General features: G+C 43.7%; 2 protein-coding genes across 4 annotated transcripts; both read left to right on the forward strand.

Moving 5' to 3' along the window:
* Positions 1 to 395: 395 nt before the first annotated feature.
* On the forward strand, positions 396 to 1,379 carry LOC120028605 (E3 ubiquitin-protein ligase RNF182-like). Its single transcript, XM_038973817.1, has one exon. The coding sequence runs from the start codon at positions 542 to 544 to the stop codon at positions 1,301 to 1,303; it is 762 nt and encodes a 253-aa protein (XP_038829745.1). The 5' UTR covers positions 396 to 541; the 3' UTR covers positions 1,304 to 1,379.
* A 9,525-nt stretch (positions 1,380 to 10,904) lies between these two features.
* LOC120028735 (paired box protein Pax-3-like) lies at positions 10,905 to 57,286 on the forward strand. 3 transcript variants are annotated; one of them, XM_038973964.1, is made up of 9 exons: positions 10,905 to 10,989; positions 11,765 to 12,000; positions 12,285 to 12,420; positions 12,862 to 13,014; positions 39,873 to 40,072; positions 46,638 to 46,815; positions 47,009 to 47,220; positions 50,025 to 50,307; positions 57,276 to 57,286. In XM_038973964.1, exons 1-9 carry the CDS (start codon positions 10,905 to 10,907, stop codon positions 57,284 to 57,286), a joined length of 1,494 nt encoding a protein of 497 aa, XP_038829892.1. The 3 variants fall into 3 exon arrangements, with proteins under 3 accessions (XP_038829892.1, XP_038829893.1, XP_038829894.1); XM_038973965.1 differs by lacking the exon at positions 57,276 to 57,286 and adding an exon at positions 51,815 to 51,849 and having other exon boundaries at positions 12,285 to 12,414; positions 12,871 to 13,014; positions 46,638 to 46,803; XM_038973966.1 differs by lacking the exon at positions 57,276 to 57,286 and adding an exon at positions 51,815 to 51,832 and having other exon boundaries at positions 12,285 to 12,414; positions 12,871 to 13,014; positions 46,638 to 46,803; positions 50,025 to 50,312.
* The last annotated feature ends 14,803 nt before the right edge of the window (positions 57,287 to 72,089 follow it).

A 72,089-nucleotide genomic window follows, 5' to 3' on the forward strand; every position in this document is an offset into this window, starting at 1 on the left:
GTTTTGATTTAATTATGGCGCATCCCTTCTGTATGGCATGATGGCGGCGGACCTTGTTATCTCTACATCGCCCCTCGTTCTGATTCCCAGAAAGGGCTGAAAACGGTGTCTCTTGTCCTCCCCTATCAACCCGGGCGGTTTCGACCAACCGAGGAAAGATAACAACCATGAACTGTGTGTCTGTCGTTCGTCGCCTTACTGTCGCCTCTCTCTGCGGGCTGAGCATAGATCACTCCGGTGGATTAACCCCAACCCTCGCATCGAAGAGTCATCACGAGCATTACATCACCGATTCCCACACCCCGAAGCGTAAAATGAGACCCATTTCATATTTAACCAGCGGATCTGAACACTGGTGATAACGGGTGACGCCTGGATTAATTTTTTTGACGTCGTGGGGATTATACAAATATATCAACAATGTCAACGTAGGCTATACAATTCATCAGCGAGATGATGGCGCTTTTATGAACGGGGGATAGACGAACACTGTTATCTACATATCTGCCTGTAGGCTCCTTTGTCTTCGTAGAGAATGTGAATGGCGAAAGATGACATGGCAGAGGTAGATTCAGCATCCAGTGGAGCGGAACCCACGCGCGGGCTGGAGATAGCATTCCCATACGAGGAGTATGAATGCAAAATATGTTACAATTATTTCGACCTTGACCGTCGCGCACCCAAGATTTTAGAATGCTTGCACACATTTTGCGAGGAGTGCCTGAACACTATCCATCTCCGCGAGGAGCGTCCATGGCGAATCAGCTGCCCTATATGTCGCCACAGGACGCCCGTGCCGGACTATCGGATACAAAACCTGCCCAATAATACCAAGGTAACGGAGGATTTCCCATTGTACATTGACTCTGACCCTCTGCCTCAGGATGCCTTGCCCCTCTACCCTCCTCCGTTGCACCCCGCACTCGTCGCCCTCAGGCGCGAGGAGGCATCGGGGGCGTCCACGAGCCAAGCTACCCCCTCCACTACCTTGTCCACCGCCACTACCCTCTCCCAGGACTCCGTGCGCTATGACAGCTGTCAGAGCTGCAAGCGGGTTGCCCTGACTACGGGCTGTGTGTGTGTGATATTCTCCTTTCTGTCCATGCTGGTTCTGCTCTTCATGGGCCTGATCTTCGTGCACAGTCACAGCAACCCGCCCTCGCCCGCGGGACCCATCTGCCTGTCGGTGGCCAGCATCCTAGCCATGTTCTCGGTGGTCGTCACGTGGCTGATCTGCTGGTTAAAATATAGACCCGATCACGAGTCAGGCCGCTCATCTGGAACGAATAGGAGGAACGCCTGATAATGAAGATGCTAATCATGATGATAATGTGATGTGTGTGTGATTATGTAAATACTGCTGTATACTAGCATAATGTCCCTCCCTCCCTTTACTTTTTGTTGTTGTTGAAATAAACATTGTCCAGAATGGCCTTTTAACAGTAGGATATAGCAAACACCATGTAAACACCTTCATCTGCTCATTGAGTACTAAGCCTACAGTAGCCTACCATTGATACATTCATACATGCACTTGTATGTCTACCTATGGCAGGTTTATATGATGATGGGTAACCTTGCCTGAGACCTAGATGAACTGCCTGTCGCTCCCAGAATAGACTGGTTGATTGCTGGTTGATTGAGTTGAGGACTGGGGTTTGATAACAGTTTCCTGAAAAGTATACATCACTATGCCTCTCACTGTATGAAAACCTGTCCTCCCTCCCATGCATCTCAAAGACGCACCTGCCCATGTTATTGTAGTGTGGGCTATACAATTCCACATGAATAGGTTTGAGATTTTGTATCATGCCTATAACAGGCCCACTCATTTGAGGAGTCACTAATATATGTAATTGACAAGTGTAACAGTATAACTTTAAACCGTCCCCTCGCCCCGACACGGGCGCGAACCAGGGACCTTCTGCACACATCAACAACAGTCACCCACGAAGCATCGTTACCCATCGCTCCACAAAGGCCACGGCCCTTGCAGAGCAAGGGGCAACACTATATCTAGGTTTCAGAGCAAGTGACGTAACTGATTGAAACGCTACTAGCGCGTACCCGCTAACTAGCTAGCCATTTCACATCCGTTACACAAGTCACTCATGTAAGATGCGTAAATGGTACAGTATCTGTGAAGATAGGAGAGGTGTCCTTAGCGATATTTAAATTGACATGGTGTTTAGGTTACCAAGAATAGGTCTAGAGAACAGGTGCCTGCTACATTCCTATTTCGAAAGTGCTCCGGTTGTAGGCCTACTGTACACCTGTGTACATCTCTCTGGCCTTTCTTCTGCCTGTGTAGTCAGGTCATCATCATCTGCCAGGCCTCTGAAAGCATCCTCTTCCCTTCTTCCTGCCTGTCGACTGATTATCACCACCGGTCTGACAGACAGTGAAGGTGAAAGCAAGGTTCCTTCCCACCATATTGCTTTGAGTCTTGTTGTCATTCACTTCAGATCATTGATGAGAACCTTGAAGAAGGGAGGAGGCATTTCCTCCGTTTTCGAATGAGGCGCTAATTTACCCCTCTCTTTAGGTGGTTGAAGATGCACTCCAGGATCTAAAGCACAACACATTCCTAACATATTGCACAAATTTGATTTGTAACAGTCACACGAATTGCAAAATTTGTATGATATCATACATATTGCAAAATTCCTAACATATCACATGAAAATGGATGACGTACTACACAATTGGATGACGTAGTAGGCTACACAAAAAACAGAGATCCGTTTCGGCTGGTGAGCACCACTTTCAAAACTACTGGCTGAAATGATAGAAAAGCTCTGGAGTGCATCTTTAATTGCCATGTGCTTCTCTCTCTTAGATTCCTCTAGCCTGTTGCCTGTGTAACCGATGTGAAATGGCTAGCTAGTTAGTGGGGTGCGAGCTAATAGCGTTTCAATCGGTGACGTCACTCGCTCTGAGACCTTGAAGTAGTTGTTCCCCTTGCTCTGCAAGGGCTGCGGCTTTTGTGGAGCGATGGGTAACGATGGCAGGCAGTTGTTGATGTGTGCAGAGGGTCCCTTGTTCGAGCCCAGGTAGGGGCGAGGAGAGGGACGGAAGCTAAACGGTTACAACTGTATGGTCGGGGATCATCAGTGGCATATTGAGAGAGTTGCTATGAGGATGGAGTAGGGTCCTCAAAGTCTGAGGCACAGTTTTTGCAATGCCTATGGAACTGAGAGACTAAAATGAGAGTGATTGGATTTGTCAATATTAGTCATTAGGCCAGGGGCATTGAAATCAGGGCCTACTGTGCTGCACTGGTTTCCCTATAATCAGAGACTGATGGTTGGACTCTCAGTACAATCAATGATATTAATCAATCACTTAACTACTATAGAAGGATAAATAATCCCAACAGTACTACTGTAGACCATAAGGCTTATATTTATACAGCCCTGAAGCTATTTCGTTTTGTATTTACTTTCTACTGTACGTGCTCTGTGTAGAACAGACACTGTTGGGCCCTCTTCCTAAAGACGTGTCTTTTAGGATTCACGTAAATAATATGTAAATAGGAGACGGCTGGGATATACGCAAGTTATATCTAAGCACTTACTGCCCTAACAAATTCACTTTAACATTGCCTCACAATCAAACATGCTTCAATCAACCTGTTAGACTGTCAGTATAACCGTTAGAAGATGCACTTTTGCCCTCTTATTTGACAAAAGTAAAGGGTTTATATACTGTATATTGTCTATTATTGTATTCATTCATTATGAATTTTAAAAAGAAAACTTGGATGTTTTTGAGTTTGTTGAAAATGTCATTGTTGTTAAGGTACTAAAATGTATTTGCACAGATAAATGTTAGGTATGTGCTGTTTAAAACAGTTCAGTATTAAAGAAAACAGTACAAAGTTTATGTGCAATGATCCTTTCTCTTAAAACTTTGAAATTAGACATGTTGATGATAGGTATGTCAGTAAAGAATACATAAAGGGAAAGTTTAGAATTTTGGCAATGATGCCCTTTACCTACTTCCCCAGAGTCAGACTTTTTTTCATGTCTGTGTCCAATATAAAGGAAGTTAGAGGTAGTTTTGTGAGCCAATGCTAACTAGCATTAGCACAATGACTGGAGATCAATGGGTATCTGCTAGCACTAGTAGATTTTTTATATAACCTTTATTTAACTAGGCAAGTCAGTTAAGAGCAAATTATTATTTACAATGATGGCTTACCAGGGAACAGTGGGTTAACTGCCTTGTTCAGGGGCAGAACAACAGATTTTTACTTTGTCAGCTTGGGATTTGATCTAGCAACCTTGCGGTTACTGGCCCAACGCTCTAACCACTAGGCTACCTGCCACCCCTAAATAAAAAGCCTCATTGCCAAAATTTCCAAACTATCCTTTTAAGAACTGACTGTTAATTGTTGACGTTTGAGTTATCATGGATTCAATAAGGAATAGAAAAGTCCTTGGCTGAAGGGAGCAGTAACCTACTGTCCCACAGATACCTAGTCTCGGAAATCCCAGACTTAGGGCAACAACACGCTGTAACATTGGTTACATTGTCGGAGGCTAACAGACACCCTCTTGTGGTAGATGCAACGTAGACTAGAAAAAGGGTTTCAAAAGTTTTTTGGGGCTGGACTCAGGAGAACCCTTTTTGGTTCCAGGTAGAACCATATTGGGTTCCATGTAGAAACCTATGTGGAAATGGTTCTACATAGAACGCAAACGGGTTCTACCTGGAACCAAAAAGGGTTCTCCTATGGGGACAGCCAAATAAAGTTATAAGTTATAAGAATGCACTTAGAGCATTCGCTGTATCAACATGCATACTGTCATTTTGACACTGCTGTTTTTGTTTAAAAAAATGGACACTAAAAAACATCCTGCAGGGCACATCTACCGCCACCTCCTGGTTAACATGAGAGAGAGAGAGCGAGAGAGAGAGCGAGAGAGAGAGATATGGGAGTTAGATGAGGGAGTTAGACGAGCTTCCCTATATCCATTCATTCTCCCCTTCCCTTGTTTTCCTTCCATCTTTCTTATTTTTACCATAATTTTCTCAGGTCAATTGAATTGTCTCGACCTTTATGCATGGATGAAAAGCTGTAAGTATATGCGGCCCTGATCCAGAAGTTTGACACCCTTGTTTTACAGGATGTGGTGATAACATCTCAAAAGTTTTGGAACACCTGTTTAGGCGAGGTGCTGGCTAGCGGAGTAGAACACCTGTTTAGGCGAGGTGCTGGCTAGCGGAGTAGAACACCTGTTTGGGCGAGGTGCTGGCTAGCGGAGTAGAACACCTGTTTAGGCGTGGTGCTGGCTAGCGGAGTAGAACACCTGTTTGGGCGAGGTACTGGCTAGCGGAGTAGAACACCTGTTTGGGCGAGGTGCTGGCTAGCAGAGTAGAACACCTGTTTAGGCGAGGTGCTGGCTAGCAGAGTAGAACACCTGTTTAGGCGAGGTGCTGGCTAGCAGAGTAGAACACCTGTTTGGGCTAGGTGCTGGCTAGCGGAGTAGAACACCTGTTTAGGCGAGGTGCTGGCTAGCGGAGTAGAACACCTGTTTGGGCGAGGTGCTGGCTAGCGGAGTAGAACACCTGTTTAGGTGAGGTACTGGCTAGCGGAGTAGAACACCTGTTTAGGCAAGGTGCTGGCTAGCGGAGTAGAACACCTGTTTGGGCGAGGTGCTGGCTAGTGGAGTAGAACACCTGTTTAGGCGAGGTGCTGGCTAGCGGAGTAGAACACCTGTTTGGGCGAGGTGCTGGCTAGCGGAGTAGAACACCTGTTTAGGCGAGGTGCTGGCTAGCAGAGTAGAACACCTGTTTAGGCGAGGTGCTGGCTAGTGGAGTAGAACACCTGTTTAGGCGAGGTACTGGCTAGCGGAGTAGAACACCTGTTTGGGCGAGGTGCTGGCTAGCGGAGTAGAACACCTGTTTAGGCGAGGTGCTGGCTAGCGGAGTAGAACACCTGTTTGGACGAGGTGCTGGCTAGCGGAGTAGAACACCTGTTTAGGCGAGGTGCTGGCTAGCGGAGTAGAACACCTGTTTAGGCGAGGTGCTGGCTAGCGGAGTAGAACACCTGTTTAGGCGAGGTGCTGGCTAGTGGAGTAGAACACCTGTTTGGGCGAGGTGCTGGCTAGCGGAGTAGAACACCTGTTTAGGCGAGGTGCTGGCTAGCGGAGTAGAACACCTGTTTAGGCGAGGTGCTGGCTAGCGGAGTAGAACACCTGTTTGGGCGAGGTGCTGGCTAGCGGAGTAGAACACCTGTTTGGGCGAGGTGCTGGCTAGCGGAGTAGAACACCTGTTTGGGCGAGCTGCTGGCTAGCGGAGTAGAACACCTGTTTGGGCGAGCTGCTGGCTAGCGGAGTAGAACACCTGTTTAGGCGAGGTGCTGGCTAACGGAGTAGAACACCTGTTTGGGCGAGGTGCTGGCTAGCGGAGTAGAACACCTGTTTGGGCGAGGTGCTGGCTAGCGGAGTAGAACACCTGTTTGGGCGAGGTGCTGGCTAGCGGAGTAGAACACCTGTTTAGGCGAGGTGCTGGCTAGTGGAGTAGAACACCTGTTTAGGCGAGGTGCTGGCTAGCGGAGTAGAACAACTGTTTAGGCGAGGTGCTGGCTAGCGGAGTAGAACAACTGTTTAGGCGAGGTGCTGGCTAGCGGAGTAGAACACCTGTTTAGGCGAGGTGCTGGCTAGCGGAGTAGAACAACTGTTTAGGCGAGGTGCTGGCTAGCGGAGTAGAACACTTGTTTAGGCGAGGTGCTGGCTAGCGGAGTAGAACACTTGTTTAGGCGAGGTGCTGGCTAGCGGAGTAGAACACTTGTTTAGGCGAGGTGCTGGCTAGCGGAGTAGAACACCTGTTTAGGCGAGGTGCTGGCTAGCGGAGTAGAACACCTGTTTAGGCGAGGTGCTGGCTAGTGGAGTAGAACACCTGTTTAGGCGAGGTGCTGGCTAGCGGAGTAGAACAACTGTTTAGGCGAGGTGCTGGCTATCGGAGTAGAACAACTGTTTAGGCGAGGTGCTGGCTAGCGGAGTAGAACACCTGTTTGGGCGAGGTGCTGGCTATCGGAGTAGAACAACTGTTTAGGCGAGGTGCTGGCTATCGGAGTAGAACACCTGTTTAGGCGAGGTGCTGGCTAGCGGAGTAGAACACCTGTTTGGGCGAGGTGCTGGCTATCGGAGTAGAACAACTGTTTAGGCGAGGTGCTGGCTAGCGGAGTAGAACAACTGTTTAGGCGAGGTGCTGGCTATCGGAGTAGAACACTTGAAAAAGAAAAGGAGAGCCGCACACTAGGAGCTCGAATTGAATAACCCTGATGAAGACAGCTTGTCTTTGGAAACATTGGTTTTTCGGCTCTCCTTTTCTTTTTCAAGTCAACATAATTACAACATCCCCAAATTCCAGCATTTAGCATCAATGCAAACTAATTTTATAACTAACTAACTAACTTTATATTTCATATAAACATTTATTTCATGATAAACACTGTAAAACATCTAGAGACATAGTTAGGCATGCTTTTATTTAACTTTGCTTTATAACCATCTCGGAGGTCAGTCTTCTAGTTAGCCTATATGCATATCTTAATTCGATATCTTCATTCGATATGCATATGTTATTTTTGTGTGTGAATTGTTGATCTATAGCCGTAATAAATAAATAAATAATGGACAAATACGTGTTTATAGATTTGCCTCCGGCTCTGTATACCTTTACTTCTCATCAAGCGACATTTCTGACTTTGAATTTCATCCCCGGTAATGGATTAGACACGGAGATTCTGTGTTGCTTTCAAGAAGGCCGAGGTATGCATCATCGCTCTCTGTTTTCCTTCGTTCCTGTCACTTTTTTTAGGGTACAATATCCAGTTTCAATAAATTCAATGACCCCCGAAATCGCAACGTTAGTAAATGTAAGACAAATGTTTTGCCAGAATGTCTAAGAGGGATGACACTATTATGTGTAAAGTAAAAAATCCCATCGTTTCACTAAAATGTGACTTTTTATGTTCTTAAACTAAAATATTTATATTTAGGGAAATTGTCACAAATGATCTTTGTGCAGCCAATCAAAGCCTTTCATGCATCCAATCATCATCAATGTGATCGTTGTATTCTTTATAATATGTTCTCACCAGCAACTTCATATTGGCATGTGCCAATATACATTTTCATCCCATAGAATTGATCTGTAAAAATGGTAGATTAAATACATAGGTTGTTGAAGGAAGTATAAAGCAATACATCAATGGTTATTATAATGTTTTTAGTCATCAATATTTGACAATTTCCCTTGTTCAAATAGGCTATTTAAATGTGAAGTCAATTGACAAAACTAATATTAATTTTATTGAATTGGTTTCCTCCTCTTAAGGGTTCGGTGAAGGACAATAATCTGCTCTTTAGCACGTGAAAGGACCCTCGTTTCCCCTGCCTATTTTCTCCCCCGCGCGAATCTATTGTCCACGCGCGTTCTAACAGAAAGACAACATTTTAAGTGTATTTTCAAAGGTACGAAAGAGGCTAATGTTAATTGAGGCCATCTAAAGCCAGTGGGATACATATTTTCTGCGTAAATAAGAGAAGTATGATAGTGCTTACGTTCGATCTCCCCGCTGTGCCCTCTTTTCTCCCATGTGACTTTACGGGTTGGAGAGGTGGAGGTAAAGACATAAAGACTTGGAACATCAGGTGCCTTCCAACCAGTGGCTGTTGTCTACAGGTATACGTCACGTGGAGCGTGAATTCCTTCAAATACCTTTACAAGGGTACACGTTTCAGAATAACCTTTTCGTCATTAGAAAAAACTAAACAATCCTCAAAACAGTAGTCTAAATGCACATTTCCAAAATCCGGAGAGGGAGTAGCACGTCTTCAACATCAATTTGGTCAAACCTCTTCTGTAGCTGTTATTAGCAAGGATACTGGCAGTAGCAGCAAGCATAGGCCTGTGTGTTATTGGTATTATCTAGGCTACATTATGCATATTATAAATATCACGGAGGCCCTAATAACAGTGTCAATATTTAAATGTCCATTTAGCCTGTAAATGTACAATATGCCCTCAGGTCCCGCGTCAAAGGTTCACCTCTTGCCACGGCGGGCGAGCTAATCCGGTTACAGCGCACCTTTGCACTTGAATGGGTAACGACCTCTGTGCTTCTGCACCCCACGCGCATGCACCACTTTATGGAGAACATATGAAACGGGTGAAATTTGGGATGATACACAAAGAAAAGAAAACGCTTACAAAACAATCAATTATACGCCTACATTATTCACCAAATAGATGAAGAGGGTGTTTATGTTACTTATTGAACTTGAAAATATCAGACAAAAATAAAACAAGGCCATGGGATGAATGTATGACAAAAAAAATAACACGCTTACTCCAACATCATCCAAATACCATTACCATCCAAAAGTTATCGGACCATAAAAACACAAACATTTTAATACGTGTGTGTTACTCTATATACTCTTGGGACTGAAGAAATTAAACTTAAAAGCAAACATGCCGCTAAGCAAGTAGAGTTGAGCTCCTTTAGATGGACAGTGGAGCGAAGAGGGGTTTTGTCTGAAGGTGGGGAATGAACCGTTGCTCTTTTAGATGGACAGTGGGGGGAAGAGGGGTTTTGTCTGAATTCAAAGGTGGGGAATGAACCTCTGTCCTTTGATTGATAGGGGAGCTCTAAAGAGCATGGTTGCTTTGACTTCTACAATTCCCTGCACTGCAGCCAAACTTTGAGGGAGAGAGAGACAGATTTGAATTGAGAGAGAGAGAGAGAGAGAGAGAGAGAGAGAGAGAGAGAGAGAGAGAGAGAGAGAGAGAGAGAGAGAGAGAGAGAGAGAGAGAGAGAGAGAGAGAGAGAGAGAGAGAGAGAGAGAGAAAGAAAGACTGCAATGCCCCTTCCTTGTGCGATTGCCTATAGGGACACTAAGGGTCTTTTCAACTAGCAAGGCAGCTATAAATAAATGCCCGACAACACAATAGTAACGTCTCTGTCAGCAGAGCAGACGTTCTTTACGGCTCTCCTGGCGTCGTACCCTGCTGGGGCGCGAGTCCCCGTCAGACGGCTCTCCTGTTGGTAGTGCGCAATCTAAAAGCGACAATAAATTCCTCGAGGTGCACTAACTTTTGCTGCATCTGTCTTATCTTCAGGCCATGGAGTGAGAACAAATGGGTGCATACGCTCTAGGAAAATAATACCTTAAATTAAACACTGTTGTATGTTGAGTGACTAATCAATACTGCAACATCTAAAACTACACGTATCTGTATAGTTCATCAATATCTGTGTGTGAACTTATGATCTGAGGTGATGTCACATCTGTCAATGGGATAATGAAAGACCGTTCCTCAGTTCTTTCCCAAGCAACGTCTCTGACAACAACTGAAGAAAGTTTCCTGCACTGTCAGCCAATCATTACGCACGTCCAAGAGCTGGGGCTGCCTCCTCTAAACCAATCATAGAGCCTGGATCACTGATGTGAAAGAAGTACAGCACAACTAATAACTGTTCCTCTGGGTTTTGACCATCTTCCCTCACTCTGAACGTCTGTCAACAACAACAGCGAGAACAACATCACTTGCATGATTCTTGATGACATCGCAGATTCCACACGTATCCAAGTGCCTCTCGACTGGTAAAACATCAAGGCATAGGCGCACTCTTCAGAAGTCTACCTCCAGTTTTTCCTGGTTTGGTAACTTGGGCTCTTTTTTTCGGGAGTCGGGAGTGTTTTTTTTCTGCCAGGACGCTGGTTCTTGTCTAGTCCAGTGGCTACCCTATCAAGGCTAACCTTCCACGAACTGGAATACAGTGCATTTTTACTCATAATTTCACCCACTGGTCAAGCTCCATCGTCGGCAGCTCCCGATTCTCCTCTCTGGCGGGAGGTTAGCAGAAGGCATAGGGTTGTGGAGGTATGACTGCGTTGGCTGGGGCAATACCAAGGATGATGCGCCCCATGCTGGCGCAGAACTACCCCCACAGTGGCTTCCCACTGGAAGGTAAAATCAAAAGTTGAAACAACTTTTTGAGCACTGCTTGTGGGAAGATTTGGGCTTCGATGCGTAATAATTAAAGAGCGATTATTAATATAGGAAACTCTGTGAATTAAATATTGTAGCCTACACCATAGCCCCCCTCCTAAACAGAAACTTGGTCGTATCCAATTGTAAAAAAATATTTAAACTTTCGGATTGACACGCAACATTGAGATGTATCACAATTAAATTGTCATTTTCTTTTCATGTTTCATTTTTCATTTTTCAATGTTCTTTTAATTTCGGTTATCGAATGCAAACCTCGACGTTTTGATCTGGTTTATTTTGTAGTCGTTATTGACATAACTTTTTGTATTTATCTATTTGTTTGTCAACTTTTGAGGATGAAACTCTTAATTTAATAATTTCCTAATCTCTGAAAACAACGTTTTTGTTTATTTACAGAATATGTACAGGGTTATATAAGTAGGCTATACACCCCTCTATATTAAATCCGAACATATCATTACTTAAGGAAACTTTTAAGGCCTTTTATTGTTACCAAACCTTTCAGTTTAAACAACTTTTATTTTTCTATTCGGCTATTATAATAACAAGTAGATATAAGCTCTTTATTATGCCTTAATTAATTAACGATGATATGATTTAACAGTATTTGTAGTAGCCTTGTGGTGTTATTAGTAGCCTATGATGGAATCAATGTTAGTTGTTGTGTTGTAGGCCTATAGTTTATAATCATCAAGCAATCTGTAGCCATTTTGTGTTTTCTTTTACGCAGTCTCTACCCCGTTAGGCCAAGGCAGAATGAACCAGCTCGGGGGAGTTTTCATAAATGGCAGACCTTTGCCCAACCATATCCGCCATAAGATCGTCGAAATGGCCCACCATGGCATCAGGCCATGCGTAATCTCCCGTCAGCTCCGCGTCTCTCACGGTTGCGTTTCCAAAATCCTCTGCCGGTACCAGGAGACCGGCTCTATTCGACCCGGGGCCATCGGGGGAAGCAAACCCAAGGTAAGGGAGAGGGAGCACGAGCAGGTGAAAGTGTTCGGTTTTGTATTGTCATGCATTTTATTCTCCTTATAAAACTGTTTGTCTCAAGGTATGACATGTTGGGTTAAAATTTAACAAGCCACAGGTTGAAAAAGCATGACAGAGGCGTATATTGTGTTGTTGAGTGTAAGTAGACAGTGTAAGTAGACAGTGTAAGTAGACAGTGTAAGTAGACAGTGTAAGTAGATATAAGCTCTTTATTATGCCTTAATTAATTAACGATGATATGATTTGTCGTTTCTTAGCAGGGGACGACGCCTGATGTTGAGAAGAGAATAGAGGAGTACAAGCGGGACAACCCGGGTATGTTTAGCTGGGAGATTCGGGATAAATTACTGATGGATGGGATATGTGACCGGAACACCGTTCCATCAGGTAAAAGGAAATATCTGCATTCTGTCATAATTGCTGCCCATTCAAATTGGTGCAATCTTCACCTGCAGCCGTAGATTGTTCATCATCATCATGGTCATCATCATCACCATCATATATCACCGTCTTATTTATCATAATGGGCCTAATGTATTTTCCATCTCAATAACCACATTTTACCACAATAAAAAACAGTTTACTCTCTGAAAACAAAAACGTAAACAACTGCTGAAAATTATATAATTGCCATGTTAAGTTTAAGTTAAGATAAAATCATAAAAAATATTGCAATGCAATTATTTACGCTAAAGTCAATATATGTTTCTATTTATTTGATGCTTTATCACGGTATATTAGAAGGAAAAATAAAAGCAAATGAGTGCAGATTGTTGAACTTTTATTTCGACTTTTCCAGTTTATTATCTATTAATCAGTGTTCTGTAATTTCTTGTAACACAGTGAGCTCTATCAGTCGCATCATGAGGAGTAAATTCGGAGGGAAGGGAGATGACGATGATGATGAAGATGAAATCGAGAAAAAGGAATTAGAAGAACACGAACGGCGGGCAAAACATAGCATCGAGGGCATCTTAGGAGACCGATGTGAGTGCAATCATAAATACATTAATTAATAAATTAATGTTCTCTCTTCTATAGGTAACTTGTGTGAGGCAGTTACTTTTTGCGTAAGGGGGAAGGCCCTTCATATACAGGCTTCCACTGTGCACTTTAATGTTATTTGAAACGATGAGGAAACCTCTCGTTTATTCAAAACTCAACAAAGTTTTACAGATAAAGGTTTTCATCTCGTTTTATGTAAGCTTATTGACTTACATAAATCATTCTTGATAGGCTAGGCCTACATTTTCACCATGGGTGTCACCAGTCCTTACGGGTTGCCATTCATTTTTAGACTTTGTGAGGTAGATAGGCCTTGTCTGTCTCTTTAACTCGAAGTTTTAGTTGTTGTAAAGTTTTTTTGTTTTGTTTTTGGAAGCACAGGGAGTGTGTCTTCCTTTGTCGACCGTCATAAAGTGCACTGGATTGTTTTTCAATCTTTATCGACCATATCGCTCCTGCTAATGCTTGTCCCATGAGGCGTTAGGATAATTCAAACAGCAGGTGATATATTTTGTGGGAAAGGGAGGATTGCCCCTTGTGTGTGTATGAATGTGTGTGTGTGTGTGTGTGTGTGTGTGTGTGTGTGTGTGTGTGTGTGTGTGTGTGTGTGTGTGTGTGTGTCTGTCTGTCTGTCTGTCTGTCTGTCTGTCTGTCTGTCTGTCTGTCTGTCTGTCTGTCTGTGTCTCTGTGTGTGTGTGTGAGAGAGAGAGAGAGAGAGAGAGAGAGAGAGAGAGAGAGAGAGAGAGAGAGAGAGAGAGAGAGTTTGAGAGAGAGCGAGAGAGAGAGAGAGAGAGAGAGAGCGAGAGAGCTAATGAAAAAATGAAAAGTTAACGAATGTGTAACTACACGTGCTTATACATAGTGGGCAACACACGAGATTTGTTACCGACAAAACATAAGGTACAGGCCTCGAATCAGTCGAATGTTCTTCATTAAAAAGAATCCTATAGATGTATTCGAATAGCTTGTGCATATTCAAATTCTGCTACATATATTTATATTGCATTTATTTTTATTTTTTATGTTAGGCCACTTGCAGGCCTATTTACCTTGTAGGCCTATTTTAAAATGTCTTTATCATACTAATAACATGCATTTTCTTCGAGATGCACATAGCCCCGTTGTAATGTTTGAGGAAATACCCCTATCAAAAGTATATAAAAAAAGAACCAAAAACTTGTTCAACCCCTAATTGTCATGGTACATTCCAAAACAAAAAAATATCATAACATCCCTTTTTACGGTTTCCTACAATTTATTATGACCGAATTCGCAGGCCTATTCCATCTGCAGCTGCTCTCTGCTCTACTGTAAAATGCAGGCACAGTAAAACAAATTAGAGGAAAATACGGGGAGTTGGAGGGGACAAAACGTCCAAATGAGTTGATCAAACATTTGTATAACAGTTCCATCCCTCACAAAGCCAGGCCTCGAGCACACAATCGGACACTTGAGGATGAACTTGGGAGACAAAGCCGCGAGAGTCCATTGAGACTGACGCTTCGGTTATGCGTGGACAAAGCCTGGCTTCGCAGCAGCTTGGTCGCCATAAAAGAAGGCAACCTGTTTATAATTCAGTCAGAAAAAGAGAGGGAGCTTCCCAACAAAAGGCCTAGAAAATACATTATGAAACCGCAATGAAGGATGAATTATTCAGGTCCGTCAATAGCCGCTGCTCGGGCTAGGTCTAGAGACTGTTCACCATGGAGAAATGGCCGTTTTCACCTACAAAATGTTTCTTTTGGAGTCGTTTTAAGTCATATAAAGAAGCCGACTGCCATTCAGAACCCCTCAAGCCCCCTTTCACTCTCCCTCTCTCTCTCACACACACACACACACACACACACACACACACACACACACACACACGCACGCACACACACACGCACGCACACACACACACACACACACACACACACACACAGTGTATAGGCCTAACTGATATTTTAAAAACATAACTTTCAGCTTAACACGCTGATTTAATGGCGAGATGAATTACATTTATTGATCATATGGTACTTTTATTTTTGGACAGTCAGAGCATTGCCGACATAATAGTTTACGAAAATACAAACTGCTTGTGTATTATGTGCACTCATGTTGTACATTTTGTGCACAATCACATATTTTACACAATGTTTAAAAGTTGTTTACACAATGTCGAAACGTTTTTTTGTTGGTCCTTCTGGTTCCTGCTTTGGACACTTTTATATTAGCCTACGTTTTTTTTGTTAATGTCACCGAATAATTATTTAGGCATGTTACAAATTCCAATGCCACAAGATAATAAATTATATTTTCTGTTACAGCCTCATATCAACGACTTTAACAAAGAATTATAGCTCATAAAATGACAAATATTTTCCAAAATATATGCATTTGCTACTTGATGGTTATTAATAATTTAACTCATAGGCCTAATAATTGTAGTCATTTTATTATTTTTATAAGTACAAATTGTTGCACAATATATTTTTCTTACCAATAAGGCCTAATGATATGAAATTGGCTAGTAACATGCCTCTCTGCATGGTCTATTATTAGGTCTTTGATGCCCTATTCTTGCACTCTTAAACATTAATAATGTCTTCTAAATGATTTGATATTGTGCTATGTCACATTTAATGATCGAGGGAGTGTATTAAAGTCTCCTTTGGTGAATGGGGACCAATGTTCTCCCCGGAGAGGCGCGCTTGGCCTCGAGCGGTGGTCACAATGGAACATGCGCACTGCTGCAATCCTCACCCATCATGCTCTCACCCCCTTGCGCTCTCAAAATCTCTTCAAGCGGATTAAATCGATCCCTTTATTTTATTTTACTTTCATCCGGAGAGCTAAGCCGCCCCTCTCCCTTGCTTTCCTTCTCTTTCTCTCTATGCCCGCGGCGCACATTCGTTTAATATCTATGGTTCATCTTCTGGAGTGCAACCGCTAACAAAAGAAAGTCATTTCGTTGTAGAAAAGTCCCTAAAATGAAGTTATCCGTTAAGCCATTGACCCCTCTAATATTTGTCTTTATTTATTGGGTTACCAATAAATGCTACATTGTTTTATTAATTCCAAAATGTAGGCTATAAGTTAATAATAATAAGCCTAACTTAGTAGCAGTTTCCGTTAGAAACGTTGTTTTGTGTCCACGTGCTCATTTGGGCTCACTTTACCTCAGTCAGTTTGCTATCCTATTTTCATTCATACCAGTCAAATTATCATTTTAACCTAAGGGTAAACGAAAAATGTAAATGACCTTTGCCACGACAGTGCTTTGACTTGAAACGGGAACACTTAACGTTTGCAGTAATATCAGTTGACTCTAACTAATGCATGGTTTAGGCTATTATGCGTAGGTAATAAGAGTTGTAATGAGCGCACATTCCAAATAGGGTGCTGTTTGGACCTGAGGACTAGGCTTTTGTGGCACTCTAGAGACTAGCTTAGATGGGTATAAGGATGCCAGCAACGTAATTTCTCAAAATTTTTTTTACCGACTTTTAGTTTTATCGAGACCTGTGGTGTCTACTATTTTCGTGCGTTTTTTCTGTCTGGTCTCATTTGGAATTATGTTTTTACAGCCGCAATTACAATCTGAAAAATACTTTTTTTCAGCGAAGCGGGTCAAACATTGATGAAGTAGATGTTTGTTAAGACCATTGTTGTGCGAGGGGAGGAGCACGAGTTGAGCCCCTGGTCGTTCAGAATTCATTATCATTTCCCTTAAGTGTCCACATCAAAGGCGGCTCGTTTGGATTTATTTGTCTGGGGGAAAAAACTACAGAAATGTGTTTCGAAAATCTCAAGCTCCCTAAATTGCAGCCTCGTGCACCACAATGCCTAAAATGATGCGCAAGCATATCCCCACGCGCCAAATGTGTTTGGAATAAAGGCTTGTGCAGTTTGACTTGAACGTAGATAGTAGGGCAGGCTATCTTTCTCAATTCATGTATCAGAGAAAATACTTTCCACTTAGAATTACAATAGTTGAACACATTCTGCCACTCTTCAGAAAATACTTGTCTAAATGTCCAGTCAGTGCTCCACTCTCACTAAATGCCTCCTGCACATATTTTCTATTTTGGCACAGTTCCTGCATACCATTAGCAGGGGTTGGATATAGTAGTTTCTCTGCCTTCCAGAATCTAAAAGGCTAACATTGAGTTAATTAACCCTAGAAATTGAGCTAATGACTAATAATGTACTCATCGGCCCTCCCCTCTCTCCCCCTCTCTCATATTTACAGTGTATCTTCTTAACCTTACTTGGCTAATTAAAATTACCCCGAGTAACGCTGATGATACATACAGAGGAGCCTTGTTGGCCCAGCACATTTCCATTTATACTCGGACACACACAAAATTCCCCATCTGAAAGACAAACAGTCAAAGGGGATAACTTTATTTTGTGAAAGGGAATCCTGGAAAGGGCTAATTGAATAAGTCTGAGATCTTTGAAAACCTGCCATGGTGAGCGCAGTCATCATGTCATAATTAGGTTTATTGAGGCGCATTCCGCCAATCTGCCGCCATTCTCCCAGCCTCATTGTGCCCAGAGCCAGGCCAATAGCTGCAGGACAAAAGGAAATCAAGAGCTGACAATACATGAAAGGGCCAAAAGATTTAGCTGCTTTTGTCACAGAAACTGAGCAGGACTTTGTTTGTGTAAATAAAGTTGACGAACTGCCCGCTACTCAGGCGAAGGATGGAGCTTCTATACAATTTACTATGTGGGCACACACTGGATTAGTGCCAGGAGGAGAGAGGGAGGGAGGGAAAGAGGGAGAGAGGAGGAGAGGCAGAGAGGGGGAGAGTGAGAAAGAGAGTGAGTGTGGAAGAGAGTGAGAGGGGAAGAGAGAATGGAGGGGACGGTAAACGAGAAGGCTTTGAGAGAGTATTAGGGGCTAGGTTTGTGTATTTAGTGAGTGAGAGTTTGCAGAGTTATGTTCTGCATGGCTTCTGATGTTGGATTTGTGATGTTCATCATTGTCTTACAGTGGTGCTGGAAGAGGGAGGGTGGTGAAGCGTGGTGAGATGAGGTTTTGCTATTGTGGGCATCTGGTTTGTGAAGCATAAGAGGCATTGAAGATGGAAACACATTACACACTATAGTGCAGCATAGATTCATGGTCAAGGTCCCATATCACGTTTCCATATACATCATGATGTTCCGGTTCTTATGTTTTAAGGTGTTAAAGATGCTCCCTGCTGAGAATCAGCAATCTTCATGAATTCAGTTACACTCCAAAGGCACATTCCAAATAATGGCTGATGCGTGCATGTCACTGAAGCTTTCACACAAGTCATACATTGGTATTTTGGAGTGAAAGTTTGAGTTGTATGTGCATTTCAAGTTAGGGAACAGAAGAATTAGACTATAAGCAAACTCCGTAAGGTGACCTGATTGATTCCACTCCACTCATGGCACATTCCATGTACACTCTTAAATAGACTTCACACTTTAGTTCTTCTCTGTGATTTTCACCTTGTAAACACGATTTCACATTGAAAATATCCAGCAGTAGATGATTCATACATTCATAAAGGTGGTTCATTAAAGAGAGTGATAGAAAACTTGACAACCTTGACATCTTCGGTTCTTACATCTTGTGTTCTATACGAGAAACTATGAATAATAGTCACTTCTGGCACATTAATGGTTGTCGATACGGTCTCTAGCAACAATCAAAGTAGGGTGAAGAAGCTATATAGAAAATGTCCAATATGTTATTTTAAGACTTCAGAGAAACATAGAGTTAGACTGAGGTTACATAGAGTTAGTGGCTAAATAGAGTTGGACTGGGTCTATATAGAATTAGACTGAGGTTATATAGATTTAGACTGAGGTTATATAGTTAAACTGAGGTTAAATAGAGTTAGTGGCAATATAGAGTTAGACAGGGTCTATATAGAGTTAGACTGAGGTTATATAGATTTAGACTGAGGTTATATAGAGCTGGTGGCAATATAGAGTTAGACTGGGTCTATATAGAGTTAGACTGAGGTTATATAGTTAAAATGAGGTTATCTAGAGTGAGTGGCAATATAGAGTTAGACTGGATCTATATAGAGTTAGACTGAGGTAATATAGAGTTAGTGGCTATATAGAGTTAGACGGAGGTTATATAGAGTTAGTGGCTATATAGAGTTAGACTGAGGTCATATAGAGTTAGACTGAGGTAATATAGAGTTAGACTGAGGTTATATAGAGTTAGAATGAGGTTATATAGAGTTAGAATGAGGTTATATAGAGTTAGACTGAGGTTATATAGAGTTAGACTGAGGTTATATAGAGTTAGACTGAGGTTGTATAGAGTTATACTGAGGTTATATAGAGTTATACTGAGGTTATATAGAGTTAGACTGAGGTTATATAGAGTTAGACTGAGGTTATATAGAGTTAGACTGAGGTTATATAGAGTTATACTGAGGTTATATAGAGTTAGACTGACGTTACATAGAGTTAGTGGCTAAATAGAGTTGGACTGGGTCTATATAGAATTAGACTGAGGTTATATAGATTTAGACTGAGGTTATATAGTTAAACTGAGGTTAAATAGAGTTAGTGGCAATATAGAGTTAGACAGGGTCTATATAGAGTTAGACTGAGGTTATATAGATTTAGACTGAGGTTATATAGTTAAACTGAGGTTAAATAGAGTTAGTGGCAATATAGAGTTAAACAGGGTCTATATAGAGTTAGACTGAGGTTATATAGATTTAGACTGAGGTTATATAGAGCTGGTGGCAATATAGAGTTAGACTGGGTCTATATAGAGTTAGACTGAGGTTATATAGTTAAAATGAGGTTATCTAGAGTGAGTGGCAATATAGAGTTAGACTGGATCTATATAGAGTTAGACTGAGGTAATATAGAGTTAGTGGCTATATAGAGTTAGACGGAGGTTATATAGAGTTAGTGGCTATATAGAGTTAGACTGAGGTCATATAGAGTTAGACTGAGGTAATATAGAGTTAGACTGAGGTTATATAGAGTTAGTGGCTATATAGAGTTAGACGGAGGTTATATAGAGTTAGTGGCTATATAGAGTTAGACGGAGGTTATATAGAGTTAGACTGAGGTAATATAGAGTTAGACTGAGGTTATATAGAGTTAGAATGAGGTTATATAGAGTTATACTGAGGTTATATAGAGTTATACTGAGGTTATATAGAGTTAGACTGAGGTTATATAGAGTTAGACTGAGGTTATATAGAGTTATACTGAGGTTATATAGAGTTAGACTGAGGTTATATAGAGTTAGACTGAGGTTATATAGAGTTAGACTGAGATTATATAGAGTTATACTGAGGTTATATAGAGTTAGACTGAGGTTATATAGAGTTAGACTGAGGTTATATAGAGTTAGACTGAGGTTATATAGAGTTAGACTGAGGTTATATAGAGTTAGACTGAGGTTATATAGAGTTAGACTGAGGTTATATAGAGTTATACTGAGGTTATATAGAGTTAGAATGAGGTTATATAGAGTTAGACTGAGGTTATATAGAGTTAGACTGAGGTTATATAGAGTTAGACTGAGATTATATAGAGTTAGATTGTGTGGTATATGGCCAATATACAACGGCTAAGGGCTGTTCTTATGCACGATGCAATGCTGAGTGCCTGAATACTGCCCTTAGCCGTGGTAAAATGGCCATATACCACAAACCCCCGAGGTGCCTTATTGCTATTAGAAACTGGTTACCAACGTAATTAGAACAGTAAAAATAATGTCAGCCAATCAGCATTCAGGGCTCAAACCACACAGATTGAAGTCAGACTCAGGCTATGTAGAGTTATACTGAGGCTATGTAGAGTTATACTGAGGCTATGTAGAGTTATACTGAGGATATATAGAGTTATACTGAGGCTATGTAGAGTTATACTGAGGCTATGTAGAGTTATACTGAGGCTATGTAGAGTTATACTGAGGCTATGTAGAGTTATACTGAGGCTATGTAGAGTTATACTGAGACTATATAGAGTTATACTGAGGCTATGTAGAGTTATACTGAGGCTATGTAGAGGTATACTGAGGCTATGTAGAGTTATACTGAGGCTATATAGAGTTATACTGAGGCTATGTAGAGTTATACTGAGGCTATGTAGAGTTATACTGAGGCTATGTATAGTTATACTGAGGCTATGTAGAGTTATACTGAGGCAATATAGAGTTATACTGAGGCAATATAGAGTTATACTGAGGCTATGTAGAGTTATACTGAGGCAATATAGAGTTATACTGAGGCTATGTAGAGTTATACTGAGGCAATATAGAGCAAAATAGCGATTTCCCTAAATAACATGAGCATCTGATGACAGGGAATATCAGTCTGTCTGAGGAATGTGTCACTCAGTGTGTCCCTGGGCACAAGGGCACAGGGGGCAAGAGGGAGCACCAAATCACTCTCACTAACCCTCGCCTCAGGCTCTCTCTGTCCCTCTCCTCTTCTCCTCTCCTACTCTCCTACTCCCTTACTCCTCCGCCTCGCATTCGTTTTTTAAAATAATGCCGTGCATGATGACGATCCAAGCGTTAAAACATAGTTATCTGCAAATGAATAGGGGCTCTATGCTTCATTAAAGCCTCTTTCTCCTTTCACACCCCTATTGTGACCCTCTGATATCAATTCAAAGGGCAATTAATGAATGCAGACCAACTTTGAAGTGGGGGGATGGAGAATGAGTAGGGGCTCGGAGTTTCCCCCTTCAGCCCCTTCAGACCCTCTCGCACCCCCTTCACCCGTGATGGACTTGGCACATTCAGCCGAGCACGCCAAAAGACAGTTTGAAGTGAGTGAAAGAGTGAAAAGGCCTGCGAAGGTCAAGGAGAATGGCTGCCATAGAATAAGACCTCTCTTTATCTGATGGAAGTATTCCACCAAACAACGGCTAGAGAAAGAGAGAGAAGGAAGGGGGTGAGATATTGTTTTTACAAGTGTGTGTTAGTGTGTGTGCATGTGCAGAGGAGAGATTGGGGTGTCAAAGCTGTGGAACGCAGGGCTAAGGCAACTGAATGCAGTGGTTAAACAAGGAAAGGCAGACAGGGAGTTGTCAATCACTTGACTGAGGTAGGGGCATAAGGCTCTGGAGAGGGCAAGGGTAGGGGTATAAGGCTCTGGACAGGGCAGGCGAAAGGGTAGAGGTATAAGGCCCTGGACAGGGCAGAGGCAGGGGTATAAGGCTCTGGAGAGGGCAAGGGTAGGGGCATAAGGCTCTGGACAGGGCAGGCGAAAGGGTAGAGGTATAAGGCCCTGGACAGGGCAGAGGCAGGGGTATAAGGCTCTGGAGAGGGCAAGGGTAGGGGTATAAGGCTCTGGACAGGGCAGGCGAAAGGGTAGAGGCTTAAGGCCCTGGACAGGGCAGAGGCAGGGGTATACGGCTCTGGAGAGGGCAAGGGTAGGGGTATAAGGCTCTGGACAGGGCAGGCGAAAGGGTAGAGGCATAAGGCCCTGGACAGGGCAGAGGCAGGGGCATAAGGCCCTGGACAGGGCAGAGGCAGGGGCATAAGGTTCTGGACAGGGCAGGGGCAGGGGCATAAGGTTCTGGACAGGGCAGGGGCAGCGGTACAAGGCTCTGGACAGGGCAGGGCAAGCTGAGAGGGAGGGAGTTCACCTTGCTCTCTATAGTAGAATCTAGAAACTGCAATTTCATATTCTTTAGGAACTATAACTTGTTGTTACTATACTAGTACCATGTTATTAACATTTCATTACATGGCGTAATGTAAAGTGCTACCAACAGTCAAAGATAACAGAGCTTAACTGTTTTTGACTTTGTAAAAAAGAGAGTTGTATTGAGTTAACTCCCCAGTGGTCAGTCAGTGCCTAGCTCTCTCTGCTTGTCAGACCAGGCTAAGTGGGGTCAGAGGTCAACATAGTATCATTCTCCATCATCCCTACAGGAAACAGGGTTACAATCATATTTGGTTCAACATGACAGGTAACAGCTTCCTGTTGTCCTGCCACAGCACAGACTCTCATAACTCCTATTGCTGTCTCCAGGTTTTCTGTGTAGAGGTTTTCTGTCTACAGGTTTTCTGTGTAGAGCTTTTCTGTCCAGAGGTTTTCTCTGTAGAGGTTTTCTGTCTAGAGATTTTCTGTCTAGAGGTTTTTGGGCTACAGGTTTTCTGTGTATAGGTTTTCTGTCCAGAGGTTTTCTGTGTAGAGGTTTTCTGTCTAGAGGTTTTCTATCTACAGGTTTTCTGTCTACAGGTTTTCTGTGTATAGGTTTTCTGTCTACAGGTTTTCTGTGTATAGGTGTTCTGTCTAGAGGTTTTCTGTGTATAGGTGTTCTGTCTAGAGGTTTTCTGTGTATAGGTGTTCTGTTTAGAGGTTTTCTGTGTATAGGTGTTCTGTCTAGAGGTTTTCCATGTATAGGTTTTCTGTCTAGAGGTTTTCTGTGTATAGGTGTTCTGTCTAGAGGTGTTCTGTGTATAGGTGTTCTGTTTAGAGGTTTTCTGTGTATAGGTGTTCTGTCTAGAGGTTTTCCATGTATAGGTTTTCTGTCTAGAGGTTTTCTGTCTACAGGTTTTCTGTGTAGAGCTTTTCTGTCCAGAGGTTTTCTCTGTAGAGGTTTTCTGTCTAGAGATTTTCTGTCTAGAGGTTTTTGGGCTACAGGTTTTCTGTATATAGGTTTTCTGTCCAGAGGTTTTCTGTGTAGAGGTTTTCTGTCTAGAGGTTTTCTATCTACAGGTTTTCTGTCTACAGGTTTTCTGTGTATAGGTGTTCTGTCTAGAGGTTTTCTGTGTATAGGTGTTCTGTCTAGAGGTTTTCTGTGTATAGGTGTTCTGTCTAGAGGTTTTCTGTGTATAGGTTTTCTGTCTAGAGGTTTTCTGTCTAGAGGTTTTCTGTCTAGATGTTTTCTGTCTAGAGCAGTGGTTCCCAAACTTTTTATAGTCCCATACCCCTTCAAACATTCAACTTCCAGCTGCGTACCCCCTCTAGCACCACGGTCAGCGCACTCTCAAATGTTGTTTTTTGCCGTCATTGTAAGCCTTCCACACACACTATACGATACATTTATTAAACATAAGAATGAGTGTGAATTTTTGTCACAACCTGGCTCGTGGGAAGTGACAAAGAGCTCTTATAGGACCAGGGCACAAATAATAATAATCAATAATTTAGCTCTTTATTTAGCCGTCTTACATATAAAACCTTATTTGTTCATCGAAAATTGTGAATAGCTCACAACACGTTAATGAGAAGGGTGTGCTTGAAAGGATGCACATAACTCTGCAATGTTGGGTTGTATTGGAGAGAGTCTCAGTCTTAAATAATTTCCACACACAGTCTGTGCTTGTATTTTGTTTTCATGCTAATGAGGGCCCAGAATCCACTCTCACATAGGTACGTGGTTGCAAAGGGCATCAGTGTCTTAACAGTGCAATTTGCCAAGGCAAGAAACTCTGAGCGCAGCCCAATCCAGAAATATGGCAGTGACTTTTAAATTACATTTTCACAGAACAGCTTGTTGCAAGAGGCTCTCTTGTTCAGATATCGGTAAGTGTACTGGATGCAGGGCATGAAAGGGATAACGAATCCAGTTGTTTGTGTCGTCCGTTTCGGGAAAGTACCTGCGTAATTGCGCACCCAGCTCACTCAGATTCTTCGCTATATCACATTTGACATTGTCCGTAAGCTTGAGTTCATTTGCACACAAAACATGATACAATGATGGAAAGACCTGTGTGTTGTCCTCGTTAATGCAGACAGAAAGGAGCTCCTAACCATAGCCTCAATTTTGTCCCGCACATTGAATATAGTTGCGGAGAGTCCCTGTAATCCTAGATTCAGATCATTCAGGCGAGAAAAAACATCACCCAGATAGGCCAGTCGTGTGAGAAACTCGTCATCATGCAAGCGGTCAGACAAGTGAAAATGATGGTCAGTAAAGAACACTTTAAGCTCGTCTCTCAATTAAAAAAAACGTGTCAATACTTTGCCCCTTGATAACCAGCGCACTTCTGTATGTTGTAAAAGCGTTACATGGTCGCTGCCCATATCATTGCATAATGCAGAAAATACACGAGAGTTCAGGGGCCTTGCTTTAACAAAGTTAACCATTTTCACTGTAGTGTCCAAAACGTCTTTCAAGCTGTCAGGCATTCCCTTGGCAGCAAGAGCCTCTCGGTGGATGCTGCAGTGTACCCAAGTGGCATCGGAGCAACTTCTTGCACACGCGTTTCCACTCCACTATGTCTCCCTGTCATGGCTTTTGCGCCATCATTACAGATACCAACACATCTTGACCACCAAAGTCCATTTGATGTCACAAAGCTGTTCAGTACTTAAAAAATATCCTCTCCTGTTGTCCTGGTTTCCAGAAGAGAATGTCTTCCTTATTGACCCCCGATAAACATAACGGACATATACCAGGAGCTGTGCCAGGCCTGCCATGTCTGTTGACTCATCCAGCTGTAACGCTTATAATTCACTGGCTTGTATGTGAAGCAGTAATTGTTTCAAAACATCTCATTCCATGTCACTGATGCGTCGTGAAACAGTGTTGTTTGGTGAAGAAATTGTCTGTATATTTTTTGGGGCCTTTTCCCCCAGCACTGTCCCAGCCATATCTGCGGCAGCAGGAAGAATGAAGTCCTCCACAATAGTATGGGGCTTGCCTGTCCTAGCCACTCGGTACCTCACCATATAAGACGCTTCTAGACCCTTCTTATAAATGGTATCTGTTGCTTTTATACATGTCTTACTACTTGAAAGTCGTCTTTATTCTGGATCAAAAAACTCCCGTGGCTTATTTTTTAAATTGGCATCTTTTGTTTCGAAATGTCTGCGCAAGAGTGAAGGTTTCCAGCGAAAGAGTAGCGGTTAATATGATTGGATGTTAATTATTTGACTAGGCTCTCTCTCTCTCTCTCTCTCTCTCTCTCTCTCTCTCTCTCTCTCGGTTTTCTCTCTCTCAAGTTTTTCTGTCTAGAGGTTTTCTCTCTCTCTCTCTCTCTCTCTCTCTCTCTCTCTCTCTCTCTCTCTCTCTCTCGGTTTTCTCTCTCTCAAGTTTTTCTGTCTAGAGGTTTTCTGTCTAGAGGTTTTCTGTCTTGAGGTTTTCTGTCTAGAGATTTTCTGTCTAGAGGTTTTCTGTCTTGAGGTTTTCTGTCTTGAGATTTTCTGTCTAGAGGTTTTCTGTCTTGAGGTTTTCTGTCTTGAGGTTTTCTGTCTAGAGGTTTTCTGTCTTGAGGTTTTCTGTCTTGAGGTTTTCTGTCTTGAGGTTTTCTGTCTTGAGGTTTTCTGTCTAGAGGTTTTCTGTCTTGAGGTTTTCTGTCTTGAGGTTTTCTGTCTAGAGGTTTTCTGTCTTGAGGTTTTCTGTCTAGAGGTTTTCTGTCTAGAGGTTTGTTCTCTTGAGGTTTTCTGTCTTGAGGTTTTCTGTCTAGAGGTTTTCTGTCTAGAGGTTTTCTGTCTTGAGGTTTTCTGTCTAGAGGTTTTCTGTCTAGAGGTTTGTTCTCTTGAGGTTTTCTGTCTAGAGGTTTTCTGTCTAGAGGTTTGTTCTCTTGAGGTTTTCTGTCTTGAGGTTTTCTGTCTAGAGGTTTTCTGTCTAGAGGTTTGTTCTCTTGAGGTTTTCTGTCTTGAGGTTTTCTGTCTAGAGGTTTTCTGTCTAGAGGTTTGTTCTCTTGAGGTTTTCTGTCTTGAGGTTTTCTGTCTAGAGGTTTTCTGTCTAGAGGTTTGTTCTCTTGAGGTTTTCTGTCTTGAGGTTTTCTGTCTAGAGGTTTGTTCTCTTGAGGTTTTCTCTCTCAACTTTTTGTGTCTACAGGTTTTCTCTCTCAAGTTTTTGTGTCTAGAGGTTTTCTCTCTCAAGTTTTTGTGTCTACAGGTTTTCTCTCTCAAGTTTTTGTGTCTACAGGTTTTCTCTCTCAAGTTTTTGTGTCTACAGGTTTTCTCTCTCAAGGTTTTCTGTCTAGAGGTTTTTTCTCTCAAGGTTTTCTGTCTAGAGGTTTTTTCTCTCAAGATTTTCTGTCTAGAGGTTTCCTCTCTCTCTCTCTCTCTCTCTCTCTCTCTCTCTCTCTCTCTCTCTCGCTCTCTCTCTCTCTCTCTCTCTCTCTCTCTCTCTCTCTCTCTCTCTCTCTCTCTCTCTCTCTCTCTCTCTCTCTCTCTCATTATTCTGTCAAGAGGTTTTCTGTCTAGAGGTTTTTTGTCTAGAGGTTTACTCTCTAGAGGTTCTCTCTATAGGTTTTCATCGTTTGAGGAGAGCTTGGTCGCTTTGTCTTCTTCACTTTCTTTTTGTGACGCTTGATGAGGTTATGATTTATTAGTTATTCTTCCTCTCTCACCACATCATATTTTTCTCACGCACTCTCTCTCTCTCTCTCTCTCTCTCTCTCTCTCTCTCTCTCACACACACACACACACACACACACACACACACACACACACACACACACACACACACACACACACACACACACACACACACACACACACACACACACACACACACACACACACACGTTGACAGTGCAGACAAACACACAGCGCTCTTCACACACTCTCAATTACAGGGCAGCTGTAGAGGTCGGGGCTCCTCCTTAGCAAGTCAAGTGAGCACCCCCCATCTCCTTTAACAACATGGTAGAGGCGCAGATGGGCCCATAAGCTGTCGGTTAACCATTATCCTTCAGTCCTTCAGGCATCTGCCCAGTCTTCTATGTACTGTTTAATGCAGTTGGGCAGTCACTTAGTCCCCCGGCCCCTGAAAAGGACCAGCGTCACTCCCCGCCCAATTAAATGCTTCATTTGTTTCCTCTGCCTTTTGTTTTGTTTCGGAGGGGGGCACATGTCACTGACTCAGTTACCCTCTTCATTTACCAAACACCCAAAGAGAACTTCCATGGCTGTACCCGCCATCCGTCCATTAACCACCATGAGAAGGTTGTGTAAATAGAAACACATATGGTCAGCCACCCCACCCATCCACCAACCCACCATGCCCAAAACTGAGCTCCATGCACTCAGTGCACCCCGCCTCCATCTCTCTGTGGACATTTTAAAGCCTTTTTGTCCCCACTCGCAGTCCCCACAAAACCAAGCTGATTTCCAGGAGCACAGTCTGTTTCAGTTAAATCCTCTATTCTTTACCATCCTCGGGAATGGGGGGGGAGCTCAGCTCAGGTTGTTTTGGCTCAGGCTGCTAGGTGCTGTGTGCCTCTCAGGTTGTTTTGGCTCAGGATGCTATGTGCTGCGTGCCTCTCAGGTTGTTTTGGCTCAGGCTGCTATGTGCTGCGTGCCTCTCCGGTTGTTTTGGCTCAGGCTGCTATGTGCTGTGTGCCTCTCAGGTTGTTTTGGCTCAGGCTGCTATGTGCTGCGTGCCTCTCAGGTTGTTTTGGCTCAGGCTGCTATGTGCTGCGTGCCTCTCAGGTTGTTTTGGCTCAGGCTGCTATGTACTGTGTGCCTCTCAGGTTGTTTTGGCTCAGGCTGCTATGTGCTGCGTGCCTCTCAGGTTGTTTTGGCACAGGCTGCTATGTGCTGTGTGCCTCTCAGGTTGTTTTGGCTCAGGCTGCTATGTGCTGCGTGCCTCTCAGGTTGTTTTGGCTCAGGCTGCTATGTGCTGCGTGCCTCTCAGGTTGTTTTGGCTCAGGCTGCTATGTGCTGTGTGCCTCTCCGGTTGTTTTGGCTCAGGCTGCTATGTGCTGTGTGCCTCTCAGGTTGTTTTGGCACAGGCTGCTATGTGCTGTGTGCCTCTCAGGTTGTTTTGGCTCAGGCTGCTATGTACTGTGTGCCTCTCAGGTTGTTTTGGCTCAGGCTGCTATGTGCTGCGTGCCTCTCAGGTTGTTTTGGCTCAGTCTGCTATGTGCTGCGTGCCTCTCCGGTTGTTTTGGCTCAGGCTGCTATGTACTGTGTGCCTCTCAGGTTGTTTTGGCTCAGGCTGCTATGTGCTGCGTGCCTCTCAGGTTGTTTTGGCTCAGGCTGCTATGTACTGTGTGCCTCTCAGGTTGTTTTGGCTCAGGCTGCTATGTGCTGCGTGCCGCTCAGGTTGTTTTGGCTCAGACTGCTATGTGCTGCGTGCCTCTCCGGTTGTTTTGGCTCAGTCTGCTATGTGCTGTGTGCCTCTCAGGTTGTTTTGGCTCAGGCTGCTATGTGCTGCGTGCCTCTCAGGTTGTTTTGGCTCAGGCTGCTATGTGCTGTGTGCCTCTCAGGTTGTTTTGGCTCAGGCTGCTATGTGCTGCGTGCCTCTCCGGTTGTTTTGGCTCAGGCTGCTATGTGCTGCGTGCCTCTCAGGTTGTTTTGGCTCAGACTGCTATGTGCTGCGTGCCTCTCCGGTTGTTTTGGCTCAGGCTGCTATGTGATGCGTGCCTCTCAGGTTGTTTTGGCTCAGGCTGCTATGTGCTGTGTGCCTCTCAGGTTGTTTTGGCTCAGGCTGCTATGTCCTGCGTGCCGCTCAGGTTGTTTTGGCTCAGGCTGCTATGTGCTGTGTGCCTCTCAGGTTGTTTTGGCTCAGGCTGCTATGTGCTGTGTGCCTCTCAGGTTGTTTTGGCTCAGGCTGCTATGTGCTGCGTGCCTCTCAGGTTGTTTTGGCTCAGGCTGCTATGTGCTGCGTGCCTCTCAGGTTGTTTTGGCTCAGGCTGCTATGTGCTGTGTGCCTCTCAGGTTGTTTTGGCTCAGGCTGCTATGTGCTGCGTGCCTCTCAGGTTGTTTTGGCTCAGGCTGCTATGTGCTGCGTGCCTCTCAGGTTGTTTTGGCTCAGGCTGCTATGTGCTGTGTGCCTCTCAGGTTGTTTTTGCTCAGGCTGCTATGTGCTGTGTGCCTCTCAGGTTGTTTTGGCTCAGGCTGCTATGTGCTGTGTGCCTCTCAGGTTGTTTTGGCTCAGGCTGCTATGTGCTGTGTGCCTCTCAGGTTGTTTTGGCTCAGGCTGCTATGTGCTGCGTGCCTCTCCGGTTGTTTTGGCTCAGGCTGCTATGTGCTGTGTGCCTCTCAGGACTACAGTTTGGTTAAATTAAACTGTTTTCTTTTCTCTGCTATTCTCCTTCTCTCTCTGCGGCTTAACTTCTCTGGGATATGTGGGACGCTAACGTCCCACTTGGCCAAAAGCCAGAAAAAATGTAGGGCGCCAAATTCAAATATATTACTATAAAAATCTATCTTTCATGAAATCACAAATGAAAGACACCAAATTAAAGCTACACATGTTGTGAATCCAGCCAACATGTCTGATTTCAAAAAGGATTTACAGCAAAAGCACACCAAACGATTATGTTAGCTCAGTACATAGCCACAGAAAAACACAGCCATTTTCCCAGCAAAAGATAGTAGTCACAAAAAACAGAAATAGAGATAAAATTAATCACTAACCTTTGATGATCTTCATCAGATGACACTCATAGGACATCATGTTACACAATACATTTATGTTTTGTTCGATAATGTGCATATTTATATCCACAAATCTCGGTTTACATTGGCGCCATGTTCAGAAATGCCTCCAAAATATCCGGAGAAATTGCAGAGAGCCACGTCAAATAACAGAAATACTCATCATAAACTTTGATGAAAGATACATGTTTTACATAGAATAAAATATACACTTGTTCTTAATGCAACCGCTGTGTCAGATTTAAAAAAAACTTTACGTAAAAAGCACACCATGCAATAATCTGAGACGGCGCTCAAAAATAACAACATTTCTCCGCCATGTTGGAGTCAACAGAAATACGAAATGACATCATAAATATTCCCTTACCTTTGATCATCTTCATCAGAATGCACTCCCAGGAATCCTAGTTCCACAATAAATCCTTGTTTTGTTCGATAATGTCCATTACTTATGTCTAAGTAGCTACTTTTGCTAGCACGTTTAGTGCACATGTCCAAACGCTCGCGCAGATGCAGGCGAACTCGGACGAAAACTTCAAAATGTTATATAACAGGTCGAATAAACTGGTCAAACTAAGTAGAGAATCAATCTTCAGGATGTTGTTATCATATATATCCAATATCGTTCCAACCGGAGCATTCCTTTGTGTCTGTATAAGTTATGGAACGCAAAGCGATATCATGAGGAAAGCGCGTGACCAGGAACTGGCAATCTGCCAGACCACTGACTCATTCCCCTCCCATCCGGCCCCACAACACAGCATAAGCTTCATTCCACGTTCTACAGACTGTTGACATCTAGTGGAAGGCGCAGGAAGTGCAAACAGATCCATATCTTACAGGGAATTAAATAGGCGATGAGTCGAACATTGACCAGTCTCAGAATTCACACTTCCTGTTTGGATTTTTTCTCAGGTTTTTGCCTGCCATATGAGTTCTGTTATACTCACAGACATCATCCAAACAGTTTTAGAAACTTCAGAGTGTTTTATATCCAATAGTATTAATAATATGCATATATTAGCATCTGGGACAGAGTAGGAGGCAGTTCACTATGGGCACGCAATTCATCCAAAAGTGAAAATGCTGCCCCCTATATCAAAGAAGTTAAAGCAGCAATGCTCCGGCTCCCCGGCAGTCCCAGTCCAAGCCAGGCTTCTTCTCTGGGTCTCTGAAATTTAGATAGCTTTACCCTTTTAAGGATCGCACTGTGTTTTGTGGTTTTACAAACTGGCAAGTCTACGGGTCCAATCCCACACATACTGTAAACCACTCCCCTCACAGTTGAGGTGAAGTCAAAATACATGGAAAAGTAAGTTTGAGAGTTTAGCTAGAGTATGAATAAAACATTTTAAGACACAGTTTATGTATACATAGATATGTGGGGTTGGTGGATAATTTGATTGCTAAGGCTATTCAGCAGTGCCATATAAAACACATTCATCCTGTTATACAATAAAAATGTTTTTTTTTTACCTGGAACAATTTTTAACTCAGCAGTAATGACCAAAGTAGTGTCAGGGAAAAATGGTAAACTCATTGCTGTGTGCTTTAAATATGTTGGTATGCATTTGTTTGTATGTCCAATGTGCAAAATACAGAATATCTATTGTCAAAATTAAAATGCGCTGAAAACTTTATGAGTGAGTGAGTGTATGAGTGAGTGAGTGTATGAGTGAGGGAGTGTATGAGTGAGGGAGTGTATGAGTGAGGGAGTGTATGAGTGAGTAAGTGAGTGAGTGTATGAGTGAGTGAGTGTATGAGTGAGTGTATGAGTGTATGAGTGAGGGAGTGTATGAGTGAGGGAGTGTATGAGTGAGGGAGTGTATGAGTGAGTAAGTGTGTGAGTGTATGAGTGAGTGAGTGTATGAGTGAGTGAGTGTATGAGTGAGGGAGTGTATGAGTGAGGGAGTGTATGAGTGAGGGAGTGTGTGAGTGTATGAGTGAGTAAGGGTGTGAGTGTATGAGTGAGTAAGGGTGTGAGTGTATGAGTGAGTAAGGGTGTGAGTGTATGAGTGAGTTAGTGTATGAGTGAGTGAGTGTATGAGTGAGGGAGTGTATGAGTGAGGGAGTGTATGAGTGAGTGAGTGAGTGTATGAGTGAGTAAGTGAGTGAGTGTATGAGTGAGTGAGTGTGTGTATGAGTGAGTGAGTGAGTGTGTGTGTGTGTATGAGTGAGTGTATGAGTGTATGAGTGTATGAGTGTGTGAGTGCATGATTGTATACGTGTATGAGTGAGTGTGAGTGAGTGTATGAGTGAGTGTATGAGTGTATGAGTGAGTGTGAGTGAGTGAGTGTATGAGTGTATGAGTGTATGAGTGTGTAAGTGTGAGTGAGTGTATGAGTGAGTAAGTGTGAGTGAGTGTATGAGTGTATGAGTGAGTAAGTGTGAGTGAGTGTATGAGTGTATGAGTGTATGAGTGAGTAAGTGTGAGTGAGTGTATGAGTGTATGAGTATATGAGTGAGTGAGTGAGTGAGTGTGCGTGTATGAGTGTATGAGTGTATGAGTGAGTAAGTGTGAGTGAGTGTATGAGTGTATGAGTGAGTGTGAGTGTATGAGTGAGTGTGTATCTTCACACCACCAGAGTTGCCGTAGGGCTGACAAGGCTCATTAACCTAGAAGCAGAAGGATGGTCTATGTAATGTACTGTCAGTACCAATTCTCACAGTCTACAGAAGCCTAGGCGCTTGTGTGTGTGTGTGTGTGTGTGTGTGTGTGTGTGTGTGTGTGTGTGTGTGTGTGTGTGTGTGTGTTTCTCTGAAGCAGAGTACAGAGAGCAGTGGGAGTTAACAGGTGGCAGGGGACGTATCACCAGGTACACCTTTGTCACTTCAACCCCCTACTGTGTGTGCTATGCCTCTTGGTGACCTCTCTCTCTCTGTCTCTCTCTCTCTGTCTCTCTGTCTCTCTGTCTCTCTCTCTCTCTCTCTCTCTCTCTCTCTCTCTCTCTCTCTCTCTCTCTCTCTCTCTCTCTCTCTCTCTCTCTCTCTCTCTCTCAAAAACACACTGACACACACAACAACACTAATGCCTTTGTAAGACCCACACTCTCACAAACACACTGACACACGCAACAACAACAACATCAACAACACAAATGCACAGTCATAGAAGCCTGATTGTGGTAGCCTACATTTGAATAGGAGAACAACAAAGGCCTCCTCCTTCCTCTACCCCTCAGGTGCTCCCATGGTCCCCTCCAGGCTGCAGAGGAAGGTTTTGGGGAGCCCCCCAGCTGTGCCCCCCCCTTGCCACTCTCTGGCCCTCTTTGTGCCTCCCGCTCCCCCGTGGGGCAGGTGACAGGCCCCTCTGTGCGGGTCGAGGCAGCCATGACGGATTCCACAGATGGAGCGTGCAAATCGCCAGCAAAGACCTCAGCCTTAGAGCAACAAAGAGAGAGAAAGAGAGAGAGATGGGGAGAAAGAGAGAGACAGAGTAGGCAGAGAGAGAGATAGGGACAAGGAGAGAGAAACAGAGTAGGCAGAGAGAGAGATGGGGACAATGAGAGAAAGACAGAGTAGGCAGAGAGAGAGATGGGGACAAGGAGAGAGGGACAGAGTAGGCAGAGAGAGAGATGGGGACATGGAGAGAGGGACTGAGTAGGCATAGAGAGAGATGGGGAAGAAAAAGAGAGAGACAGAGTAGGCAGAGAGAGAGAGATGGGGGAGAGAAAGAGAGAAAGAGTAGGCAGAGAGAGAGATGGGAGAGAGAGAGATGGGGGAGAGAAAGAGATGGGGAGAGAAAGAGAAAGACAGAGTAGGCAGAGAGAGAGATGGGGGAGAGAGAGAGATGGGGGAGAGAAAGAGATGGGGAAGAGAAAGAGATGGGGAAGAGAGAGAGAGAAGGGGAGAGAAAGAGATGGGAGAGAGAAAGAGATGGGGAGAGAAAGAGATGGGGGAGAGAGAGATGGGGAGAGAAAGAGATATGGAGAGAAAGATAGAAAGAGTAGGCAGAGAGAGAGATGGGGGAGAGAGAGAGATGGGGGAGAGAAAGAGATGGGGGAGAGAAAGAGATGGGGAAGAGAGAGAGATGGGGGAGAGAAAGAGATGGGGGAGAGAAAGAGATGGGGAGAGAAAGAGATGGGGGAGAGAGAGATGGGGAGAGAAAGAGATGGGGAGAGAAAGATAGAAAGAGTAGGCAGAGAGAGAGATGGGGGAGAGAGAGAGATGGGGGAGAGAAAGAGATGGGGAGAGAAAGAGAAAGACAGAGTAGGCAGAGAGAGAGATGGGGAGAGAGAGAGATGGGGGAGAGAAAGAGATGGGGGAGAGAAAGAGATGGGGAAGAGAGAGAGAGATGGGGGAGAGAAAGAGATGGGGGAGAGAAAGAGATGGGGAAGAGAGAGAGATGGGGAGAGAAAGAGATGGGGAGAGAAAGAGATGGGAGAGAAAGAGATGGGGGAGAGAGAGATGTGGAGAGAAAGAGATGGGGAGAGAGAGAGCTGGGGGAGAGAAAGAGATGGGGGAGAGAAAGAGATGGGGGAGAGAGAGAGATGGGGGAGAGAAAGAGATGGGGGAGAGAAAGAGATGGGGGAGAGTATAAATAGTCTTGTCACATGAAAGTATATCAAGACGGGACTGCAAACCTCCAAGAGATGCCATACTGACACTTCGTTTGAAAGACGTTCCCTAGGATCCCCAAAGCAGACTGGTCATAACCGATAGGTAATTCCAAAGTAATTAAGGATTTTTATAACAACTCGGCATTCCCAGATTCTAAATCCCTGTGAAATTCTTTGGAACGCTGTTGCATGCTGGTAACTGTGGGGAAACTAAGCATTCCCTATGAGCCTCCAGGAACTGAAGCTACAAAGGCTCCTCTCTGTTTTTCACCAGCAATTCTGTTTCAAATAATGCCTCCACTCCAACTCCTCCACACCCGAAATTCCTACCCCACCAGCCACTACCACCACCTAAAAAACATCCACCCACCCCTTGGTTCCTCCTCTCAATAATATGTCTTTGCATTTGTTGTTTGGTTAGTGATGTGGCTTGAGGATGTTATGAAGTCAGGAATTAAAAGATTTGTTCTACTAGAAGCTCACAGAGTGAAAAATTCATTAGGCTGTTGGAGGTAGTAAAGTTGTAGTTTCTCTCTTGATTCATTGTAATAATGGTCTTAACCGCGACAGGCAGCCATTTTACATCTTGGTTCTGTTTAGTGTGGATGGGAGCAGCTGAATGGCCTGTATCTGTGAATGTAAACAGAAATAGAAAGTGGTAGCATTCTGATAAAGTGCAAAATAGAATAATCTCCCCAAATACCCAAAGGCAACATCTCTCCCAACCCCTACCCTTTCTCTTTCTCTCCCCCCCTCTCTCACATTGTTTAATGTTTCTTTACCAATTTTCTCTTAATGCATCCTACTGCCATTGGTGTTGAGAATGGAAGCACTGAGGGGGGAGTGGATCAGTTTCACATGAGGAGCCCCAAGCTATTTGGGTTTTCTTGTATTTTATTGTTGCTTCTGAGGGGGAACTAATACAGTGTTGCACAAAAACTTCCCCTCCGCTCCAGGGAATTCATTAAGTGTAACACAAAGTCGGCGCGCCAGCCTCAATGAACTTCTGTTCTGAAGTAGCTAAAGGCCTACTAGAACTGCCTGGTAGGAAACCAGCCCATACGCTTCAGAACAGAGTATACAGGTGTATTATAACTGATCTTACTTTAACTTGAATAGTAGACATACAAAAGCTGTCAAGTCTCATATCACACCAACTCAATCAAGCTGAAGCTTCCACTCATTGACAACTTCAATGTCTGTCTGAGAGAGAGAGGGAGAGAGTGTGTGTGTGTAATGTGTGTGTGTGTGTGTGTACAAAGTAGAGCTGAGACGATAAACTGAAAATTATCAACAGCGACCATACCAATCACTTATCGCAGGCATTTTGCTGATGTCGTTCATGATGATAAGTAGCCTATACTAGAGAAATGTGAAGTTTTAAATTAAATAAGTTTGCTAATATGGGGGCTTGTTAATAGGACAATTGATGGTGATAAAACCATCAAACTAGTAGTAGTAGTTTAAAGGCCCAGTGCAATCAAAAACGTGATTTTACTGTGGTTTATATATACAGTGTTAAGGGTGTGTACTGGAGGCGAAGTCAGGTGCAGGAGAGCAGAGTGTAGTGAACAGGCACACTTTTTATTCCGGTCCAAAGAAAGCACAAAAGTACATAAATGTGCCCAAACACGGAACAATAGACAAAAGTATGGCGCGTAACAATACCCACATAACATAAATACAATTTCACACAAAGACATGGAGGGGAACAGAGGGCTAAATACATGCGGTGTGATTAGGGAATGAAAACCAGGTGTGTATGGAACAAGACAAAACAAATGGAAATATGAAAAATGGAGCGGCGATGGCTAGAAAGCCGGTGACGTCAATCGCCGAACGCTGCCCGAACAAGGAGAGGAGCCGACTTCGGCGGAAGTCGTCACATACAGTGCATTAGGAAAGTATTCAGACCCCTTGGACTTTTTTCACATTTTGTTACGTGACAGCCTTATTCTAAAATTGATTAAATAGCTTTTTTCCACTCATCAATCTACACACAATACCCCATCATGACAAAGCAAAAACAGGTTTTTAGAAATGGTTGCAAATTTATGACAAACAAAATCCGGAGATATTCAGACCCTTTACTCAGTATTTTGTTGAAGCGCCTTAGAGCCTCGAGTCTTTTTTGTTATGACGCTACAAGCTTGGCACACCTGTATTTGGGGAGTTTCTCCCATTCTTCTCTGCAGATCATCTCAACCTCTGTCAGGTTGGATGGGTAGCATTACTGCACAGCTATTTTCAGGCCTCTCCAGAGATGTTTGATCGGGTTCAATTCCGGGCTCTGACTGGGCTGCTCAAGGACATTCAGAGACTTGTCCCGAAGCCACTCCTGCGTTGTCTTGGCTGTGTGCTTAGGGTCGTTGTCCTGTTGGAAGGTAGACCTTTGCCCCAGTCTGAGGTCCTGAGCGCTCTGGAGCAGGTTTTCATCAATGATCTCTCTGTACTTTGTTCTGTTAATATTTCCCTCGATCCTGACTACTCTCCCAGTCCCTGCCGCTGAAAAACATTCCCACAGCATGATGCTGCCACCACCATGCATCACGGTATGGATGGTGCCAGGTTTCCTCCAGACGTGATGCTTGGCATTCAGGCCAAAGAGTTCAATCTTGGTTTCATCAGACCATAGAATCTTGTTCCTCATGGTCTGAGCATCTTTAGGGGCCTTTTGGCAAACTCCAAGCGGGCTGTCATGTGCCTTTTATTGAGGAGTGGCTTCCGTCTGTCCTTCTGGAAGGTTCTCCCATCTCCACAGAGGAACTCTAGAGCTCTGTCAGAGTGACCATAAGGTTCTTGGTCACCTCCCTGACCATGGCCCTTCTCCCCCGAGTACTCAGTTTGGCTGGGCGGCCAGCTCTAGGAAGAGTTTTGGTGGTTCCAAACTTCTTCCATTTAAGAATAATGGAGGCCACTGTGTTGTTGGGGACCTTCAATGCTGCAGACATGTTTTGGTACCCTTCCCCAGATCTGTGTCTTGACACAATCCTGTCTCGACGCTCTACAGACAATTCCTTCAACCTCATGGCTTGGTTGTTGCTCTGACATGCACTGTCAACTGTTGGACTTTATATAGGCCGGTGTGTGCCTTTCCAAATCATGTCCAATCATTTGAATTGACCACAGGTGGACTCCAATCAAGTTGTTGAAACATCTCATGGATGACCAATGGAAACAGGATGCACTTGAGCTCAATTTTGAGTCTCATAGCAAAGGGTCTGAATCCTTATGTAAATGTATTTTTAATAAATTGAGCTCAGGTGCATCCTGTTTCCATTGATCATATTTGAGATGTTTCTACAACTTGATTGGAGTCCACCTGGGGTAAATTCAATTGATTGTCATTATGGGATATTGTGTGTAGATTACTGAGGATTTGTTTTATCAATACATTTTAGAATAAGGCTGTAACATAACAAAATTTGGAAAAAGTCAAGGGGTCTGAATACTTTCCGAAGGCACTGTATATATTTCCTCACTATGAGGTTGGAATAATACTTTTACTGTTGGAGCTGTTAGAAAAGATTGCATGAAATCTCAGCCTGTTTTGGTGGGGTGAATTTTTGGCCTGCCTGGTGACATCACCAATAAAAACCAGAGTTGAAACCTTTCTACCAATAACAGCTAGTTTTCAGGTTTCCCTCCCAACTTAGACCACTCCCAGACAGGCTTAAGAAGCAATTTTTGTATCTTTTTGACCATTTTAAATTAAAACAATTGCTGTAAGGTACTTAATTGTTACTCAGAAATTATTTGAAATTGTTGTATGAAAACGGCTTTGAATGATAATTTAAAAAACGGTGGTGCACATTAATGTTATAAACATATCTTTCTATTTATCAATATTGCCTCAATTTGGCCAATTCAGGCAAGGATTTTTGTCCATATCGCCCTGCTCTAGTACAAATGTACATGCCTTTGCATGCTTATGTGCACAGTGACAGACGCAAGGACACTGAGGGGCATAGTAAAGCTGGGCGTTGGACACTGGCCTGAGGAGAGTATCTGATCTCTGGGTCTCCCTGCCCTTGGGTCTGTCTGTTTGTCTGGCTTGGCCCTGCCCTAGGTTACCACTGTGTTACCACTGTGTTACCACTGGGCCGTAGCTTTAGAGAGCCTCGTCAATTCACTGCCTCTTCTGCTGAATTAGCTTTTAAAGCGCCAGCGTTTCTCTCTGAGCAAACAAGACCAGCATGCACCTGCAAGTGGTGTGGAGGGGGGTGTATGGGGGGCTGCTGCCCAGTCCCTCTCTCCATCCCCAACTGTTACTGGGGCTCCAGCAAGACTGCAACTGTAGACAATGCAGGTTCCCCCCGACACTCTCTCTCTCCGTCACTGACCCCCCTTTCCCCCCTTAAAAAAACGAACGGTCCCTGGATCAAAATTAGGCCTTTGTGTGGCGCTTAGTCCTCTCAATCCCACTGCCGCCACGCCTCGGGAACCTTGTCCTGTGGGATTATTTATAAAAGCACACAGAATTCCCCTATGAATGGAAGTCTGTTGGTGCACAAGACAAGAGGGAACATTGGGAGATGGGGAGCGTTGGGAGGGGTGGTGGTGGCCCCTCTGAAGAGGTTTATGTAAACGGATAGCATGGGACAAAAAGGAAAGCAAACAAGTTCACACTTCAAGTGGATGGATGGATTCATCCTTCTGTTCTTCACTGTCACTCTGAATCACTACACTTCTTTTTCTAGACGGCTCTCCCTATTGGTCTCCCTGCATTCTATTTGATCACTGTAGTCAGGAGAATAAGAAACTGAAGATGTGTTTTTAAGACTGATTTATTTATTTTGAACTTTTCTATAAACCAGTCCAGTCAGTTATGAACACATTATTAATTACAACGATGGACTTGACTAATGAAATCTAGTTCTATAAACCATCAGTAACTGTTAACTGTGATAATGATACTGTACTAACACCATGGGAGCCCTAACTGTGCACCTCTTGTCTGTTGGAGCAGCGAGCCACTCAGATGAGGGGTCGGACGTGGAGTCAGAACCGGACCTGCCTCTGAAGAGGAAGCAGCGCCGCAGTAGAACCACCTTCACGGCCGAACAGCTGGATGAGCTGGAGAGAGCCTTCGAACGAACACACTACCCTGACATCTACACCAGGGAAGAGCTGGCTCAGAGGGCCAAACTCACAGAGGCCAGAGTTCAGGTAGACTACACATACATCACACACACACACACACACACACACACTCTTTATCACACATCACACACATCCACACACTCACACGTGCACTGCACACACACACACACGCGCACACACACACATTTTTGGCCTGCCCCTTCATCCTGTGTTCCCAGGGGTCCAATATGCAGGCCCAGCTCTGATCTACAGCCCAGAAAATTCCCCACAACAGCTCCCGTATGGAGGCTGTACCGGGCCCAGCATGGGGCTATTACATATGGAATCAGCATGAGTCCCGCCAGTCACACAACACGGACTCTCAGCAGCAGCAGCCAACCACAGCCCCCCCCATACTGTTCAGAGGAGAAGGGGGCCTGTTGAGTTAAATGTTCATTTATTGATATGGATGGGTTCATTTGTCCGCTCTGTCCCTGTGAATGGATAAGCCAGGTCACACATGATACAAGTCACTATTTGATGTCCATCCATGTCTGAAGTTGCTGGGAGATTATGTGGAAACCGGCCACTAGGGACAACAGTGAGCGCTGTTACGTTCATGTAGGTTTGGGTTTTGCTAGGGTGTTGTGGACGGGGAGGCGGATGGGCGTAAGCATCTGCCTCTGATTCCAAACGTTGCGCGTTTGAATCCAGCGATAGAAAGTTGCTTTGAGATGTTTGTTTTAAGCCGATCCCAAACCTGAACCCTTACCATAACCATTCAGAGTTAATGCCTAACCGTAAGATTTCAATAGCGAGGCTATATACAGGGGGTACCGGTACAGAGTCAATGTGCGGGGGCACAGGTTAGTCGAGGTAATTGAGGCAATATGTACATGTAGGTAGAGATAAAGTGACTATGCATAGATAATAAACAGAGAGTAGCAGCTGCGTAAAAATGTGTGTGTGTGTGTGGGGGGGGGGGGGGGGGGCAAATAGTCGGGGTGACCATTTGATTAGCTGTTCAGGAGTCTTATGGCTTGGGGATAGAAGCTGTTAACCTAGACTTTGCGCTCCAGTACTCCTTGCCTTGTGTTAGCAGAGAGAACAGTCTATGACTAGGGTGGCTGGAGACTTTGGCAGTTTTTAGGGCCTTCCTCTGACACCGCCTGGTATAGAGGTCCTGGATGGCAGGAAGCTTGGTACCAGTAATGGGCCATACGCACCAGCCTCTGTAGTGCCTAGCAGGTTGGAGGCTGAGCAGTTGCCATACCAGGTGGTGATGCAACCAGTCAGGATGCTCTCGATGGTGCAGCTGTGTTTGGACCATAATAGTTCATTGGTGATGTGGACACCAAGGAACTTGAAGCTCTCCATCTGCTACACTACAGCCCCGTCGATGAGAATGGGGGCGTGCTCGGCCATCCTTTTCCTGTAGTCCACATAATCTCCTTTGTCTTGATCACATTGAGGGAGAGGTTGTTATTCTGGCACCACACTGCCAGGTCTCTGACCTCCTCCCTATATGCTGTCTCATTGTTGTCGGTGATCAGGCCTGCCACTGTTGTGTTGTCGGCAAACTTAATGATGGTGTTGGAGTTGTGCTTGGCCATGCAGTCATGGGTGAATAGGGAGTTCAGGAGGGAACTGAGCACGCACCGCTGAGCGGCCCCGTTTTGAGGATCAGCGTGGCAGATGTGTTGTTACCTACCCTTACCACCTGGGGGTGGCCCATCAGAAAGTCCAGGATCCAGTTGCAGAGGGAGGTGTTTAGTCCCAGGGTCCTTAGCTAAGTGATGAGCTTTGAGGGCACTATGGTTTTTAATGCTGAGTTGTAGCCAAGGAATAGCATTCTCACATAGGTGTTCCTTTTGTCCAGGTGGGAAAGGTCAGTGTGGAGTGCAATAGAGATTGCCTCATCTGTGGATCTGTTGAGGCGGTATGTAAATTGGAGTGGGTCTAGGGTTTCTGGGATAATGGTGTTGATGTGAGCCATGACCAGCCTTTCAAGGCACTTCATGGCTACAGCCGTGAGTGCTACGGGTCTGTAGTCATTTAGGCAGGTTACCTTGGTGTTCTTGGGCACAGGGACTATGGTGGTCTGCTTGAAACATGTTGTTATTACGGACTCGTCAGGGACAGGTTGAAAATGTCAGTGAAGACACTTGCCAGTTGGTTAGATCAGGCTCGGGGTCCACATCCTGGTAATCTGTCTGGCCCTGCGGCCTTGGGAATGTTGACTTTTTTAAAGGTCTTACTCACATTGGCTACGGAGAGCGTGATCACACAGTTGTACGGAACAGCTGATGCTCTTATGCATGCTTCAGTGTTGCTTGCCTCAAAGCGAGCATAGACGTCATTTAGCTCATTTGCTAGGCTTGTGTCACTGGGCAGCTCACGGTTGTGCTTCCCTTTATAGTTTATAATAGTTTGCAAGCCCTGCCACATCCAACGAGTGTCAGAGCCGGTGTAGTAGGATTCAATCTTAGTCTTGTATTGACACTTTACCTGTTTGATGGTTGGTCGGAGGGCATAGCGGGATTTCTCATAAGTGGGCTATGCCCCTTTTTTCTCCATTTCCGCCTGAATGGCATGCTCAAAGTAAACTGCTTGTAGCTCAGGCCCCGAAGACAGTATATTCATATAATTGGTACCATTGGAAAGAAAACACTTTGACGTTTGTAGAAATGTTAAAATAATATAGGACAATATAACACAATAGATATGGTAGGAGAAAATACAAAGAAAAACCAACCAGAATATTTGTTTTTTGAGAGACCATCCTCTTAGAAATGCAAGAGAAAGGTCATATTGTAAAAAATTCAATTCATATGGCTTCCACAGGGTGTCAGAAGTCTATTTACAATGTTTCATGCTTGTAACTTCAAAAACGAATAAGAAATAACAGTTTGTGTAAGAGGACACAGTCTTGGAAATCCGTGTTTTTGCGCACCCTGACGAAGTTGCGCAACTGCTAAAATCGGTTTCCTATTGAACATACTTCTTTCTGAGCTAAATTTTATAGTTTGAATACATTCTAGGGTATCTGAGGAGTAAATACAAACATATTTTGACTGGTTGAAACAAAGTTTAGGGGTAGATTTTTGGATTCCTTTCTCTGCAAGTTGAACAAGTGGATTACTCAAATCGATGGCGCCAACTAAACAGACTTTTTGGGATAGAAAAGTAGATTTTATCTAACAAAACTAAACTACATGTTATAGCTGGGACCCTTTGGATGACAAATCAGAGGAAGATTTTCAAAAAGTAAGTGAATATTTAATCTTTGTATGTGAATGTATGAAACCTGGGCCGGTGGAAAAATATTTTGAAATGGGGCGCCGTCCTCAAACAATCGCTTGGCATGTTTCAGCTGTAATAGCTACTGTAAATCGGTCAGTGCAGTTAGACTAACAAGAATTTAAGCTTTCAGGCGATATAAGACACTTACAGTTGAAGTCGGGAGTTTACCTTAGCCAAATACATTTAAACTCAGTTTTTCACAATTCCTGACATTTAATCCAAGTAAAAATGTCACTGTCTTAGGTCAGTTAGATCACCACTTTACTTTAAGAATGTGAAATGTCAGAATAATAGTAGAGAGAATGATTTATTTTGATTAATTTCAGCTTTTATTTCTTACATCACATTCCCAGTAGGTCAGAAGTTTACATACACTCAATTAGTATTTGGTAGCATTGCCTTTAAATTGTTTAACTTAGGTCAAACATTTTGGGTAGCCTTAAACAAGCTTCCCACAGTAACTTGGGTAAATCAGCCAAGACCTCAGATTTTTCTTTTAGACCTCCACAGGTCTGGTTCATCCTTGGGAGCAATTTCCAAATGCCTGAAGGTACCACGTTCATCTGTACAAACAATTGTACGCAAGTAGATGCGTAAATAGATGGCATCATGAGGATAGGACAACTATGTGGATATATTGAAGCAACATCTCAAGACATCAGTCAGGAAGTTAAAGCTTGGTCGCAAATGGGTCTTCCAAATGGACAATGACCCCAAGCATACTTCCAAAGTTGTGGTAAAATGGCTTAAGGACAACAAAGTCAAGGTATTGGAGTGGCCATCACAAAGCCCTGACCTCAATCCAATAGAAAATTTGTGGGCAGAACTGAAAAAGCGTGTGCGAGCAAGGAGGCCTACAAACCTGACTCAGTTACACAAGCTCTGTTGGGAGGAATGGGCCAAAATTCACCCAACTTATTATGCGAAGCTTGTGGAAGGCTAAATGAAACATATGACTCAAGTTAAACAATTTTAAAGGCAATGCTACCAAATACTAATTGATTGTATGTAAACTTCTGACCCACTGGGAATGTGATGTAAGAAATAAAAGCTGGAATTAATCATTCTCTCTACTATTATTCTGACATTTCACATTCTTAAAATAAAGTGGGGATCCTAACTGACCTAAGACAGGGAATTTTTACTAGGATTAAATGTCAATAAATGGTGAAAAACTGAGTTTAAATGTATTTGGCTAAGGTGTATGTAATCTTCCGACTTCAACTGTTGATGAACGTTTAATTCTGAAGTGAGACTGTGAGAGTTAGTTGGAATAGATGAGTTTTGAGGCAAGCACAGTCCTCAAATACAATTTTCTTATTCTCATTAACTACACTATTTGAAGCTTTGGGTGACTTTATGGCTATGGAACAGGACTGAAATAAGACCATCAGAGCTTATTTATAGTTAGAGGAATTTATAGGGAGGGGGGGGGGCATGTAAATAGTGTTGTGTTGCTATGTTTAAATGATGTTCCTGTGGTGAGGCATGAGATGTGGAGATAGAGATTGCCTTGTTGGCTGCAGCCAGGAGTCACATGGGCAGGTCTGGAGAGGAACACATGACCCCGACACACACACAAACACTCAGACAATAACACACAGGGTTTAGACACGCACACACACACACACACACACACACACACACACACACACACACACACACACACACACACACACACACACACACACACACACACACACACACACACACACAATACATAGAAATCAGAAACAAAAACAATGCAGTCAGACAAAAACATATTGACTCATATAGAGAGATATACACATATGCACAAATTACAGTCATTAACCATTAATAGAGTGCCTTCGGAAAGTTTTCAGACCCCTTGACTTTTTCCACATTTTGTTACATTACAACCTTAGTCTAAAATGTATAAAAAAAATGTTTATCTCATCAATCTACACACAATTCCCAATAATTACAAAGCAAGAACAGTTTTTTTGAATTTTTTGCTAATTTATAAGTAAAAAACCCACGGAAATATCACATTTATATAAGTTTTCAGACCGTTTACTCAGTACTTTGTTGAAGCACCGTTGGCAGCGATTACAGCATTGAGTCTTCTTGGGTATGACGCTACAAGCTTGACACGTCTTTATTCGGGGAGTTTCTCCCATTCTTCTCTGCAGATCCTCTCAAGCTCTGTCAGGTTGGATGGGGAGCGTCGCTGCACAGCTATTTTCAGGTCTCTCCAGAGATGTTCGATCGGGTTCAAGTCCGGGCTGGGCCACTCATGAACATTCAGAGACTTGTCCCGAAGCCACTCCTGCATTGTCTTGGCTGTGTGCTTAGGGTTGTTGTCCTGTTAGAAGGTGAACCTTTGCCCCAGTCTGAGGTCCTGAGCACTCTGGGGCAGGTTTTCATCAAGAATCTCTGTACTTTGCTCCGTTCATCTTTCCCTCGATCCTGACTAGTCTCCCAGTCCCTGCCACTGAAAAACATCCCCACAGCATGATGGTGTCACCACCGTGCTTCACAGTATGGATGGTGCCAGGTTTCCTCCAGATGTGACGCTTGGCATTCAGGCCAAAGATTTCAAGCTGGGTTTCATGAGACCATAGAATATTTTTTCTCATGGTCTGAGCATCTTTAGGTGCCTTTTGGAAGGTTCTACCATCTCCACAGAGAAACTCTAGAGCTCTGTCAGAGTGACCATTGGGTTCATGGTCACCTCCCTGACCAAGGCCCTTCTCCCCCGATTACTCAGTTTGACTGGGTGGTCAGCTCTAGGAAGAGTCTTGGTGGTTCCAAACTTCTTCCATTTAAGAATGATGGAGGCCACTGTGTTCTTGGGGACCTTCAATGCTGCAGAAGTTTTTTCGTACCCTTTTCTGTACCCATACCCAGATCTATACGGACAATTCCTTCGACCTTATGGCTTGGTTTTTGCTCTGACATGCATTGTCAACTGTGGGACCTTATATAGACAGGTGTGTGCCTTTCCAAATCATGTCCAATCAATTGAATTTATCACCGGTGGACTGGTATGGATGATCAATGGAAACAGGATGCACCTGAGCTCAATTTAGAGTCTCATAGAAAGGGTCTGAATACTAATGTAAATAAGGTTTTTAATGTAAATATTGTTTTTATTTCATACATTTGCACACATTTCTAAAAACCTATTTTAGGTTTGTCATTATGAGGTATTCTGTCTCGATTGCTAAGGATTTTTTTTCCATTTAATTAATTTGAAATAAGGCTGTAACTTAACAAAATGTGGAACATTTCAAGGGGTCTGAATACTTTCCGAATGCACTGTATTTATGGGACTGTATGTTTAAGACAATGTAAGATCTCATGTCATGTTTTCCTCTTTCCCCAGGTGTGGTTCAGTAACAGAAGAGCCCGGTGGAGGAAGCAGGCTGGAGCTAGTCAGCTCATGGCCTTCAATCACCTGATCCCTGGGGGCTTCCCGCCCTCTGCCATGTCCAGTCTCTCACCTTATCAGCTGTCTGACAGCCCGTATCCCCCTACATCCATATCACAAGGTGGGACACTCTGTAAACAAGGCCACAGGCTAAACAACTCCCTGTGTGTTTCAGATATACAGCTATTGCTCTCAGAGTTCAGACCCTTGAGCTTGATTAGCAAAGTCATTTATTGTTAAATATTGACTACAATGTAATAATCTGACAATTGAGAGACAATATACGTAAATGGTAAGTTCTTCTTTTCTATTTGTCCTTCCCTTAGCGGTGTCGGAGCAGGCCAGCACGCTGCACCGGCCCCAGCCCCTGCCCCCGTCCTCAGGCCACCACCAGAGCTCAGGAGGGGGAGGACAGGATGGGGGGTCTGCCTACTGCCTGGCCTCTGGACGCCACAGCTTCTCAGGCTATTCCGACAGCTTCATCACGTCAGGAGGCCCTCCCATGAACCCTGCCATCAGCAACGGCCTCTCTTCCCAGGTGAGTCAAACAGAGCTACACACACAGACACGTGTACACACACACACACACACACACACACACACACACACACACACACACACACACACACACACACACACACACACACACACACACACACACACACACACACACACACACACACACACACACACACAAACACAGTTCATACTCTTATCTATATCGGGAGGTGGGGAGAGGTGGAGGTGGGTGTGAGGTGGAGTGAAAGGACTTGAAAAGGACAGAGGACTGACATGGAGGAGGACAAATGAATGAGGAGAAGATGAGACAAATTATACTGAAAAGACAATTATGGCCAATTATACAGGCATGAGGCTTGTCGTCCCTTTACCTAAACATTAAGGGCTGTCCTAACAAGCAGAAAATGAGATTTCAGCTGCTCAAAGTCAGACCCCCATAAACACACACACACACACACACACACACACACACACACACACACACACACACACACACACACACACACACACGCAAACACACACACACACACACACACACACACACACACACACACACACACACACACACACACACACACACACACACACACACACACACACACACACACACACACACACACACACACACACACACACACACACACCAGTGCTTCAGGGTCACTTTAGAGAGTGTGACGATATGGACATGAAGGATGAATGACTGGAGAGGCTGGCATGGTTAGACAGTATGCAAAAAGGACATTTACACAGGTCACATGGTGGGAAAGGGAAACCTTTGAAATGTTTGATATTATTGATGAACATTTAAAATACTTGTTGGTAATTTGTGAGACATTTATTTTGTTCAGTTTAATCTACTGAAATGTGTTCAATTGATATAAATGACAATGAATAGGCTAAGTCATAAGGAGGGGAGATATTGTCTATCAATTATTTTTTATGGTAGTCTCGTCATTTCTTACCAGTCATTGTGGAGGCACTAACTTCACCTCAGTCGGGCCTGCTTTTTTTCTTGAAAAACTTTTCCAAATACGAAATATTTTTAGACAATATTCAGTATTTTTCTGTTGCAGTAGGGCAAATATACTTTTGCTTCCAGTGTCTTCGTCATTGCCTCTAAATCTTCCCATGCTTTAGCCCATCAACACGCATATAATATCCTCGCGCTTTGGCACACCAATAAATCAAGGTTCCAGTGTTCAAATTGATTACTACCGAATATAAATTGAATTATGTGTGTAATTTATGTAGATTACTTTCCATGTTTTGTTACCTATATAATTGGTGCAGGCTATCAAATTTTTTTTGGTACGTGTGTGGAATATAGGAATGTATAGTCCTTCTTAGTTTAAATTATGAATTGACTTAAATTGGATGGGTCTTTAATTTATAAAATGGTTATGAAGACTGTATATGGAAGATCAACTAGGCCTACTCTATGTAGAAACTAAGCTGGATTTATACTTATTATTTGCATGCAAGATGTGGAGAACTTTTGATACATGTTGGCGCAATACACAATTCTACAAATCGAACACCCCTCATCTCCTCTCTCTCTCTCCCTGATAAATGGGGTGCCTGACCCCCACATGTTTTCCATTTGTAAGGAACACACCTCGTCCTCTTCAAGGGTGTTTGTCAAGATTCCACGGACAGGGCTTCTGTATGACAACCATAATGTATGTGTGAGAGTGTGTGTTTTAAGGTTCATGGGAAACTACCCCTCCCTGAATCTCTGTTAAGACTTTCTTTACGTTTATCTACACCTCCCTCTCTTACGCAGTCCATACGCAGCTACCTCGGGAAATCAAGGAAACACTCGCACGCGCACACGCACACACGCAGGATCGACCACGCCATCCGTCCATATACTTTTTCTGTTTAACTAGAGCGTTCCAAAACGCAAGTAATTTTTTGGGAAAATGTTACTGGGGTCGAGAAACACAACTCCCCTCTCAAAATCAACATGGGCTCCTCTGTCCCCTGCCTGGGAAATGACTTAAGCGGGACCATCTGTGTGTGTGGATGTAGAATAATATGTCACTTATAGGGCCAGAAGAGCCCAACATGCAGCGAACCTGCTTTTCATTAGGACATCGACAGAGGCTACAGGTCTCTGTTTAGAGGGATTTGATGCATTTAGAGGTAGGGAGGTTTAAAGTGGTCACGTTGGTATCCAGTGAGATGATCTTGAGTCACAGCAATTATCTGTTTATTAGACACTTTGTTGAACTTTCTTTCTTATCCGTCCAGATAAAGTTAGTGAGGGTTTGTTATCGGCTCGTTCTGTCTGAACCTCCTCTATAACGATACCCTACGGCTCTTTTCCGTCCTTCGCTCGCCAAGAAATATTCCCCCAAATTCGATTATCGGGCAGCTAATCAATAACAGGTCAAAGCCTAGCCTGTTTGTCTGCAGCTTGTCTGTTGTGGTCCAGAGTTTTTTTCTCTGCTTCTAAAGGTCTACCATGTTATCTGTGTTGGGACATCTTTGGCGATAAGTCTTTATCTCATCCTTTGCTTTTTGGAGTGGCGACAGGAGGGAATTTCCAAATAAGTTGAGTTCTGAGACAAATTGGTTAATTCTTCCTCTGTGAAGCTATCTCTGCCTGTCTGGGAAGGCCTGGTGGAAGGGTTTTGATGTCAGTGGAGGGGAACTTCCTGTCTGAGTTAGGCTGTGTTGGTATGTGTTATAGATGGGGGTTGGGATGATACCTAACACCAAGCTGTGCCAAAATCACTTAACCACCTATCTGAATGGAACGTCAATAACGTCACGTCAATAACACTCATCCTCTCTTTCTCTCCCTCCCTCTCTCTCCAGGTGATGGGTCTGTTGAACCCAGGCGGGGTGCCCCACCAGCCCCAGAGTGACTATGCCCTCTCCCCCCTGACAGGAGGCCTGGAGCCCCCCGGGGGCATGGGGGCCAGCTGCTCCCAGCGTCTGGAGCACATCAAGGGTCTGGAGGGCCTGTCCAGTGTCCCCAACATCCCCAGTCTCCCCTCGCTGCCCAACTCCCAGTCCTACTGCCCGTCCTCCTACAGCGCTCCTGCCTACAGTGTGGACCCTGTGGCCTCCTACCAGTATGGGCAGTACCACGGACAAAGTAAGGTCAATATCGCTCACTTTTATTACCACTTAAACACTTGTAGCCGCCTTAACCTTTCACCGCTCTTAAGTCTACTGCACCGATACATTTACAAAGGACAAATGTGTTGATAGGACTCTAGCAGTGTTTACATGACGTGTTTCCATCCAATGAAAACAGCAGGGTTTCAGACAGGATAAGTTGTTTGATCCTATCTCTGAAGTAACACTGAGTATATTGGAACATATCTGTCCTTTAGTATACTGTAGCTCACCTCGCCTCGCCTGTCAGCAATTCAGTTCATTCCTATGAAACAGTACTAATAGTGTAAGATAGTGTCTCCTGGATCGTTTCCTTATGGAAGGCTTGTTAAACAGTGAGGAGGCCCTTCAGTTCACATTAACATTACACTAACTCTGACATCAAACAAACCTTCATGTAACTCTCAAAAACCGACATCATCCACATGCGTTCAGCAGTGATTAGAGCACCCTGCAGTTTTCAATTTCCCTCTGTGGGTCACCCAATCAGGCCAGTCCCTCGACCTCGCAGCAACCTCACCCTTCAAAGCAAAGACACCAGTCCATGTAGATGGCTGCTACGGCTTTAAAAAGGACTGCAGGTATCGAGGGAATATTTAACCTAATATCCGAGAGAAATAAATGCTTAATGAAATATCTTGAAGAAATATGTAAGTGGACAGAAAAGACACTCCCAGGTGAGTCAAACAGAGCTACAGATCTACACACACACACACACACACACGTACACACACACACACACACACACACACACACACACGTACACACACACACACACACACACACACACACACACACACACACACACACACACACACACACACACACACACACACACACACACACACACACACTCACACACACACACACACACACACACACACACACACACACACACACACACACACACACACACACACACACACACACACACACACACACACACAGAGGGACTACATCTTGATGTCATTAATCACAGAGACTGGATACACGTGTGCGGTTAGGTCTGTAGAATGGGAAAAGGTATTTTCTGGGGGGTGGAAGGATCCTAATATCCTCTGGCAGGGCGGCAATTAGAAACAGGTGTGTGGTGTGGGCCTGCTGAGGTCAGCTGGGGAAGCAGTATTGATCCCTGTCCCAGATTCACTGGTACTGGGCCTCTAGTGTCAAGCCTAACCCAGTCTCAATGGGACTGATATCAAGTCTGCCCACTTCCCCTCTCTAGACCACATACACACACACACACGCACGCACACACACACGCACGCAAGCTTGCACGCACGCACGCACGCACGCACGCACGCACGCACGCACGCACGCACGCACACACACACACTGCCGCTGCACTGTTAGACTGATCACCATGATAATGCTGCTCCCATGGTTCAAACCCTCTTTATCTCTGTCAGTGATCATCACCCTCTCTATGTTTAATTGAGGATAACTCATAACTTAGTCTCATTCTCCTCTGTTTTTCCTTTTAGGTGCCCTTCATTATCTGAGACCTGAGATCACCTGAGGATCTGCCTCTCTAAGTGACCCCCCACCACCTCCACCACCTCCACCTCTGGCCCAACCCAGTCTCCACCTTTGGCCCAACCCAGTCTCCACCTCTGGCCCAGCCCAGTCTCCACCTCTGGCCCAACCCAGTCTCCACCTCTGGCCCAACCCAGTCTCCACCTCTGGCCCAACCCAGTCTCCACCTCTGGCCCAACCCAGTCTCCACCTCTGGCCCAACCCAGTCTCCACCTTTGGCCCAACCCAGTCTCCACCTCTGGCCCAACCCAGTCTCCACCTCTGGCCCAACCCAGTCTCCACCTCTGGCCCAACCCAGTCTCCACCTCTGGCCCAACCCAGTCTCCACCTCTGGCCCAACCCAGTCTCCACCTTTGGCCCAACCCAGTCTCCACCTCTGGCCCAACCCAGTCTCCACCTTTGTCCCAACCCAGTCTCCACCTCTGGCCCAACCCAGTCTCCACCTTTGGCCCAACCCAGTCTCCACCTCTGGCCCAGCCCAGTCTCCACCTTTGGCCCAACCCAGTCTCCACCTCTGGCCCAACCCAGTCTCCACCTTTGGCCCAACCCAGTCTCCACCTCTGGCCCAACCCAGTCTCCACCTTTGGCCCAACCCAGTCTCCACCTCTGGCCCAGCCCAGTCTCCACCTCTGGCCCAGCCCAGTCTCCACCTCTGGCCCAGCCCAGTCTCCACCTCTGGCCCAACCCAGTCTCCACCCCTGGCCCAACCCACTCTCCACCTTTGGCCCAACCCAGTCTCCACCTCTGGCCCAGCCCAGTCTCCACCTCCGGCCCAGCCCAGTCTCGGTTGAGGGACGTGTGTACTGCATATGTTGAGACTGAGGGGGCTCTTTATGTAATCTATTCCCTCAACAATGATCTGTTCCTTCACACTTGATGAAAATAATGGAAGAGAGATTATAGATAAAATGACATTGACAGAGAGGAATTTAAGGCCAAAACAAAGAAACACATGAACTTCGATTCATGTCTGTTGATGACTGACAGAGATGCCACTGGGTATATTCCCTTGCCTGTGATGTGGTCTACCCCACATTGGGCGCCAACTTTGACCAGGAGGACCGTGGAGGACTAGCCCACATAGACCCACAGCACAGCCCAGGAGCAGAGGCCTGGTTGGGGTAAAAAATCCTCAAGTCAGGCCTGTGGAAGAGCACAACCAGACTGTATAGTAACAGACTTACTAGCGGCCTTAGAGCTGTGAGTCTGTTGACATGTTTGCCGTAGGGCCAAATGAATACAGATTCATTCTATTTATCTCTGATTGAAAGCTACTTGATGGAAAAAATAACAGGCTTTTGTTGGGATTTATTTGACGAGCATTTATTTGATATGTTTTGTTCCAGAAGATTCCTTCCCACACAAAGAGTGGAATGAACACAATATTCCAACCATAGACTGAGGAACAAACAAACAAACGTGTAAAAAATACATATGTCATTGAAAGAGGAAGCTTTGATACATCATCATAAACAGACCTGTAATGTATACTACCGCTGTTCCTTCCCTTCATTATGTTAAATGATCAGTGTTTTTAAACAATCCGTTCAACTCTCACTGTGTTCTGTTGATAACTCTGATCTCTTGTAGCTTTAGAGGGATTCCTAGGGGTCAGGGGTGACTTCGGGGAAAGTCCCAGGTGAAGGAGGAGGAGGAGGGAGGGGGGACTCAGGGGTTCTGATGGGCGACAGGGCTGATCCATCCAGGGGTGCAGTTCCCCCTCATAGAGGCCTGTTAGGTCACGAGACTCATGACCAAGAGACACATGAGAAACCAGGACCACCTCACCACAGACCAACCCAGCTGACCAGAAGTGCAATATCACGTACCTCAGAGTCGACGACGCCATCAAACAGATGAATCAAATAAGATCTTGTGTCTTAAGAACATTCTGTATAAACATTTGAATCACGTTTGAGTATGTCCCTACGGAGGCTTCCAGGTCCAAGAAGCAACAGCAACAACAACCACCAACATCGTCAGTACTGCTATAATAGCAAAACGACAGGGAAAGGTGGGACGCACATTGTGAACCATTGAAGTCATTCCAAGCCCATGTGGAGCAGATTGATTCAAGGGAAAAAATAAGTAAACAAAAAAACGTATGAAGAATTACAAAGCCAAATCGTTTTTTTTTTTTGGTCTTTTGTCTTTTGGTTTTTCTTGTTGCAAAAACAGAAAGATCAATAGTGTGGTGTTTACGTCATTTCCTTATTTATTCTCTCTAAAGTATCTAAGCAATTCTGCAACATTATTCTTAAACTTTCTTCAATGTTTTAGTCAAGTTACTACATCACATATCTTATAGGAACACTGTGTCCGTCTGTTCACTAAATGGTAGCTGGATGTCTCAACAGATCAAAGGTTGCCACAAGCACTCAGCGCTCAATTGTACATTTGTCTGTAACAGTAAGAAAAGTATTTTGTCTTTCCAATGGTTTCCTTAATTTTTATATATTTTTCTGTATTTTTTGACAGAATGATATGACACAATGTCTTGTGTACAAGCACAGTATTATTCCTATTTATAATAAAACATTTTAAATACAATGACTAAAAATTGTTTTCATTTCGTCTAAAGTTATACTGTCATTTCAAGGTCATTTTCATCTCAGTGCAGTCTTTGTGTATGAAATGTTTATCATCAGTGGGCAGTAAATAATTGACAGTGACTCATTGCAATATAAAATACAAAAGAAGAGAAAAAGCATGTCGTTTTCAAATAAATGTATTTAAACCCCCGCCCTGTGTAAAAATAGAACCGTAAAGAGAGGTTCCTGACATGGAGTTGGACTTGAACACAACAGCCTTTCTTAGAAATTCAAACATCTGCACAACTTAGTAATGCCCACTGGCCCTCGATACTGTAACAAACACACTTCTGTTTTACAAATTCTAAATGAGAACAACCCTCAGAGCGTTTGGACAAACAGAACACCCTCCTCCCCCTCACTCTTCACCCTCGCTGCCCCTTACCCCTCTCAGGCCTTGGTCATACACACAGGGCCCCTCTGTGTGTGTGTGTGTATGTGTGCGCCACCCTGAGGATATTAGCCCTAATTAAAACACTCGTCTGATTAATCGAGTCTCGTCTCAGGCCTTGGAGGGACCACACGCTTGATAAATAAAGATTATGTCAACAGAAATGCTGACCCACTTTGGATCAATCATACTGCTGCCATTTTTATTTACTAATACAAAATAATTCGGCCAACATGAGAACAAACATAAACTTGCACGCACGCACGCACGCACGCACGCACGCACGCACGCACGCACGCACGCACACACACACACACACACACACACACACACACACACACACACACACACACACACACACACACACACACACACACACACACACACACACACACACACACACACACACACACACACTGTTTGCTTTCCTAATCAGGCAGTACCATTAAAGATGAAGACAAATCGCTGTCGTTGTAAAAGTCCCAAGCAAAGCTGCAACCACAGAAATGTGTTTTACTAATGTACCCTCCTCTTGAGCTGAATACACCCCAGAGTCTACTTAAAACCAAAACAAATTGAATGGATTTTATAACATGTAATGAAAGGAAAGAGATAAAGATGTATAACATTCTTATTTAGCCAGTTCATTGCACCATGGGCTGTGAGTAGTGAATATGGCCATGTTAATGGTTACCAGGGGCCCTCTGTATCCCTCTGTCTGTCCAATAGGGTTACACCCATCAGCACGTGATCCTGTAACTCACTTCACAGTCATTCCCCTCCCCTGTGTCATGTGAGCTGACATGACCCAGAGATCACACTGGCAGCTGCTTCTGTCACTCCGACTCGATGTGTGTGTGTGTTTTTGCTTCTGAGTTTGTGTGCGTGTACAGCTACAGTATTAGTGTGTATCTGGGACTGTATTCCTGCATTATACTATATTATACTATAACTATGTGTATAAATAAGTTCTGTATAATATCTCTGTTGTCAGCGAATGTGTCTTGGTGTTGTTTTTATGCCTCGGCAGCAACCCCACTGTCCAGGCACTTAACCCCTGACCTGGCCAACAGGCAGACAGTCTCTCATCGGGGCCATCCACTTGGCCTGACCTGGGCTCTCTTCGTTCCTCCCACACGCCGAGGATAACTTAACCTCACAAACCCCAGGATATTAGTGCATGGGAAAACAGATAGGGAGGGTTGTGTGTGTGTGTGTGTGTGTGTGTGTGAGAGAGAGAGAAACAGACAAACGAAACTGAAACCTTGTTTATACCTGGGGAAAACATGCGTCCTTTGTCCTGATTGTGCCAACATTTTAGCTGTTGCATCTCCACATGGTAGTAAAATGTGCTTCTTATACGTCTACTGTGTACGCATTGTGACCAGATATCCTGGACCCTCCCTGTATGGAAATAATTTGACAGATGTGTATTTATTTATTTTAGGAAACATATTGATGCCATAAGTCAATGATTTTAGAGGGCGGGATTATTATGGTTTAAATGTTTACACTGTCGAGATTCGTCTACAGTTGTAAGATATCCAGACACAATACGTGCCTGACTACCTACCGAGGTGGTCAGGAAGATCAGATCACAAAATGTATTTTAATCATCTACACCTGTCTAAAAATGTGAGCACAATCAGAATGTGGACAGGATCAGGACAAAGGACTCATGTTAGAACCAGGTATAAATGCCGATTGAGAGACCAGGACAGAGAAGAGAGAGAAAGAGAGAGAGAAAGAGAGAGAGAAAGAGAGAGAGAGAGAGAAAGAGAGAGAGAAAGAGAGAGTGAGAGAGAGAGAGAGAGAGAGAGAGAGAGAGAGAGAGAGAAAGAAAGAATTCGAAAACAAATCCAATTTTGATAAACTCCCATATCTACTGGGTGAAATTCCACAGTGTGCCATCACAGCAGCAAGATTTGTGACCTGTTGCCACAAGAAAAGGGCAACCAGTGAAGAACAAACACCATTGTAAATACAACCCATATTTATGCTTATTTATTTTCCCTTGTGTACTTTAACCATTTGTACATTGTTACAACACTGTATATATATAATATGACATTTGTAATGTCTTTATTGTTTTGAAACTTCTGTATGTGTAATGTTTACTGTTAATTTTTATTGTTTATTTCACTTTTGTATATTATCTACCTCACTTGCTTTGGCAATGTTAACACATGTTTCCTATGCCAATAAAGCCCCTTGAATTGAATTGAATTGAATTGAAAGAGAGAGAGAGAGAGAGAGAGAGAGAGAGAGAGAGAGAGAGAGAGAGAGAGAGAGAGAGAGAGAGAGAGAGAGAGAGAGAGAGAGAGAGAGAGAGAGAGAGGACCAGCCAGTAAAAACTAAGAGAGAGACCCTATCCTCTGTTTTATGATAGACTATTACAACAATGGCAGAGCTCTGAAAGAGAAAGAGGTTCTGGATGAAGTATCCCAGCAGCACATCATAGACTGCATGTGAGTTATCTGATCTAGACTGTTACAGCTGGGCTGGCTGGCTGATGGGACGGACGGCAGGCTGCTTTGATGAGGCAGTGCGTTGGCTTAGTGTAGGCAGGCAGAGATGTTTTGACAAACGTGGAGCCAGGCAAAATATCAATCTACTGGAGTGGGGGTCACCTTGGTTCATTCCTTCCCTCATACATTGCACCAGAACACCCCTCACAGTGCGTGTGTGTGTGTGTGCGTGCGTGTGTGTGTGTGGAAAAAAGGCAGTGGGAGAAAATAGGGCAGAAAATAGTTATATTTGTTTTTATTTGAAGAAAAATAACTTTTTCAACTAAAATACAACTATTTTCTTTGAGATTCAAATACAGGTCTCAGAAAAACAAAGAATATTGGAAAGTATTTTGAGTACCTCTCAGAAAACCAAATTATATTTGAGGGTATTTGAATATATGCAAGCTATTTGAAAAACCCCAAATATTGATTTGATGGCTGCCAAATTGTAACGATTCTTGTCTGGTGAAGGAGAAGAGGACCAAAATGCAGCGTGGTAAGTGTTCGTCATATTTTAATTTCAAACTGAACACTACACAAAAATAACAACGAGGAGAAAACGAAACAGTTCTGTAAGGTGAACAGACACTAGACAGAAAATAAACACCCACAACCAAAATGGGGAAAACAGGCTACCTAAGTATGGTTCTCAATCAGAGATTGAGAACCATACTTAGAGAGAGCTCAGAGAGCTGACCAGAGCTGTCAGAGAGCTGAGAGCTCAGAGAGCTCTGAGAGCTCAGAGAGCTGTCAGAGAGCTGACCAAGAACCTGATGGTCACTCTGACAGAGCTATGGTTCCTCTGTGGAGATGGGAGAACCTTCCAGAAAGACAAACATCTCTGCAGCCATCCACCAATCAGGCCTTTATGGTAAAGTGGCCAGTAAAAGGCACATGACAGCCCGCATGGAGTTTGCCAAAAGACACCTAAAGGACTCTGAGACCATGAGAAAGAAGATTCTCTGGTCTGATGAAAACAAGATTGAACTCTTTGACCTGAATGCCAGGAAACCTGGCACCATCCCTACAGTGAAGCATGGGGATGGCAGCATCATGCAGTTGGGGATGTTTTTCAGTGGCAGGGACTGGGAGACTAGTCAGGATCAAGGGAAAGATGAACGGAGCAAAGTACAGAGATACCCTTGACGGAAACATGCTCCAGAGCGCTCAGGACCTCAGACTGGGGCGAAGGTTCACCTTCCAACAGGACAACGACCCTAAGCACACAGCCAAGACCATGCCTGAGTGGCTTCGGGACAAGTCTCTGAATGTCTTTGAGTGGCCATGCCAGAGCCCGGACTTGAACCCGATCGAACATCTCTGGAGAGACCTGAAAATAGCTGTGCAGCGACTGTCCCCATCCAACCAGACAGAGCTGGGGAGGATCTGTAAAGAAGAATGGGAGAAACTCCCCAAATACAGTTGTGCCAACCTTGTAGCATCATACCAAAAAAGACTTGAGGGTATAATCGCTGCCAAAGTTGCTTAAACAAAGTACTGAGTATAGGGTCTGAATACTTATGTAAATGTGATATATATACAGTACCAGTCAAAAGTTTGGACACACCTACTCATTCGATGTTTTTTCTTTATTTTTTATATTTTCTACATTGTAGAATAATAGTGAAGACATCAAAACTATGAAACAACACATATGGAATCATGTAGTAACCAAAAAAGTGTTAAACAAATCAAAATATATTTTATTGTTTAGATTCTTCAAAGTAGCCACCCTTTGCCTTGATGACAGTTTTGCACACTCTTTAGCTAGCTAGCTAGCAATTGGTCGACAACAATAGAACAAGATGGAACAATTCAAGTTTTTTCTGTTGATGACGTTTGGCTTGATGTGATGTGATTGGTGTGAAGCCAAATCCAAACGGCCTTCCCTTTACCCCTTTTTTGTTTGCTCCAGGACCATTCACAGTTGAACTTGCTTAGTTTAGCTTATTGGCTATTATTGTATTAAAAAAATATCAAGGGACGCCAAATGCTCACTGGCATTCAATGCTACGGGCGGCAACAATATCATACTCTTTTTGACCAGACAGCATCAGATAAATGGGCAGAGACAGAGGGGCGCTGTTTCGCTGCCATGATGCTTTCTCCGGTGAGATACATTTAGCCTCTTGCGAATTGAAGGAAAATTATGAAACATTTTATTTATGTCTGATAAACACTTCAAACAGCCTACCCGACCTCTCTGAGGTGTCCGCATGGTCCTAAAGCACACTGTTGCCTCATTTTGTATCACATTCCAATGATAAAACTGGGGTGGGGGTGGGGGGGCAAAAATGCAATTTCAGAATGTGAGGGGGACATGTCCAGTGAAACTATAGTTATCCCAGGTCTGGAATGCAGTGACACATATGAAAAATGGGAGGGATTTGTGGAGATGAGGTGGGGGTAGGGTATGGGTGTGAAGTGAATAGATACTTTACCAAAACAAGAGTAACATGACTACAAGAAAACAAAAATCCCCCTGAAGTCATGCAGGCTGGCATTGTTTTGCTGAGAATTTGCTCCAGGATAATCACAAGTCTCCAATGCTCTCATGGTGTAGGCATCTATATATTTTTTCATAGCGAAGGTGGCAACTGAGGTCTAGAAAGCTTCAGTTTTTGTTTTTTTGCAAACAAAGCTGGAGAAATGTGTGATCTAGGGAGGGCTGACCAAACACAAGTAATAATTTACACTCACACCCACAAATACTCTTCAAAAAGTAGAAACAGACATGATTTTGTTCCTCCATAGCCTTAACTTGTGACGAGCTCGTCTTTCATTTAACGTTCAATACTGTGTGATATTTCATTGTATGTCTTTGTTGAGGGTCTGGCTTGTATAGAAATATAATGACATCATTGCCATAACTTGGTGACATTACAATCGGAGAATCATCACCATTGCAATGTCAGCAGAACATTGAAGAAGATAGGAATCCTATCCATACTCAATGTGACATTGTCAATATTCATTCATAATTCATATTACTCATTGCTGTAAGTTCTAATGAGTTTCCTCTAATCATCTAGATGATTGACAGCTGAAGTTGTGTGAGTGTTTCATGGTGTAGCCGTAACACAATCAAGACATGTGGCAACATCCTGCAGTAGAGCCATGATGCTGAAATCCTCAAACCTTTCTCCATGACAGAAAAGCAGAGATGAGAGGAGCGACAGGAAGTGAAGGATGTGAAGGATTGAGACTCAAGGGACAGAGATAATGAGAAACATACTGAACAAGGAATATTGAAAAAGGGTGAAGGTTAAAGTAGACACAAATCACAACATTTCTGGAAAAAGAGGAATATCAATGAGAGACAGACAGAGGGACTGGATACACAGCAGGTCTAGGACATGACTTACGGTATATGAGTGAGAGAGACAGACAGAGGGACTGGATACACAGCAGGTCTAGGACATGACTTACGGTATATGAGTGAGAGAGACAGACAGAGGGACTGGATACACAGCAGGTCTAGGACATGACTTACGGTATATGAGTGAGAGAGACAGACAGAGGGACTGGATACACAGCAGGTCTAGGACATGACTTACGGTATATGAGTGAGAGAGACAGACAGAGGGACTGGATACACAGCAGGTCTAGGACATGACTTACGGTATATGAGTGAGAGAGACAGACAGAGGGACTGGATACACAGCAGGTCTAGGACATGACTTACGGTATATGAGTGAGAGAGACAGACAGAGGGACTGGATACACAGCAGGTCTAGGACATGACTTACGGTATATGAGTGAGAGAGACAGACAGAGGGACTGGATACACAGCAGGTCTAGGACATGACTTACGGTATATGAGTGAGAGAGACAGACAGAGGTTTTGGAAGGTAACAGGGGAGGCTGCCAGATGAAGAGGGACTTTGAGAGCTGTGGGAAGCAACCTCAACCGGGAAGAGACAGAGGTAGAGGCAGAGTCTGGGAAGGTATGTGGGTGAAAGGAGAGAGAGATTTTGGGAGGTATGTGGTGTTAAATGGTTAAAGTGGAATACCAGCTGAGGCCGAGCAGGTCCATGAATCAGGCTGAAGCACCATGAAGTAGCAGACATCACACAAGCCATATGTGCCTGCTGTGAGACCCCAGTAATGGAACACACACACACACTTCAATATTTATGAAATTAGTCTACAATATGAATCATAATAATAAAACAAAATTATATATCTAAAAGTTTTATAATAATTTAGCTTTTAAGCCTATAGGAAGCAGTAATGCAGTCTAATTTTACAATTTCATTTATACAACTTAGTTTTGAAGAGAGAAATAGATCATAAAATAATGTATATAAAATCATATAATTTGGCAGTAAACAGACCAATCAAAGACAATTTTCTTTATAAATAAGCAGCAAGTAATATCATAATTGCCCGCGTTTTATCTACACATCAATTTGGCCTCATTACTGTATAATCGGCCCTTAAAGTGAGAGCTGTGTGGAGCAATGAATAGTTTCCCCAAACACAGCATAGCATCCCTGTCGACTTGAGTTACGTCATTTTAGACTGTGACTGATTTCAACCCGTGACTGAACACATATGATCCTAGTTTACGACCCACAAAAATATTAAGCGAAAAAACATCTTAACTTGATGAAGTTGGATAATTATAGAATTGTCCACCAGAAAGTCGTTGGCACGTTTTTTTCTTTGCCCTGGAAAGCAGTCTGCAGTTCCAGTGTCTCAACAAAAAGCAAGTCACTATATTTTTGCAGTTTATTAAACTGGTATTATAATCTTGTCTTCGAAGTTTAAAAGACTAATTGCAGGAAGCCTGCACATGAGCAATGTTACTTCTAGCTGTACGATCTCAAATCAAATGTTACTTACACGCCCTGGGTAGTTGGCTGGGTCATTTCTTATTTATGACAATAGAAAAGAAAACTAGTCATATATTCCATAGTATTTTGTGGGTCTCCATAATAAATACATTATTTGGTGTGGGAAACAAACTGGTATCCAAGTAAATGTCGGGAATCCAATGCCTACCTTGAATAAATTAATCATGACCACACTGAGTTTTATTAAATATTTGTCCTTACATCTTTTGATTTTGATATTTAGATTTCCAGCTTTCATGAGGCCACATCAAAGGGAAAAAATATTTTGACCAGACATGGATTGAACAAATACAAATGGAATCATTTGCGTCATTCTGCGCAGCTGCTCATATCAGTTATGTTCAGAATAATTTTCAAATAGCCTATTGGTTTAATCATACAAACCCAAAACAAAACGAAATTCCATTGTTTCATCCCATTTTTTTTCCTCCCATAAATAAAAACCATGAGAATGTTTGATCACATCATGAGCAATAGGCTAATATGCAAACAGCTATTTGAAATAAATTGCAATAACAGCTGCCCTTTCAAATGATTGAAAACATATAACAAAATACGGCCTCATATTTTCATATTTTCTTTTTATAAGAAACATGAATGTGTTGAAAATCCCAAATTGTTTGCATAGTCAATTTACACACGGCTCTGACACACACACTTACCCCACCTTTTCACAGTCCCCAAATCCAGAACAAATTCAAGAAAGCATGCAGTATTATGTAGAGCCATTATTGCATCCATCTCATATTGCTCAAATAAACAGCAAACCTGGTTTCAAAAAACAGATGAAGCAACACCTCACCGCACAACGCCTCTCCTCTATTTGACCTAGAGTTTGTGTGTATGTATTGATATGTAGGCTACGTGTGCCTTTAACATTTTTTCATGTAGTTCTGTCCTTGAGCTATTCTTGTTTATTAATGTTCTGTATTATGTCATGTTTCATGTTTTGTGTGGATCCCAGGAAGAATAGCTGCTGCTTTTGCATCAGCTAATGGGGATCCTAATAAAATACCAAAAATGTCGATCTATTATTCCCCCCACGCCACATTGGGCCCAGTCAAGACAGACTAACTCTCTTCCTTCACTGAAATAAAAACTCTGGGGTCTCTGACCCTAAACTCTTACCAAATGTAGCATGCATCTACGTGTATCAACATTCCATCCCATCTCTTCACTGTTAATGCTATACGGAATCATACCCTCATTTTAATTCATACCCTAACCTTAACTATAACCCTTAACTATAACCCTTAACTAACCCTAACCTTAACACTTACATTAATCGTTTTAATATTAAACTTCAATGGGGTGACGTCATCCCGTTTACACTTTAGCATTTTTTCAATCATTGAGCACATGTATTTCCATTGTAAGAGCGGTCAGCTCGGCTATCTTGTCAATATAATAGATCATCTTCGTCAACAGGCGATGAGAAAAATTCACGACTAAACACTGACCTCTACTGACATGCTCGAGTTACTACACAACTACCTTTAATTTCCAGTCAGTGGCCGTGCCCGAAATCTGTCTCGCCTACTACTTAAACTAATCGTACCAGTGGCGGTCGGGACCTTTTAAAATGGGGGAGGACTATTTTTTATTATCCATGAGCATGGTCTTATTTTTTTTCTCCATCATATTGGACAGTGGAGGCTGCTGAGGGGAGGACAGCTCATAATAATGGCCGGAACGGAGCAAATGGAATGGCATAAAACACATGGAAACCATTATGTTTGATGTATTTGACACCATTCCACTGATACCGCTCCAGTCATTACCCCGAGCCCGATCTCCCCAATTAAGGTGCCACCAAACTCCTGTGACATTAGATGACTGTTATTCATATTCCATTCACCCAGTTAAATGTAACATCGATAGGTTAAGGCTACTACGTAATACTCCAATTTTCCCTATACCAATCATGAGGTTGCTACAACCTAGCCTATGAATGAAAATTTACAACATAGGTGCTCACAGGTCGAGAGAAAAATTTGAGGTGCAGTAACACATTCAATACCGCCTTGCACACTCTTGCCTGCATTTAGCTGATCTAGGGTGTAATCATTAGTCCAACAGTTACAAACAAGAGTTTCTACTGGACAAATTCAGGTATGTTTATCCCCGTTTTGTTATGATTGCTTCCGTTTAAGAAACGTTTTTCAACATAATTGTCAGAATGAATACACCCATAATCACAAGTAAACACAGTTCACTTTCATAGCAGCCACGTTGTATCACATCTACATTTCTCCTCTTCTCACATTTTCCCTTTGTTTGTGGACTTCAATGCACAACATATCAGCTGTATGTGACCAGGCAAAAAAACCTTTCCAAGCCAAACCATATCATATCCGCTACACATAGCCTACATCGTTGTCACTATATTAACTAAAGTGATGTCATAGTCAACCTACAATGCCTTTGGAAAGTATTCAGACCCCTTGACATTTTCCACATTTTGTTACGTTACAGCCTTATTCTAAAATGTATTAAACTGTTTTCCCTCATCAATATACACACAATAACCTATAATGACAAAAGCAAAAACAGTCATTTTTGCATATGTATTAAAAAAAAAAAATTATCGAAATATGACATTTACATAAGTATTCAGACCCTTTACTCTGTACTTTGTTGAAGCACCTTTAGCAGTGATTACAGCCTCAACTCTTCTTGAGTATGATGCTACAAGCTTGAAACACCTGTATTTGAGGAGTTTCTCCCGTTCCTCTCTGCAGATCCTCTCAAGCTCTGTCAGAATGGATGGGGAGGATTGCTAGACAGCTATTTTCAGGTCTCTCCAGAGATGTCTGATTGGGTTTAAGACCTGTCTCTGGCTGGGCCACTCAAGGATATTCAGAGACTTGTCCCGAAGCCACTCCTGCATTGTCTTGGCTAAGTGCTTAAGGTCGTTGTCCTGTTGGAAGGTGAACCTTCACCCCAGTCTGAGGAACTGGGCGCTCTGGAGCAGATTTTCATCAAGGATCTCTCTGTACTTTGCTCCGTTCATATTTTCCTCGATCCTGACTAGTCTCCCAGTCCCTGCCGCTGAGAAACATCCCCACAGCATGATCTTGCCACCACCATGCTTCACCGTAGGGATGGTGCCAGGTTTCCTCCAGATGTGACGCTTGGCATTCAGGCCAAAAGTTAAATCTTGGTTTCAACAGACCAGAGCATCTTGTTTCTCATAGCCTGAGAGTCTTTAGGTGCCTTTCAGCCTTCTCCAAGAGTGCTGTCATGTGTATTTTACTGAGGAGTAGCTTCGGTCTGGCCACTCTACCATAAAGGCCTGATTGTTGTAGTGCTGCAGAGATGATTGTCCTTCTAGAAGGTTCTCCCATCTCTACAGAGGAACTCTAGAGTTCTGTCAGAGTGACCATCAGGTTCTTGGTCACCTCCCTGACCAAGGCCCTTCTCCCCTGATGCTCAGTTCAGTCAGGCGGCCAGCTCTAAGAAGAGTCTTGGTGGTTCTAAACGTCTTCCATTTAAGAATGATGGAGGCCACTGTGTTCTTGGGGACTTTCAATGCTGAATACATTTTTTTGGTGCCTTTCCCCAGATCTGTGCCTCGACACAATCCTGTATCGGAGCTCTACGGACAATTCCTTCGACCTCATGGCTTGGTTTTTTGCTCTGACGCACTGTCAACCGTGGGACCTTATATAGACAGGTGTGTGCCTTTCCAAATCATGTCCAATCAATTGAATTTACCCCAGATGGACTCCAATCAAGTTGTAGAAACATCTCATGGATGACCAATGGAAACAGGATGCACCTGAGCTAAAATTCGAGTCTCATAGCAAATACTGAATACTTATAATACATTTTTTAATCCATTTGCAAAAATGTCTAAAAACCTACTTTTTGAGGGCACTGTAGCTAATACAACTAACACGTTAGTAAACCAGCAGTACAGTGTACAGTGTACAGTGTTGCAGTTACATTGGCGGGCCCCAATAAATGAGACAAACCAAAAGCTTACCTTGACTTGGAAGAGGTCCAGTGTTGTGTTGGATAGTCATAGCCAGCTAGCTAACATAGCATCCCTCTGTTTGATCTGGGTGTTTGAGTAGGCTAAACTAGCTGCTGCATTTGTTAGCTAAGTAAGTGAAAGTGAAAAAGAAAGACAAAATCTCTCTCTCTCGCTTCCCTTTCATTTTTGAAGAAATTAATTTGTTCTAAACTGTTCAACTATTGTCTTTCTCTTTCTTTGAGTCAACTACTCACCACATTTTATGCACTGCAGTTCTTGCTGGCTGTAGTTGATGCTTTCAGTACTTGATTAATTCTCTGATCCTTTGATTGGGTGGACAACATGTCAGTTCATGCTGCAAAGCTCTGATACACAACATGACCAAATGTATGTAGACACCTGCTCATTGAACATCACATTCCAAAATCATGAGCATTAATATGGAGTTGGTCCCCCCTTTGCTGCTATAACAGCCTCCACTCTTCTGGGAAGGCTTTCCACTAGATGCTGGAACATTGCTGCGGGGACTTGCTTCCATTCAGCCACAAGAGCATTAGTGAGGTTAGGAACTGATGTTGAGCAAATAGACCTGGCTCGCAGTCAGCATTTCAATTCATCCCAAAGGTATTCGATGGGGTTGAGGTCAGGACTCTGTGCAGGCCAGTCAACTTCTTCCACACCAATCTCAACAAAATATTTCTGTATGGATCTCACTTTGTGCCCGGGGGCATTGTCATTCTGAAACAGGAAGGGCCTTCCCAAAACGGTTGACACAAAGTTTGAAGCACAGAATCGTCTACAATATCATTGTATGATGTAGCGTTAAGATTTCCCTTCACTGGAACTAAGGGGCCTAGCCCAACCCATGAAAAACAGCCCCAGACCATTATTCCTCCTCCACTAAACTTTACAGTTGGCACTATGCATTCGGGCAGGTAGCGTTCGCCTAGCATCCGCCAAACCCAGATTCGTCCATCGGACTGCCAGATGGTGAAGTGTGATTCATCGCTCCGGAGAACTCGTTTCCACCTCTCCAGAGTCCAAATGGCGGCGAGCTTTACACCACTCCAGCCGACGCTTGCCATTGCGCATGGTGATCTTAGGCTTGTGTGCCTAAGTAATTTGACGAATTGACTTATTGGAAAGCTGGCATCCTATGACGATGTGTTAACGAGAGAATCACTGACATGATGTCAGCTGGTCCTTTTGTGGCATGGCTGAAATGCAGTGGACATGTTTTTTGGGGATTCAGTTCATTTGCATGGCAAAAAGGGACTTTGCAATTAATTGCAATTCATCTGATCACTCTTCATAACATTCTGGAGTATATGCAAATTGCCATCATACAAACTGAGGCAGCAGACTTTGTGAAAATGTATATTTGTGTCATTCTCAAAACTTTCTGCCACGACTGTACATTTGTATATATAGTGTTGGTTAGAGGACGACCTACAGAATTACTGTGTAAGTCTATGGAAGGTGGTGAGAACCATGAGCCTTTTTGTACCCAGAGGAGGACGGAAGCGGTCCTCTGGCTACACCATGGTGCTACCCTACAGAGAACTGTTGAGGCTACTGTAGACCTTCATTGCAAAACAGTGTGTTTTAATCAATTATTTGGTGACATGTGAATATATTTAGTATAGTTTAATAACTTTTTTAATGTTTCACAAACAAAAATAAATCCCTGAGGAGGATGGTCCTTCCCTTCACCTCTGAGGAGCCCCCACTGAATCATATTAAGTAAAAATGAATGCAGAAAGAAACAAATAACAGCATCCTACTGAGAAGGCTTAATCTAATGCGCAAGTGCGTTGATTCCCGCCATTCGTTCATTTTGGTACAACGCGTCCCCTCAGTTTATTATCAGCTGTTAATTAGCTCTTGTCAGACGAACGTGGGTTTTGAAATACTATCCTCTTCCTCAGTAGTGTGCAGCGAATTCTACTGGATGAAAAGCTGAAATGAGTATGACATCCTGGCATTTAAACCATACTACATTTGAGAAATTTCACATAGGCCTACTATAAAACATTTACAACACATGTAGCCTACTGGTATTTGGACACAGTCAATTTCTTTGAATATGTCATGTATAACCACTAGATGGGAGTAGGAGACTGCATATCATCCAGAGGCCCTCTACTTCACACCCGAACTCCCAATGTGAGAAGAACCTGAGATTCTCCTCAAAGGCAGATGGATGTCAGTTATGAGTTTAGTTTATGCTGTTGTATCTCCCATAAGGTATGAATACTGCAGTGAGTGGTATGAATACTGCAGTGAGTGGTATGTGGTGTTACGGTATGTATCTGTGTTGTGTGTGTGGTATGATATGAAGTAGACAAAGAAAGAACAAAAGCCAGTCCTCCCAGCTGCATCTCTCTTTTCTCTCCACTCCACCTCCTCCTACCCCTTCAATCATGTCAGCCTGCACCTGTGTGTGGTTCTCCTCTCTCCTCTCCTCTTCCATCGTTCCCTGCCTAGACTACTAATACCTGGTTGGTACTCATCAGAATGTCCCGTTTGACTTGGGCCATCTGTGCCAACCGGTGCTCTCCCTGCCAGCCGTTTGATGTTGATTAGCTCTCAGACAGACGGCTGGCCACTGGTTGGTTGATCTTCACCCACCGCCCGACAGACATAAAAGCGCCTTTTGCTTTGTAGTTTTGGGAGGGAAAGCTGTGATCTGTTAGTCCTTGAAGCTTACATGGTGTTCCAAGTCCCAACCCTGTCCCGTCGTTTTGGGCTGTAGGGTAAGTTGGAGACGTGTCTGGTGTCGGTGATTCAGACATCTTGCTTACCTTGTCAGATGTTAGATGTCATACGTACACAACACACACACAGTGCTGAGAAGTAAACAAAAATATTATCATATAAAACAGGGATGCCACAGAGGGCCGAGGGTCTGCGGGTTTTGGTTTTTCCTTTCAATTAAGACCTAGACAACCAGGTGAGGGGAGTTCCTTACTAATTACTGACCTTAATTCATCAAGTACAAGGGTGGAGAGAAAACCTGCAGACACTCAGCCCTCCGTGGAATGAGTTTGACACGTGATATAAACCATGGATGTGTGGTTTATGTGAGAGCTAACCATACTGTAATAAAGGGAGTGAGAGGGAGGCAGCACTTTAAACACTGTAATGGTTGGCTCTCCATGATGTTTTACCTCTTAAGGCCCAAAGCTTTAAGCCACACAGCGCTGGTGCCCCACAGAAACATAGAACTGAATAAATCATTGACTTTCTCCCTCCTCTTCACTCTTCCTCTTCTACTCCATCTAACTTTCCCAGCCATTCTCTCTTCCTTTTTATCCTTCTGTAGTTCTCCTCTTTGTCCACCTCTTTTGCCTCCATCTCTCTTCCTCCCCATTTGTCTCCCTTACCCCCATTTTATCCCCCTTTTCTCTCCTACCCTTTCTTTTCTTCCTCCCTTTATCTCTGGTTAAATCCTCCGTCTCTTCCTCTGTGTGTGTTGTGTGGCCAGTGGTGACCCAGTTTAGTTTAGCTGAGGGGGCATACAGGCAGCTTTCTGCATGTGTCACATTGTGTCAGGGCTGAGGCTGGGGCTGGGGCTCCTCTACTCTCTCCTCTACTCTGCTCTCATGTCCCACAGTGCTGTTTAAGGTAAATATTTGTATAGCCCTGCTGATCACAAGGACTGCTGGGACAGCACCTCCCCCTGCAGGATGAAATATTAATATGACCTCCTCGCTCTCTCTCCCTCTCTCGCTCTCCTTTACGCAACCTCTCTCTCCTTCACCCCTCTCTCTTTTACTTCCTCTCTCTCACTCCCCTTCTCTCTCCTTCATAGTCCTCTGTCTCTCTTCGTCCCTACCTCACTCCCCCTCTCTCTCCTTCATAGTCCTCTGTCTCTCCTTCGTCCCTCTCTCCCTCTCCTCTCTCTCCTCCATAGTCCTCGGTTTCTCCATCACCCGTCTCTCCCTATTTCTCACCCTCTCCTTCATAGGTCTCTGTCTCTCCTTCGCCCCTACCTCACTCCCTCTCTCTCTCCTTCATAGTCCTCTGTCTCTCTTCGTCCCTACCTCACTCCCCTTCTCTCTCCTTCATAGGTCTCTGTCTCTCCTTCGCCCCTACCTCACTCCCCCTCTCTCTCCTTCATAGTCCTCTGTCTCTCTTCGTCCCTACCTCACTCCCCTTCTCTCTCCTTCATAGGTCTCTGTCTCTCCTTCGTCCCTACCTCACTCCCCCTCTCTCTCCTTCATAGTACTGTCTCTCCTTCACCCCTCTCTTCCGCCCCTCTGCTCTCCTGCTGTTAATGTTGGTTTACTCTGCTCTCCTGCTACAGTTAATGTTGGTTTACTCTGCTCTCCTGCTACAGTTAATGTTGGTTTACTCTGCTCTCCTGCTACAGTTAATGTTGGTTTACTCTTCTCTCCTGCTACAGTTAATGTTGGTTTACTCTGCTCTCCTGCTACAGTTAATGTTGGTTTACTCTGCTCTCCTGCTACAGTTAATGTTGGTTTACTCTGCTCTCCTGATACAGTTAATGTTGGTTTACTCTGCTCTCCTGCTACAGTTAATGTTGGTTTACTCTGCTCTCCTGCTACAGTTAATGTTGGTTTACTCTGCTCTCCTGCTACAGTTAATGTTGGTTTACTCTGCTCTCCTGATACAGTTAATGTTGGTTTACTCTTCTCTCCTGCAACAGTTAATGTTGGTCTACTCTTCTCTCCTGCTACAGTTAATGTTGGTTTACTCTTCTCTCCTGCTACAGTTAATGTTGGTCTACTCTTCTCTCCTGCTACAGTTAATGTTGGTTTACTCTGCTCTCCTGCTACAGTTAATGTTGGTTTACTCTGCTCTCCTGCAACAGTTAATGTTGGTTTACTCTGCTCTCCTGCTACAGTTAATGTTGGTTTACTCTTCTCTCCTGCAACAGTTAATGTTGGTTTACTCTGCTCTCCTGCTACAGTTAATGTTGGTTTACTCTGCTCTCCTGCTACAGTTAATGTTGGTTTACTCTTCTCTCCTGATACAGTTAATGTTGGTCTACTCTGCTCTCCTGATGCAGTTAATGATGGTTTACTCTGCTCTCCTGCAACAGTTAATGTTGGTTTACTCTGCTCTCCTGCTACAGTTAATGTTGGTTTACTCTTCTCTCCTGCTACAGTTAATGTTGGTTTACTCTTCTCTCCTGCTACAGTTAATGTTGGTTTACTCTTCTCTCCTGCTACAGTTAATGTTGGTTTACTCTGCTCTCCTGCTACAGTTAATGTTGGTTTACTCTTCTCTCCTGCTACAGTTAATGTTGGTTTACTCTTCTCTCCTGCTACAGTTAATGTTGGTTTACTCTTCTCTCCTGCTACAGTTAATGTTGGTTTACTCTTCTCTCCTGCTACAGTTAATGTTGGTTTACTCTTCTCTCCTGCTACAGTTAATGTTGGTTTACTCTGCTCTCCTGCTACAGTTAATGTTGGTCTACTCTGCTCTCCTGCTACAGTTAATGTTGGTTTACTCTTCTCTCCTGCTACAGTTAATGTTGGTCTACTCTTCTCTCCTGCTACAGTTAATGTTGGTTTACTCTTCTCTCCTGCTACAGTTAATGTTGGTTTACTCTTCTCTCCTGCTACAGTTAATGTTGGTTTACTCTTCTCTCCTGCTACAGTTAATGTTGGTTTACTCTGCTCTCCTGATACAGTTAATGTTGGTTTACTCTGCTCTCCTGATACAGTTAATGTTGGTTTACTCTTCTCTCCTGCTACAGTTAATGTTGGTTTACTCTTCTCTCCTGCTACAGTTAATGTTGGTTTACTCTTCTCTCCTGCTACAGTTAATGTTGGTTTACTCTGCTCTCTTGATACAGTTAATGTTGGTTTACTCTGCTCTCCTGCTACAGTTAATGTTGGTTTACTCTTCTCTCCTGCTACAG

Source organism: Salvelinus namaycush, chromosome 34, assembly GCF_016432855.1.
Source record: "Salvelinus namaycush isolate Seneca chromosome 34, SaNama_1.0, whole genome shotgun sequence".
Taxonomy (NCBI): domain Eukaryota; kingdom Metazoa; phylum Chordata; class Actinopteri; order Salmoniformes; family Salmonidae; genus Salvelinus; species Salvelinus namaycush.

What these genes read in the sequence shown, in the direction of transcription:
- LOC120028605 (XM_038973817.1), top strand. Translation starts at nt 542, where the DNA reads ATGGCGAAAGATGACATGGCAGAGGTAGATTCAGCATCCAGTGGAGCG.
- LOC120028735 (XM_038973964.1), top strand. Translation starts at nt 10,905, where the DNA reads ATGACTGCGTTGGCTGGGGCAATACCAAGGATGATGCGCCCCATGCTG. An exon ending in TCGGGGGAAGCAAACCCAAG is followed by an intron (nt 12,001 to 12,284) that starts GTAAGGGAGAGG and finishes GTCGTTTCTTAG; the next exon opens with CAGGGGACGACGCCTGATGT. An exon ending in ATCACAAGGTGGGACACTCT is followed by an intron (nt 46,816 to 47,008) that starts GTAAACAAGGCC and finishes TCCTTCCCTTAG; the next exon opens with CGGTGTCGGAGCAGGCCAGC.